General features: G+C 38.6%; 2 protein-coding genes across 3 annotated transcripts; both read right to left on the minus strand.

The window, feature by feature from the left end:
• Positions 1 to 14,075: 14,075 nt before the first annotated feature.
• On the minus strand, positions 14,076 to 16,708 carry LOC140860924 (uncharacterized). Its single transcript, XM_073263924.1, has 6 exons — positions 16,202 to 16,708; positions 15,752 to 15,998; positions 15,399 to 15,640; positions 15,038 to 15,224; positions 14,642 to 14,823; positions 14,076 to 14,483 (listed from the first exon to the last, which is right to left on the minus strand). Exons 1-6 carry the CDS (start codon positions 16,706 to 16,708, stop codon positions 14,076 to 14,078), a joined length of 1,773 nt encoding a protein of 590 aa, XP_073120025.1.
• A 14,464-nt stretch (positions 16,709 to 31,172) lies between these two features.
• On the minus strand, positions 31,173 to 37,980 carry LOC140885124 (uncharacterized). Of its 2 annotated transcripts, none has more exons than XM_073292060.1 (11): positions 37,822 to 37,980; positions 37,309 to 37,379; positions 36,617 to 37,052; positions 36,383 to 36,528; positions 35,180 to 35,383; positions 34,936 to 35,103; positions 34,188 to 34,589; positions 33,031 to 33,110; positions 32,572 to 32,935; positions 31,877 to 32,089; positions 31,173 to 31,663 (listed from the first exon to the last, which is right to left on the minus strand). In XM_073292060.1, the coding sequence occupies exons 2-11, from the start codon at positions 37,351 to 37,353 to the stop codon at positions 31,334 to 31,336; spliced, it is 2,388 nt and encodes a 795-aa protein (XP_073148161.1). In that variant the 5' UTR covers positions 37,354 to 37,379; positions 37,822 to 37,980; the 3' UTR covers positions 31,173 to 31,333. The 2 variants fall into 2 exon arrangements, with proteins under 2 accessions (XP_073148161.1, XP_073148168.1); XM_073292067.1 differs by lacking the exon at positions 37,822 to 37,980 and adding an exon at positions 37,535 to 37,630.
• Positions 37,981 to 72,089: the final 34,109 nt, after the last annotated feature.

A 72,089-nucleotide genomic window follows, 5' to 3' on the forward strand; every position in this document is an offset into this window, starting at 1 on the left:
TCCAAAGCCCGACAAACGAAAGCCCAAAATCAAGAGTTTCAAATTTCCAAAACTCAGATTTTTCCAAAAATAGCAGAAGCGTTGCCGTTTTTCCATCACAGCGCTAAAGCGCTTAACTCACGCTTGAATGATGTGCTTCTGCTCCAAATTAAGCGCTACTGCACTTCTTCTTCTTTTCTTTCTTTCTCAAACTTAGCGCTATTGCTCTTCAAATTAGGCGATATTGCTCTTCACTTTCGCATATCAAATTCTTCACCTTGCGCTATTGCTCCTATCAAGAAGCGTTGTTGCGCATAAGCTTCACATCTTCAACAATCTTCATATAGCGTTGCTGCTCTTCTTCAAGGGCTATAGTGCTTTAACTTCTCTGCTTCTGTTGTGCGTGTCTTTTCTTCTGTCATTTTTTCCTTTCTTTCAATCTTCTTTTCTTCTCTTTTTCAATAACTTATGAATATTCCTTCAAGCACACAAACAACAATAAAAGCGCATAATTCTGCTCGATACATCTCAAAATTCTCATTAAATCATATGAAATATAAGTGCATAAAATATACTTATCAAACTCCCCCAAACTTAGTATTTGCTAGTTCCGAGCAAAACAAAATCAGCATCATAACAAAAACATAAACTCACCACACACCAGAACCACTGACAATACAAATTCATGAAATACTATGGAGCAACTGGCCTCAGAAGTGATTCGAAAAATATGTAAATTCAATCTCATCCAACAATAAAAATATAATCATGTAACTGGTTAGCCGCATAAACTCTCAATTCTCACAACTCACGTTTCAAAACACCTTCATCCAAGTTTAATTTATACATTCATAGATCATGAGGTCTTTTCAGGTAACAATAGGTTCAAAGATATGTTAGAACTCAATCAAAAACACTTACAAATATCTCAATATAAAGAAATATGTGTGTGCATGTTTTGATTAAAATTTCATACTCATTTCAAGCGTTTCTCGATTGTCCATAGGCTAAATTCTCGCACCCTTTCTCCACTAATATATTGGGCAACTGTAACCTGGTCAATAGAAACTAATAAGCTTGTAATGTAGGGCCTGTCTCATGGTTACAAACGAAGGATAACCATTCAAATAAGGGAGTAAGTTAAGATCAATCCTTGTTTTCCATCTCCTTCTCGTTTTCTCAATCAAATTCCACTAATTCTACTCATTGATTTCACAACTCTTTTGTTATTTTTCTTTTTCTTTTTTTTTTCTTTTTTTTCTTTTCTTTTCTGGCTTTTTATTTTCACTTTTTTTTCATCACATAATTCCACCCTTCAATTTCAAATAAGGCGCATATACAAATTTCACATTCAATACTTACTCCCTTTAGGGTAGGAAATATTTTTTAAGCTATTCATTTGGAAGTTAATTTAGGACCTTGAAACGATGCCGAATGGGGTTCTACCATACGCTTTCACGCATGCCGCTCGTTTTCAATAAAACTCAAACAAGGTAACTAGGGATAAAATATATCAATGGGTAGCTTGAAAGGCTCAAACGATTCACAAAAAATTACCTAAATCATTCCTAAATCACAGTATGCCCGTATCTTGCCTCGAAGGGTGTCCGAACAAGTTCTAGACAACATCTCAATCCACAATAAAATCGTATAAATTCAATCAGTGCAAGAACAATCTAAAAACTTTAAGAATATGTAAAATACAATATTTTCATCGTGAAAGCTCAAAGGGCAACTAGAGATAGAGTTAAATCAAAGAAAACAGGTCCAACACATCAAACAATGCCTCAATCATATCCATGTTTGCATGTATCTCACTCGGACTCAAGTGAAAATCACAGAGTATATAAGAAATTATTTGTTCAATTAGCTTTACCAGTCCAGAAATGGTTAGATAGGTAGAAAATCATGGATATTTTAAAAAAAATTCATCATTGGTCATGCATAAAATATACTTACCCTCTTCAATGTTTGGCATGTCATAGAGAGCATTAATTGTTGGATAACGCGGCGTTCAGATCAATTATGATTGAAACCCGGTGCAGCGGAAGTTTAAAATTTTTGTATGGAACGATTCCATAATGGGTATCAACCTTACGATTAAATTGTGTGTGTAAAAATCAAATAACAATTATAAAATTTTTACCTTTAATCTCGAATCGAGATTTTGGACACCAACAGATTTCTCTGCTCTTGTTGTATATCCCTGGAACTGATGGACGAACTGTTCTTCAATCAGGTCCACGAACAGAGATTTAATCCCTCTGATAGATTGCACTAGAAAATCTATCAGAAGTTTTCTACGAAGAGATTAACGAATTTGATCCATTAAACCAGACTGTAATTCAAAATCACAGGCTGGATTTTTCTCGAGTAGAGGGAGAGAGGGGGGACGGCCACCTTTAAAAAATAGACTAGGGTTTTCGAAAAATCCTTGTGACCTGTTGTGTGTAATTTCTGTACTGCAATAACTTATTTATAATGCAGGCCACTAACAGCTTAGGGCCCATTAGTAATAAGTTCAAGCCCGACAAGCAAAGCCCGCATGTTCAGAAATTAATATAAAATTCATCGTGACTCCGATTGATAAACCGATTTCACCAATGTGCACAGAAACCATTTCTGCACCTTTTAAAGTCAAGATAAATTTTTCTGAATCCGAATTCAGTGATTTCCAAAAATGGCCATCCCTATGTCATTTTAGGAAATCTTACTCCTCTACTCTTAAATAAGAAGTCCAACTTCTTCGTTCATTAAATTTAACTCTTTAAATTTAACTATCTCAACGGGGATTAAAAATCCATTACACTATGTGACCCTCAATGGTTCAGGGATACAGCTAGCCGTGGGCTCACAACTCCTTGTGACTCGGAACAACAATTTCCGACTTGCCCATCGAATCATGGTATGAGCGCCTAGCAACATCGCCCCATGATTCCCTAGGTATCACTGATAGTGCCTACAAGAACCAGTAGATTTTGGTTAGCGTACAGTACGGTCCCTTCATCCATATATCCCGATCGAATCAACAACCATTGGTATATCGAGAGTCGCTCGAGATTCGATAACTATGCAATGCATCTTGAAGATCAAATAGTGACATCGCATGTGCTACTAAGAAACCATTTCTTAAATCACATCATGTACTCTGGCCAGAGATTCGTCACACTAATATCTCCTCAGATCGCATAGGATATCCACACTCGCAAGTATGTGGTGAATCCTTGACAACAAAGCATCGACTCCTATATGTGTTGTAACTGTACCCAATCCCGACACCTGATGACCCCAATAGAGTCGGTAAACGAGTCAAAGCACAGTACTAGCATATAGAGTCTCAATGATGTTTCAAGTAGTAAGGACTAATGGTGTACAACCAAAACCGCGGACTATATCCACTCGATAAGTGATAACCACTTGGAAAGTCCGGATAGGGTAGTTCGATCATTCATCATATGAATATCCATTTGCATGCTTCGAACATCTCTATGTTCCTTACCAATGAAACGTGGTACTCGGCATCGCAAATGCTAGTCTCAAACTCGAGCGATCCTTATCCTTATTATCGGACGGCTCAATCGACTAGGAACAGTTTAGAATATACAGTGACTATAAGATGTGTTTCATGATAGACATCTCCATGTTCTACCACATCTTACATACACTATAGTATATTCAAGGTCTTTATCAAAACAACAATAGTATATCACAATATCACAATATGAAGAAAGACAAAGTCATTGCCATTAATAAAAGTGTAAATGATATTAAACAAAAGATTGTTTATACAAAGAGTCATCAAAGCCCTTAGCCACAAGTTGGCTCACCGGGCACCCACTCTTTCAATCTCCCACTTGCCCTAAAGCCAACTAGTCATACTACGTAGACCCATTGCTTCGCGATGTTTGTCAAATAATGGTCCTGGCAAGGGCTTAGTAAGTGGATCAGCGATATTGTCTGCAGAGGCCACTCTTTCGACAGTGATGTCTTCTCTTTCCACAATCTCCCGGATGATGTGGTATTTCCTCAGTACGTGTTTGGATCTTTGATGAGACCTTGGTTCCTTTGCCTGAGCAACGGCACCCGTGTTGTCACAGTACACCGGGACTGGACCAACAACTTCAGGAATGACGCCCAACTCTTGGACGAAATTACTCATCCAAACGGCCTCTTTAGCATCAGCTGATGCTGCAATGTATTCAGCTTCAGTGGTGGAATCCGCTGTGGTGTCCTGCTTGGAACTCTTCCAAGAGACAGCACCGCCATTGAGCATGAACACAAATCCAGAGGTTGACTTCGAGTCATCCACGTCACTTTGGAAGCCAGAGTCGGTATAGCCTTCCAATTTTAGTTCTCTTCCTCCATATACCATGAACATATTCTTAGTCCTTCGTAAGTACTTAAGAATGTCCTTCACGGCTTTCCAATGCATTTGACCGGGATTAGCTTGATATCTGCTCGTGACACTCAGAGCAAATGCTACATCTGGTCTGGTAGATATCATCCCATACATGATACTACCTATGGCTGACGCATATGGTACATGTGTCATTTTCTCTATCTCTTCATCCGTCTTGGGACACATAGACTTGGATAGAGAAACTCCATGACACATGGGTAGATGTCCTCTCTTGGACCCATCCATTGAAAACCGTTTCAATATGGTGTCGATGTAGGTTGATTGAGTGAGTCGTATCATTCTCTTAGATCTATCTCTATAGATCTGTATCCCAAGAATATAGGATGCCTCACCCAAATCCTTCATCGAGAATCTACCTGATAACCATATCTTTGTTGACTGCAACATCCCTACATCATTCCCAATGAGTAGGATGTCATCAACATAAAGTACTAAGAATGTCACAGCATCCTTAACTACTTTCTTGTACACGCATGGTTCCTCCGGATTCTTGATGAAACCAAAATCTTTTATTGTTTCATCAAATTTTTGGTTCCAACTTCTTGATGCTTGTTTTAGACCATAAATTGATCTCTGAAGCTTGCATACCTTATGCTCGCTTCCCATGGATGTGAACCCCTCAGGCTGCTTCATATAGATCTCTTCCTTAATGTCTCCATTAAGAAAAGCAGTCTTCACATCCATTTGCCATATCTCATAGTCATACCATGCAGCTATGGCAATAAGGATTCTTATGGACTTGAACATTGCAACTGGTGAAAAGGTTTCATCATAGTCAACTCCTTGTCTTTGAGTATAACCTTTCGCCACCAATCGCGCCTTGTAGGTCAATACCTTACCATCAGGCCCAAGCTTTCTCTTGTAGATCCATTTACACCCTATTGGAACAATTCCATCGGGAGGATCTACTAAAGACCAAACTTGGTTTGTATGCATCGAATCTATTTCCGACTGCATAGCTTCAAGCCATAAATTTGAATCCGCATCAGAAATTGCTTCCTTGAAGTTTCTTGGATCACATCCAACATCGAGTTCATCTTGATCCCCTTCAAGAAGAAGACCATATCGAATAGGAGGTCTAGAAGTCCTCTCGGATCTTCTAGGTACAGGCGTGTCCAGCAATGGTTCCTGAGGTGTAGGATCGTTATTTTGTATTTCGGGTTCTTCTCGAATTTCTTCGAGTTCCATCATCTCGCCTTTCTTATCCAATAAGAACTCCTTCTCCAAGAAGGTGACATTCCTTGAAACAAACACCTTTGTTTCAGCAGGATAATAGAAATAATATCCGATTGAATTCTTCGGATACCCTACAAAATAACATAAGCTGGATCGACTATCCAACTTATCTCCCACTGTCCGCTTCACGTAAGCAGGACATCCCCAAATCCTCAAGTACGAATACTTAGGAGCTTTGCCATTCCATAACTCGTATGGTGTTTTGTCCACTGCTTTAGTGTGGACGTTGTTCAACAAAAATACCGCCGTTTCAAGCGCATAGCCCCAAAACGAAGGGGGAAGCTCAGTGAAGCTCATCATGGATCGAACCATGTCCAACAAAGTTCGATTACGACGCTCCGATACACCATTAAGCTGTGGTGTCATAGGAGGAGTCCACTGAGAGAGAATCCCATTCTCTTTTAGATAGTCCAAAAACTCGGTACTCAAGTATTCTCCACCTCGATCCGATCGAAGTGCTTTAATACTTTTACCTAGCTTGTTTTCTACTTCAGCCTTGAATTCTTTGAACTTTTCAAATGCTTCAGACTTATATTTCATTAAATATAAATACCCATACCTTGAATAATCATCAGTAAAGGTAATGAAGTAGGTGTGACCATATTGAGTCCCAACTCTAAATGGACCACAAACATCTGTATGGATCAAATCCAACAGATTTTGACTACGCTCAGGTTTCCCCTTAAAAGGAGATTTAGTCATTTTTCCTTTTAGGCAGGATTCACAAGTAGGTAGAGAGTTAATATCAGACATATCAAACATGCCCTCTCCCACTAGCTTGTTCATCCTCCTTGAGGAAATATGACCTAGCCTAGCGTGCCAAAGGTTTGCCGGGTTTTGGCTATCGATTTTCCTTTTGTTTGTTGTTGCCGGTTTATCAACATAATTTATTGGAACGTCTTTTAGTTTTAAGTTGTATAGATCGTTTTCAAGTTGTCCATTTCCAATCAAACATTCATTCTTGTAAATATTGCAAATCCCATTCACAAAATTGCAAGAATAACCATCTCTATCAAGCATAGAAACAGAAATAATGTTTTTAATCAAATCCGGAACAAATAAAACATCTCTTAAAAGTAACTTAAAACCGTTCTGCAAAATTAAATAAACATCTCCCACGGCTTTTGCTTCAACTCTGGAACCATTCCTAGCCTCAGCTGGGTCTCACCCATCCTAAGCCTGCGACTTCTTGTCATCACCTGCAAATCATTGCAAATGTGAGATCCACATCCGGTATCCAATACCCAAGAAGTAGTATTAAGTGAAACATTTATTTCAATATAGAACATACCCTTTGCAGTTCGCAACTGCTCTAGATATTCCTTGCAGTTACGCTTCCAATGACCGGGCTTCTTGCAATAATGGCAAACATCCTTGGATTTTTCCATGTTTGAAGCCTTTGTCTTGTACTTCTTCTCGGGTTCGATTTTCTTGGGTGGGGCAGAACGTTTCTTACCCTTCGTACTTGGCCCCTTCTTAGCAGAAGAAGAGGAGCCCACCAAGAAAGCCGGTTTATCCTTCTTTAATGTGGATTCATATGTCACAAGCATATTGACCATCTCTTCAAGGGAGGCCTCTATCTTGTTCATATTGAAATTTACCACAAATCCGTCAAACGAAGAAGGAAGAGACAGAAGTAGTAAGTCCACGTTGAGTTCATGCTCCAACACCAAATCAAGGGTTACCAACTTCTGTATGAGCCAAATCACTCGTACCCCATGATCACGGACCGAAGTCCCTTCACGCATGCGACATGTCATTAGCTCCTTTACAGTAGCGAACCTTTCAGCCCTCGATTGAGCCCCAAAAAGTTCCTTGAGTTGAACGTGAATGTCAGCAGCATTCACGGTGTCCTCAAATCGCCTCTGGAGTTCATCAGACATCGAGGCTTGCATATAGCATTTGGTCTTGATATCATGGTCCTACCATGTATCAAGCTTGGCTAACTCCTCCGGACTTACGTCAGCTGGTGCTTCCTTCGGAGGAGATTTCTTTAACACGTAGAGCATCTTCTCCGAAGTCAAGAAAATCTTCAACTTACGGAACCATTCCGTATAGTTTGCGCCAGTCAACTTATTTTGTTCGAGGATCGAGAAAAGTGGATTACGCGAATTCATCGTATGAAATACTGAAAAGAAACAGACAAATATCAGTGATTGTTTAAGCAATTTACTAAGACATAAAATAGGCGAAATTTATTCTATGAATCTCACTCCCACTATTTTAACGATTTCACTACCCTCTAGTGAAAACGGGAAACTGTTTTCCTTAGTGAGAACATCGAGTCCAATTGACAAACTTATGATCCCGAATAATATCAGCCAACCATAATTTTCAAATGGTAGAGCCCAATTGCTTCCAAAGCAACCTCCATGTTTTTACCTCATGTCCAATAAGGGCCCAATAATATGACGCCGTTTATTGTGACATGTCAAGATGACCCATCAATATTAAGTTGTGATGGACGGTCGCCATGTGGATCCTCCAATAATATGAGCCGATCCCATGGGAGTTCCACCCAACTTACAACATGTGTCGATCCAATGTACAGCTTTCCGACGAACGGGCCCCCCTAATAATATGAGCCGGATCGTATCCGCGGGTAGCATCTCATACATTGATCGTTGATGGAAGGTAGGAACATTTAAACAAATTTAAATTTCCTTTATTTATCTTGATATCAATTTTAAATCATATTTAAAATGAGGGATTTTTAATTATAAAAATTTGTCTCATCATTTTTTTAAAATTTTGTATGCTTGTCGGATTCACACAATTATGTCTAAAACATGCATACAACTATAATATCACATATTATATAGGATGATCGATTCCATTTCTAATCGACCCGTGGTTGCCAATCACGAGTCTTAGTCCAATCCTAGGTAATATGCAGTATGCAATGCAATCCTATTACATTTGCTTCCAATTTACATTTCTTCTGTCTTTATTGTCTGCTGGGCCCACCTCCATCTTCATATCTTGATCTCCCACTAAATCTAATGTATTTACAATAAATAACAATGACAAGTAGGGGATACATTTTTAAGGGGTGGGAACGGGCCATAAACCAAGCCCACTTTTATTACATATGACATTCATTATGGCCATAAACCAGGCCCATTAATAAAACCAACAACAATAAAACAAATGTAAATTCCTAACATACACCTACAAAATTGGTCATGGCAATCGATCATCCTTATCCAATAACATTTAATTCAAAATTAATTTATTGGATAACATGCAATGACAATTTAAATTTAAAAAAGATAAAATCATATCTCATACATAAAATCTTATTTTACATATAAAATCATATTTTATCTTTTTATCAAATAAAATCATATTTTATCTATAAAATCCAATTTTATACATAAAATCATATTTTACTCAATATATCCATAAGATCATATCTTGACATCAATTGTACCAAAAATTAATTAATTTCAAAATTCAATTAAAGGATAAAATATTAAAATTTTCCAAAAATTCAAATTTATCCAAAAATCAATTTTAAAATTTTCGGACTCGAACAATTCGATCCGACGCCTCGTGACCAATCAAAACAATTTTCGATCGGACCAAAAATAGAATTTTAACATATTAAAATTTAATTTAAAAAATTAAAATAATTTTTTCCCGCGGGCCGCCCGGGACGTTCCCGGGCCGGGCAGCGACGATCGCTGCCCTGGGCAGCGCCGTGCGCTGCCCCTCCCGGGCAGCCATCCAATCGCTGCCCGGGTTTTTGCCCGAAAAAAAAAAAATTTTATTTTTAAAATATTTATTTTGTTTCAAAAACCGAGGCCTAAAAATTTTTGTACAATCGATTAATTTAATCGCTTGATCTGAGCAACCTGGCTCTGATACCACTGTTGGATAACGCGGCGTTCAGATCAATTATGATTGATACCCGGTGCAGCGGAAGTTTAAAATTTTTATATGGAACGATTCCATAATGGGTATCAACCTTACGATTAAATTGTGTTTGTAAAAATCAAATAACAATTATAAAATTTTTACCTTTAATCTCGAATTGAGATTTTGGACACCAACAGATTTCTCTGCTCTTGTTGTATATCCCTGGAACTGATGGACGAACTGTTCTTCAATCAGGTCCACGAACAGATATTTAATCCCTCTGATAGATTGCATTAGAAAATCTATCAGAAGTTTTCTACGAAGAGATTAACGAATTTGATCCGTTAAACCAGACTGTAATTCAAAATCACAGGCTGGATTTTTCTCGAGTAGAGGGAGAGAGGGGGGACGGCCACCTTTAAAAAATAGACTAGGGCTTTCGAAAAATCCTTGTGACCTGTTGTGTGTAATTTCTGTACTGCAATAACTTATTTATAATGCATGCCACTAACAGCTTAGGGCCCATTAGTCATAAGTTCAAGCCCGACAAGCAAAGCCCGCATGTTCAGAAATTAATATAAAATTCATCGTGACTCCGATTGATAAACCGATTTCACCAATGTGCACAGAAACCATTTCTGCACCTTTTAAAGTCAAGATAAATTTTTCTGAATCCGAATTCAGTGATTTCCAAAAATGGCCATCCCTATGTCATTTTAGGAAATCTTACTCCTCTACTCTTAAATAAGAAGTCCAACTTCTTCGTTCATTAAATTTAACTCTTTAAATTTAACTATCTCAACGGGGATTAAAAATCCATTACACTGTGTGACCCTCAATGGTTCAGGGATACAGCTAGCCGTGGGCTCACAACTCCTTGTGACTCGGAACAACAATTTCCGACTTGCCCATCGAATCATGGTATGAGCGCCTAGCAACATCGCCCCATGATTCCCTAGGTATCACTGATAGTGCCTACAAGAACCAGTAGATTTTGGTTAGCGTACAGTACGGTCCCTTCATCCATATATCCCGATCGAATCAACAACCATTGGTATATCGAGAGTCGCTCGAGATTCGATAACTATGCAATGCATCTTGAAGATCAAATAGTGACATCGCATGTGCTACTAAGAAACCATTTCTTAAATCACATCATGTACTCTGGCCAGAGATTCGTCACACTAATATCTCCTCAGATCGCATAGGATATCCACACTCGCAAGTATGTGGTGAATCCTTGACAACAAAGCATCGACTCCTATATGTGTTGTAACTGTACCCAATCCCGACACCTGATGACCCCAATAGAGTCGGTAAACGAGTCAAAGCACAGTACTAGCATATAGAGTCTCAATGATGTTTCAAGTAGTAAGGACTAATGGTGTACAACCAAAACCGCGGACTATATCCACTCGATAAGTGATAACCACTTGGAAAGTCCGGATAGGGTAGTTCGATCATTCATCATATGAATATCCATTTGCATGCTTCGAACATCTCTATGTTCCTTACCAATGAAACGTGGTACTCTGCATCGCAAATGCTAGTCTCAAACTCGAGCGATCCTTATCCTTATTATCGGACGGCTCAATCGACTAGGAACAGTTTAGAATATACAGTGACTATAAGATGTGTTTCATGATAGACATCTCCATGTTCTACCACATCTTACATACACTATAGTATATTCAAGGTCTTTATCAAAACAACAATAGTATATCACAATATCACAATATGAAGAAAGACAAAGTCATTGCCATTAATAAAAGTGTAAATTATATTAAACAAAAGATTGTTTATACAAAGAGTCATCAAAGCCCTTAGCCACAAGTTGGCTCACCGGGCACCCACTCTTTCAATAATTGTGCGTCTATCTAAGGCCACCAATTGTCCTTGAACCCTAACTTGAAATTTATCATGTTTTACCATTAATTTCGCATAGAATTCGCAAACTAAAGACGTCACTGAATCTTGAGGTTGTTTAACAAAGGCCTCCAACCCTCATCGACGAGCTTCGATTAAGGCAACCGCATCATAGTCGCTCACATCCATGCCACGCTCTTTGTGCATAACGTTTTCTAATAACTTCATATAATTTTTCGCCGCATTAGCATCGCAAAAATGCCTTTTGTCAAATGATGTCGGCGCCAACGATGAAGAAGCTGCCCATTTTCCTTTAGTCTTAAGAGGCATTTTGAATCAACAATTTAACTCCAATCAATCACCTCAAGAAATTTATCACATGCCCACACTGTCGACTCAACAATTCAAGCAAAATTAACCCCAAGACAATTCAACAAACACTTGATATGCGCTATTTCAACGGATGTCTATTTGCACCTTCAAACAACAATCTAAACACCACAAAGTGAACAAGCCAATTTACTCATTTCAGAATTTGGACACACCTCAGATTTTGAAGAAAATTACAGCTTTTGGCATCAAGAGTATGATTTCCGCAAGATCCTTAAATCCTCTTTGTGAAAATTCCATGTTGGTGAAGGCAAGGAGACGTTGAGAGATGCAAGTGCTCTGTCATGAAAATAAATTCGTGAAGATGTCACAAATTTGACGTCTTGAAAATTTGTAGAGAAGAGAGCGCCGCCGACGAGTTTGAAAGTAATTAAGAGAGTGCGAGAGAATGAGTTGGAAATCCCCTGTTGTAAGTATTAAATCCGAAAGAGCGTTGCTACGCTAATCAAGTAGTGTTGTTGCGCTGTTACTTCGCAGAATGAATCGCTGTTGCGCTAATGTGAAGATCTGTTGTGCATGAATTGAATCGCTGCTGCGCTTGTGTCTCGCATGATGAAGCGTTATTGCGCATGTCTTGAAGCGCTTCTACGCATTATGTACGCATATGTGATTCGATATTAAGCTATAAATAACGCTATTGCTCTTCTCTTTTGCTTCCAGAAGCTCTTATTGCGCATGATAAGGAGAGCTATTGCGCTGAATCTACGCATAAGCGACGCGATATTGAGCAAGTTGTGAAGCGTTGTTGCTCTGAATTTCCAAATAATTTGCTCCTTTAGCCTGCAACATAAATTATCAGAGATCAAATTAAGCCTATTAAAACACAATAAAAATAATAAAAAAATAAAAAGTAAAACGAAATGAAAAAGAAAATAAAACTCATGGGTTGCCTCCCAATAAGCGCTTGGTTTAGAGTCATCAGTCTGACTGTCACCCTCTTTACTCCGAATTATTGAGCAAAATTCAATCAACATTCCGCACTTCATCACCAAAGTAGTGCTTGACTCTTTGCTCATTCACCTTGAATGTCCTCTCATCGGGACCTTTTAGCTCAATTGCCCCATGCGAAAACAACCTCTCCACTATAAATGGACCTAACCAACACGATTTCAGCTTCCCTGGAAACAATTCCAATCGAGAGTTAAACAATAGAACTTGCTGGACTGGTTCAAATTCCCTGCGCAAAATTTGTTTGTCATGCCACTTCTTCGTTTGCTCTTTATAGATATTGGAATTCTCATACACCTCATTGTGAAATTCCTCCAACTCATTCAACTGTAGCTTTCTCAAATCTCTAGAAACTTTGAGATCCAAATTGAGATTCTTCACGGCCCAAAATGCTTTGTGATCAAGTTCCAATGGAAAGTGACACATTTTTCCAAACACCAACCGATATGGCGAGATCCCAATGGGTGTCTTGAATGCGGTTCTGTACGCCCATAGTGCGTCATCCAACTTGATAGCCCAATATTTTGATTTGTCTTGATGGTTTTCTCCAATATCTACTTGACTTCCCGGTTAGAGACTTCCGCTTGGCCATTTGTTTGCGGATGATAGGCGCATGCCACTTTGTGTCTGACACCATACTTAGTGAGCAAGACATTAAAAATCTTATTACAAAAGTTCATACCTTCGTCACTGATTATAGCTCGTGGAGTGCCAAATCAGGTGAAAATATTCTTTTGCAAAAATTTCACTACAACACGAGCATCATTAGTAGAGGTGACAATTGCTTCCACCCACTTAGAAACATAATCCATAGCTAGTAAAATATAAGTATAACCAAAGGATGGAGGAAAAGGACCCATGAAATCTATACCCCACACATTAAAAAGTTCAACTTCCAAAATATTGGTGAGAGACAATTCATGTTTGCGAGAAATATTTCCGGTCCTTTGACATTTATCACATAATTTCACCAAGGTATAGTTATCCTTAAACATAGTAGGCCAATAAAAACCAGATTGTAATACCTTAGCCGCAGTCCGTGATGCTCCGAAGTGGCCTCCATATGGTGCTGAATGACATTGCTCCAAGATTTCCTATGCTTCATGACCCGCCACACATCTCCGAATCACTTGATCAGCACATCTCTTAAACACATAGGGTCATCCCATAGAAAGAACTTGATATCATGAAAGAATTTCTTCTTTTGATGGAGGTTCAAATCTGGAGGTAAAGCACCACAAGACAAAAAAATTAGCAATATCAGCAAACCATGAAAGGGAAGAATTTACCTAACAAATTTGTTCATCGAGAAAATCTTCTTTGATAACATCCTTTTCTTTGACATTCTCTAACTCAAGTCTAGATAAATGGTCAGCTACTTGATTTTCACTATCTTTTTATCCTTAACTTCAAAGTCAAACTCTTGTAGGAGTAAAATCCACCTAATCAAGCATGTCTTAGCGTCTTTCTTGGCGAACATGTAGTGAATAGCTGCATGGTCAGTGTAAACAACCACTTTAGTACCAATTAAACAAGGCCTAAATTTATCAAAAGTAAAAACTACTGCAAACATATCTTTTTCAGTTGTGGTGTAGTTTTGCTGTACTGCATCCATAGTACGACTGACATAATAAATTGATCTGAACAATTTATCTCTACGTTGGCCCAAAACTGCTCCAACTACATAATCACTCGCGTCACACATAAACTCAAATGGTTCTTTCCAATCCGAAACTATCATGATAGATGTTGTGATCAATGCCCTCTTAATTTTCTCAAAGGCCTGCAAACAATCATCATCAAAAATGAAAGTGGAATCTTTTTCAAGAAAATTACACAGGGATTTAGTAATCTTAGAGAAATCTTTAATGAATCTACGATAAAACCCCGCATGGCCTAAGAAACTTTGGATGCCCTTGATGTTCTTTGGTGGTGGATTACACAAACTAAAAGGCATTCGCCTGAAAGCAAATGTGCCAAATGGACACGTAAAATTGGTTTGAAAGCAAATGTGCCATAAGGACACGTAAAAGTGGTCTTCTCTTGATCTTCTGGCGCTAAGAAACTTTGGATGCCCTTGATGTTCAAAAGCCGGTGCATTACACAGACCAAAAGGCATTCGCCTGAAAGCAAATGTGCCATAAGAACACATAAAAGTGGTCTTATCCTAATCTTCTGGCGCTATATCAATTTGGTTATAACTTGAATAACCATCTAAGAAACAATAATAAGAATAACCAGCAAGTCTATCAAGCATTTGATCAATAAAAGAAAGTGAAAAATGATCTTTACGAGTAGCCTTATTCAACTTCCTATAATCTATACATACTCACCAACCAGTCATTGTGCGTGTGGAAATTAATTCATTCTTGTCATTCTTTACCACAGTAATCCCACCTTCCTTAGGTACTACTTGAACAGGAGAAACCCAACTACTATCAGATAAAGCATTAATAATTCCAGCATTCAACAATTTCAACTCTTCATTTTTCACTACCTCCTTCATGGCTGGATTCAACCGCCTCTGATGATCCACATAAGGTGTATAAGACTCCTCCATAAAAGTTTTATGCATGCATATAGTGGGACTAATACCATTAATATCAGAAATCGATCATCCTAAAGTAGTTTTAAATATTTTCAAGACCCTCAATAATTTATTCTTTTCAGCCACAGTAAGATGAGAAGAAATAATTACCAGACAAGTCGAATTTTCACCTAGGAATGCATAGCATAAGTGTGCAGGTAATTCCTTGAGATCATGAGTTTCAATAGATACATCAGTCGCACTATTTTCCAGCACTTCTTTTTCCTTTGAACTCACCGCCTTTTCTATCGGAGCACCATCAAGAAACGCCTCTTGTTCACAAAGCTCTAAGTCCTCATATTTTTCAGCTTCCTTAATCCCAAGCAAACATCTCTTCAATGGGTCATCAATTCCTGCACATTCAAAAGGAATGTATGAGTCAATAACTACAATACTTTTACAAGTACTTACCTCGCTTGGTCCCCTCATGACATAATAGATGTTAAAAATTACAGCTTCTCCACCAACTCGAAGGGTGAGCTCTCCTTTATGGACATCTATCAATGCCCTTGTAGTAGCTAAGAAGGGTCTCCTAAAAATCAAAGGAGAATCTTGATATTCTTCCATATCCAAAATCACAAAATCAGCTGGAAAAATAAATTTATCCACCTTTACCAACACATCTTCAACTATTCCACATGGATATGTGATACTTCTATCAGCCAGCTGTAAAGTGACAGTGGTCGGCTTTACCTCTCCAAGCTCCAAGTCCTTGTAAATAAAAAAGGCATCAAATTAATACTTTCTCCTAAATCACATAAAACCCTATTTACATGAGCACCACCAATATAACAAGGTATAGTAAAACTCCCTAGATCCTTGAGCTTTTGTGGCAACTTCTTCTGTAGAATAGTACTGCACTCTTCAGTTAAGTTCACTACCTCATTCTCTTACAACCTTTTATTCTTAGACACCACATCCTTGATAAATTTGGCATAATTCGGCATTTGCTCCAATGCATCAGCAAAAGGAATGTTGATGTGTATCTTCTTGAATATCTCTAAAAACTTGGTGAATTGCTCATCCAACGCCTTCTTCTTGAACCTTTGTGGGTATGGAAGTTGTGGCTTATACATCGGTTTTGACTCAAGTTCACTCTTTTTCTCCTCAAATTTCTTCTCAATTTTATTCTCAATTGCAGAATTTTCGACCATCTTTTCCTCTACTGATTTTTCAGTCCCCTTAGATCTTTCACTCTCAGATTTACTTCCTTCAGCCCCTATTTGTTTCCCACTTCGCAACTCTATCTCCTTGTATTTCTCTTTCGGATTTACCTCTGTATCGCTTGGAAAGTGGCCTCTATTTTGATCCTTCAAAGCATTCGCTAGCTGCCCAATTTGAGTTTTCATATATTTCATCATGACACCCATATTACACATGTGCGTCTCCATAATATCAAGACGAGACTCCATTCTCGCCATCCTCTTACCCGATTTCATGACAACGTGCTCACTACATCTTCCAATGACGACTTTGCCTCACCCTTGTTTGCATTGAACCCCGGAGGAGGATTCAACACATTCTTATTGTTGGCATATGAAAAATTCTCATGATTACGTAAGCCAGGGTGATAAGTATTAGGAAGAGGGTTACCTCGATAGCCTCTATAACCTCTGAGATTGATATACTGAGCTTCTTCAAGGGGATGAGATTTTTAATGGCAACTAACACTCCTTTTGAATCTGCTATACTTTCTTTGTTCAATGCAGCCACTTGTGTCGTCAAGGCAGATAGTTGAACAGTGATAGATGTGAGAGGATCAACTGCATATACTCCTACAAGTTTCTTAACTCCCATACGTTCAGACGGCCATTGAAAGCTATTGATTGTCATTTGCTCCAGCATATCATGGGCCTGAATAGGATCCTTCGAAAATATGGTACTTCAAGCAGCAGAGTCCACTGACATCCATGTAGGCCCATTCAACCCCTTATAGAACATCTCAATTTGCTCTCAATCTGCAAAATTATTATTAGGACACCGCCTTAGAAAATTTTTGTATCTCTCCCATGCTTCATATAACTGCTCCGAATCATGCTGCCCGAAAGTACTAATATCAATCTTCAGTTGGGTAGACTTAGCAGGTGGAAAATATTTTGCCAGAAATTTCACTACCATGTCTTCCTAAGTAGTAATGCTTCCCAGCGGCAGTGATTGCAACCAACCCCTTGCCTGATCCCTGAGAGAAAACGAAAAAAACGCAGTCTAATAATATCCTCAGAAACTCCATTAATATTTATCGTATCCGTAATCTCCAAAAAAAGTCCTTAGATGCAGATGAGGATCAATAGTAGCACTCCCATTAAACTGGTTCTGCTTAACCATGTTAATCAAGGAAGGCTTAAGCTCAAAGTTGTTGGCATTAATGGTTCCCCTAGCAATTCCAGAGTAGTGAGCTTGAACATTAGGTCGGAAGTGATCTCTAATTGGCAACAAGAGAGCCTGTTGTGCATTATCTTCAGCCATAGTTCTTAATTCTTCTCTTCTTAACCTTTTCAAAGCTCTTGCAGTGCGTTCGATCTCCAGATCAAACAGTTGAGAATCAACGCTTTGAGATCTTCGTATAAACTGCACTCGAGAAGAATTAAAATAAATTAGTACTAAAACTAAAATAAAGAAAATTCTAAATTAAAATCTAGAATAATTGGTAACAAGACTAATATAAATTCAATAAAAATACTCCCCGGCAACGGCGCCAAAAACTTGTCGCGTATTTTTATACTCGCAAGAGCACGATTGTCAAGTTTTAATATAGAGTGAATAAAGTATCGTTTCCATGAGGAGTATGTTTTGAAAAATTATATAGTAATTGTAATTAAAATAGGCTAAGTTTTATTTAGAAAATTAAATAAGAGAATTTTCTTCAAACTTAAAATAAATAATAAAAAATGCAAGCCAACCTCACACAACTTAGAGGATTACCAATGAGACAAAAATGTCTAGAAAATTTGATTTCACCTGGTTTCGACAACAACAACTTCTAATTAATTTATTTTCATGAATTCCATTCAATTAATATCCAAGAACACTTAATTATTTTTATTTCCCTCTCCCGAGCAACAAATAAAATGTATCAATTAAGATTCGATTTCAATATCTTCATTAAAAATCTAGGCGTAATGATATGTGAAAAACGACGTTCTTTCAAAGCTCTGTTAAAGTTATACACTCTTCTGAGCTATATAAATATTAACAGTGTATTTTCTAATGTCCTATTCATAATCCCCTCTCCCGAGCAACGATTTCAAATAAATATAACAATTCAATCTACATACCCGCTGGCAATCTCAGTCAATACTTACGTACCTCAATAGGATACTCCTAGATATCATCGCTTCTACAGTCCAACATTACAATGCAAAATACTCATGCATCACTAATCATGCTCTAAAAGCCTTAACTAAGCTATAAAATACTCACTAATATTTTTAGGGATCTCGGACCATACCTGCGTCCGTCGTCAACCCATTGATGGTGACTGCCTCAAAACTTAGGCACAGCTCCGCTACTATCCCCGTAGAGCTCCGCCACTCCCTGCCTTCCAGTAGGAAGCCTAGAAAGCCCTAAAACCGTCTAGAAGAGACTAGAGAGAGAGAGAGAGAGAGAGAGAGAGAGAGAGAGAGAGAAGGTGAATGAGCGAGTGGAAAGTGAGCCTCAGCACCCCTATGTTGGAAAACGCGGCTCTCAGATCAATCGGTATTGATACCCGGTGCAGCGGAATTTTAAAATTTTGTATGGAACAATTTCATAGTGTGGGTATCAATCCTTTTACGATTAAATTATTTGTGTGTGTAAAAATTAAATAACTGTTATGTAATTTTTACCTTTAATCTCGAATCGAGATTCTGGACACCAACAGATTTAATCTGCTCTTGTTGTCTCTCCCTGGAACTGATGAATATTCTGTCCTTCAATCAGGTCCACGAATGGAGGTTTAATCCCTCTGATAGATTGCACTAGAAAATCTATCAGAAGTTTTCTACGAAGAGAATAAACGAATTTGATTCGCTATTCCAGACTGCAATTCAAAATCACAGACCGGAATTTCTCACGCAGAGAAGGGAGGGGGGCGGCCGAATTTCTTTTGAGAGAGAGCTAGGGTTTTCGATTTTCTGTCTCTCAAATTATGACCAGTTGTGTGTAATTTCTGTACTGCAATAACTTATTTATAATGCAGGCCACTAACACCTTAGGGCCCATTAGTCATAAGTTGAGGCCCGACAAGCAAAGCCCGCATGTTCAGAAATTAATATAAAATTCATCGTGACTCCGATTGATGAACCGATTTCACCAATGTGCACAGAAACCATTTCTGCACATTTTAAAGTCAAGATAAATTTTCCTGAATCCGAATTCAGTGATTTTCAAAAAATGTCCATCCCTATGTCATTTTAGGAAATCCTACTCCCTTACTCTTATTTAAGAAGTCCAACTTCTTTATTCATTAAATTTAACTCTTTAAATTTAACTATCTCAACGGGGATTAAAACTCCATTACACTGTGTGACCCTCAATGGTTCAGGGATACAGCTAGCCGTGGGCTCACAACTCCTTGTGACTCAGAACAACACTTTCCGACTTGCCCAACGAATCATGGTAAAGCGCCTAGCAACATCGCCCCATGATTCCCTAGGTATCACTGATAGTGCCTACAAGAACCAGTAGATTTTGGTTAGCGTACAGTACGGTCCCTTCATCCATATATCCCGATCGAATCAACAACCATTGGTATATCGAGAGTCGCTCAAGATTCGATAACTATGCAATACATCTTGAAGATCAAATTAGTGACATCGCATGTGCTACTAAGAAACCATTTCTTAAATCACATCAAGTACTCTGGCCAGAGATTCGTCACACTAATATCTCCTCAGATCGCATAGGATATCCACACTCGCAAGTATGTGGTGAATCCTTGACAACAATGCATCGACTCCTATATGTGTTGTAACTGTACCCAATCCCGACACCTGATGACCCCATAGAGTCGGTAAACGAGTCAAAGCACAGTACTAGCATATAGAGTCTCCATGATGTTTCAAGTAGTAAGGACTAATGGTGTACAACCAAAACCGCGGACTTTATCCACTCGATAAGTGATAACCACTTGGAAAGTCCGGATAGGGTAGTTCGATTATTCATCCTATGAATATCCATTTGCATGCTTCGAACATCTCCATGTTCCCTACCAATGAAACGTGGTACTCCGCATCGCAAATGCTAGTCTCAAACTCGAGCGATCCTTATCCTTATTATCGGACGGCTCAATCGACTAGGAACAGTTTAGAATATACAGTGACTATAAGATGTATTTCATGATAGACATCCCCATGTTCTACCACATCTTACATACACTATAGTATATTCAAGGTCTTTATCAAAACAACAATAGTATATCACAATATAACAATATGAAGAAAGATAAAGTCATTGCCATTAATAAAAGTGTAAATTATATTAAACAAAAGATTGTTTTTTACAAAGAGTCATCAAAGCCCATAGCCACAAGTTGGCTCACTGGGCACCCACTCTTTCAATCTCCCACTTGCCCTATAGCCAACTAGTCATACTACGTAGACTCATTGCTTCGCGATGTTTGTCAAACAATGGTCCTGGCAAGGGCTTAGTAAGTGGATCAGCGATATTGTCTGCAGAGGCCACTCGTTCGACAGTGATGTCTCCTCTTTCCACAATCTCCCGGATGATGTGGTATTTTCTCAGTACGTGTTTGGATCTTTGATGAGACCTTGGTTCCTTTGCTTGAGCAACGGCACCCGTGTTGTCACAGTACACCGGGACTGGACCAACAAATTCAGGAATGACGTCCAACTCTTGGACGAACTTCCTCATCCAAACGGCCTCTTTAGCAGCAGCTGATGCTGCAATGTATTCAGCCTCAGTGGTGGAATCCGCTGTGGTGTCCTGCTTGGAACTCTTTCAAGAGACAGCACCGCCATTGAGCATGAACACAAATCCAGAGGTTGACTTCGAGTCATCCACGTCACTTTGGAAGCTAGAGTCGGTATAGCCTTCCAATTTCAGTTCTCGTCCTCCATATACCATGAACATATTCTTAGTCCTTCGTAAGTACTTAAGAATGTCCTTCACGGCTTTCCAATGCATTTGACCGGGATTAGCTTGATATCTGCTCGTGACACTCAGAGCAAATGCTACATCCGGTCTGGTAGATATCATCTCATACATGATACTACCTATAGCTGACGCATATGGTACATGTGTCATATTCTCTATCTCTTCATCAGTCTTGGGACACATAGACTTGGATAGAGAAACTCCATGACACATGGGTAGATGTCCTCTCTTGGACCCATCCATTGAAAACCGTTTCAATATGGTGTCGATGTAGGTTGATTGAGTGAGTCCTATCATTCTCTTAGATCTATCTCTATAGATCTGTATCCCAAGAATGTAGGATGCCTCACCCAAATCCTTCATCGAGAATCTACCTGATAACCATATCTTTGTTGACTACAACATCCCTACATCATTCCCAATGAGTAGGATGTCATCAACATAAAGTACTAAGAATGTCACAGCATCCTTAACTACTTTCTTGTACACGCATGGTTCCTCCGGGTTCTTGATGAAACCAAAATCTTTTATTGTTTCATCAAATTTCTGGTTCCAACTTCTTGATGCTTGTTTTAGACCATAAATTGATCTCTGAAGCTTGCATACCTTATGCTCGCTTCCCATGGATGTGAACCCCTCAGGCTGCCTCATATAGATTTCTTCCTTAATATCTCCATTAAGAAAAGCAGTCTTCACATCCATTTGCCATATCTCATAGTCATACCATGCAGCTATGGCAATAAGGATTCTTATGGACTTGAACATTGCAACTGGTGAAAAGGTTTCATCATAGTCAACTCCTTGTCTTTGAGTTGTAACCTTTCGCCACCAATCGCGCCTTGTAGGTCAATACCTTACCATCAGGCCCAAGCTTTCTCTTGTAGATCCATTTACACCCTATTGGAACAATTCCATTGGGAGGATCTACTAAAGACCAAACTTGGTTTGTATGCATCGAATCTAATTCTGACTGCATAGCTTCAAGCCATAAATTTGAATCCGCATCAGAAATTGCTTCCTTGAAGTTTCTTGGATCACATCCAATGTCGGGTTCATCTTGATCCCCTTCAAGAAGAAGACCATATCGAATAGGAGGTCTAGAAGTCCTCTCGGATCTTCTAGGTGCAGGCGTGTCCAGCAATGGTTCCTGAGGTGTAGGATCGTTATTTTGTATTTCGGGTTCTTCTCGAACTTCTTCGAGTTCCATCATCTCGCCTTTCTTATCCAATAAGAACTCCTTCTCCAAGAAGGTGGCATTCCTTGAAACAAACACCTTTGTTTCAGCAGGATAATAGAAATAATATCCGATTGAATTCTTCGGATACCCTACAAAATAACATAAGCTGGATCGACTATCCAACTTATCTCCCACTGTCTGCTTCACGTAAGCAGGACATCCCCAAATCCTCAAGTACGAATACTTAGGAGCTTTGCCATTCCATAACTCGTATGGTGTTTTGTCCACTGCTTTAGTGTGGACGTTGTTCAACAACAATACCGCCGTTTCAAGCGCATAGCCCCAAAACGAAGGTGGAATCTCAGTGAAGCTCATCATGGATCGAACCATGTCCAACAAAGTTCGATTACGACGCTCCGATACACCATTAAGCTGTGGTGTCATAGGAGGAGTCCACTGAGAGAGAATCCCATTCTCTTTTAGATAGTCCAAAAACTCGGTACTTAAGTATTCTCCACCTCGATCCGATCGAAGTGCTTTAATACTTTTACCTAGCTTGTTTTCTACTTCAGCCTTGAATTCTTTGAATTTTTCAAATGCTTCAGAATTATATTTCATTAAATATAAATACCCATACCTTGAATAATCATCAATAAAGGTAATGAAGTAGGTGTGGCCATGTTGAGTCCCAACTCTAAATGGACCACAAACATCTGTATGGATCAAATCCAACAGATTTTGACTACGCTCAGGTTTCCCCTTAAAAGGAGATTTAGTCATTTTTCCTTTTAGGCAGGATTCACAAGTAGGTAGAGAGTTAATATCAGACATATCAAACATGCCCTCTCCCACTAGCTTGTTCATCCTCCTTGAGGAAATATGACCTAGTCTAGCGTGCCAAAGGTTTGCCGGGTTTTGACTATCGATTTTCCTTTTGTTTGTTGTCGCCGGTTTATCAACATAATTTATTGGAACGTCTTTTAGTTTTAAGTTGTATAGATCGTTTTCAAGTTGTCCATTTCCAATTAAACATTCATTCTTGTAAATATTGCAAATCCCATTCACAAAATTGCAAGAATAACCATCTCTATCTAGCATAGAAACAGAAATAATGTTTTTAATTAAATCCGGAACAAATAAAACATCTCTTAAAAATAACTTAAAACCGTTCTGCAAAATTAAACAAACATCTCCAATGGCTGTAGCTTCAACTCTGGAACCATTCCCGAGCCTCAGCTGGGTCTCACCCATTCTAAGCCTGCGACTTCTTGTCATCACCTGCAAATCATTGCAAATGTGAGATCCACATCCGGTATCCAATACCCAAGAAGTAGTATTAAGTGAAATGTTTATTTCAATATAGAACATACCCTTTGCAGTTCCCAACTGCTCTAGATATTCCTTGCAGTTGCGCTTCCAATGACCGGGCTTCTTGCAGTAATGGCAAACATCCTTGGATTTTCCATTGTTTGAAGCCTTTGTCTTGTGCTTCTTCTCGGGTTCGACTTTCTTGGGTGGGGCAGAACGTTTCTTACCCTTCGTACTTGGCCCCTTCTTAGCAGAAGATGAGGAGCCCACCAAGAAAACCGATTTATCCTTCTTTAATGTGGATTCATATGTCACAAGCATATTGACCATCTCTTCAAGGGTGGCCTCTATCTTGTTCATATTAAAATTTACCACAAATCCGTCAAACGAAGAAGGAAGAGACAGAAGCAGTAAATCCACGTTGAGTTCATGCTCCAACACCAAATCAAGGGTTGCTAACTTCTGTATGAGCCAAATCACTCGTACCCCATGATCACGGACCGAAGTCCCTTCACGCATGTGACACGTCATCAGCTCCTTAACAGTAGCGAACCTTTCAGCCCTCGATTGAGCCCCAAAAAGTTCCTTGAGTTGAGTGTGAATGTCAGCAGCATTCACGGTGTCCTCAAATCGCCTCTGGAGTTCATCAGACATCGAGGCTTGCATATAGCATTTGGTCTTGATATCATGGTCCCACCATGTATCAAGTTTGGCCAACTCCTCTGGACTCACGTCAGCTGGTGCTTCCTTCGGAGGTGATTTCTCTAACACGTAGAGCATCTTCTCCGAAGTCAAGACAATCTTCAACTTCCGGAACCATTCCGTATAGTTTGCGCCAGTCAACTTGTTTTGTTCGAGGATCGAGAATAATGGATTACCCGAATTCATTGTATGAAATACTGAAAAGAAAAACAGACATATATCAATGATTGTTTAAGAAATTTACTAAGACATAAAATAGGCGAATTTAATTTTATGAATCTCACTCCCACTATTTTAACGATTTCACTACCCTCTAGTGAAAACGGGAAACTTTTTCCTTAGTGAGAACATGGAGTCCAATTGACAAACTTATGGTCCCGAATAATATCAGCCAACCATAATTCTCAAAAGGTAGAGCCCAATTGCTTCCAAAGCAACCCCCATGTGTTTACCTCATGTCCAATAAGGGCCCAATAATATGACGCCGTTTATAGTGACATGTCAAGATGACCCATCAATATTAAGTTGTGATGGAAGGTCGCCATGTGGATCCCCCAATAATATGAGCCGATCCCATGGGAGTTCCACCCAACTTACAACATGTGTCGATCCAATGTACAGCTTTCCGACGGACGGGCCCCCCCAATAATATGAGCCGGACCGTATCCGCGGGTAGCATCACATACATTGACCGTTGATGGAAGGTAGGAACATTTAAACAAATTTAAATTTCCTTTATTTATCTTGATATCAATTTTAAATCATATTTAAAATGAGGGATTTTTAATTATGAAAATTTGTCTCATCATTTTTCAATTTATTGTATGCTTGCCGGATTCATACAATTATGTCTAAAACATGCATACAATCATAATATCATATATTATATAGGATGATCGATTCCATTTCTAATTGACCCGTGGTTGCCAATCACGGGTCTTAGTCCAATCCTAGATAATATGCAGTATGCAATGCAATCCTATTACATTTGCTTCCAATTTACATTTCTTCAGTCTTTATTGTCTGCTGGGCCCACTCCATCTTCAAATCTTGATCTCCCACTAAATCTAATGTATTTACAATAAATAACAATGACAAGTAGGGGATACATTTTTAGGGGTGGGAACGGGCCATAAACCAAGCCCACTTTTATTACATATGACATTCATACTGGGCCATAAACCAGGCCCATTAATAAAACCAACAACAATAAAAACAAATGTAAATTCCTAACATACACCTACAAAATTGGTCATGGCAATCGATCATCCTTATCCAATAATATTTAATTCAAAATTAATTTATTGGATATCATGCATATGACAATTTAAATTTAAACAGGATAAAATCATATTTTATATATAAAATCATATTTTACATATAAAATCATATTTTACCTTTTATTAAATAAAATCATATTTTATCTACAGAATCCAATTTTATAGATAAAATCATATTTTACTTAATGTATTCATAAGATCAAATCTTATCATCAATTGCACCAAAAATAATTGATTCCAAAATTCAATTTAAGGATAAAATATTAAAATTTTCAAAAAAAAAATTCAAATTTATCCAAAAATCAATTTTAAAATTTTCGGACTCGAACAATTCGATCCGATGCCTCGTGAACCAATCAAAAACAATTTTTGACCGGACCAAAAATAAAATTTTAACACATTAAAATTAATTTAAATAAAAAAAATAATTTTTCCCGCGGGCCGCCCGGGACACTCCCGGGCCGGCCCGCACCCGTGGGCGCGGGCCGGGGCAGCCCGGCTGCCCCCTTAGGGCAGCGACAATCGCCGCCCCTGGGCGGCGACGTGCGCTGCCGTGGGCGGCGCTGTGCGCCCCCTTGGGCGGCGCCGTGCGCCGCCCCACCGGGCAGCGATCCAATCGCTGCCCGGGTTTTGCCCGAAAAAAAAAAAATTTTATTTAAAATATTTATTTTGTTTTAAAAAAAACCGAGACTCAAAATTTTTTTGTACAATCGATTAATTTAATCGTTTGATCTGAGCAACCTGGCTCTGATACCACTGTTGGAAAACGCGGCTCTCAGATCAATCGGTATTGATACCCGGTGCAGCGGAAGTTTAAAATTTTGTATGGAACAATTCCATAGTGTGGGTATCAATCCTTTTACGATTAAATTATTTGTGTGTGTAAAAATTAAATAACTGTTATGTAATTTTTACCTTTAATCTCGAATCGAGATTCTGGACATCAACAGATTTAATCTGCTCTTGTTGTCTCTCCCTGGAACTGATGAATATTCTGTCCTTCAATCAGGTCCACGAATGGAGGTTTAATCCCTCTGATAGATTGCACTAGAAAATCTATCAGAAGTTTTCTACGAAGAGAATAAACGAATTTGATTCGCTATTCCAGACTGCAATTCAAAATCACAGACCGGAATTTCTCACGCAGAGAAGGGAGGGGGGCGGCCGAATTTCTTTTGAGAGAGAGCTAGGGTTTTCGATTTTCTGTCTCTCAAATTATGACCAGTTGTGTGTAATTTCTGTACTGCAATAACTTATTTATAATGCAGGCCACTAACACCTTAGGGCCCATTAGTCATAAGTTGAGGCCCGACAAGCAAAGCCCGCATGTTCAGAAATTAATATAAAATTCATCGTGACTCCGATTGATGAACCGATTTCACCAATGTGCACAGAAACCATTTCTGCATACTTTAAAGTCAAGATAAATTTTCCTGAATCCGAATTCAGTGATTTCCAAAAAATGTCCATCCCTATGTCATTTTAGGAAATCCTACTCCCTTACTCTTATTTAAGAAGTCCAACTTCTTTATTCATTAAATTTAACTCTTTAAATTTAACTATCTCAACGGGGATTAAAACTCCATTACACTGTGTGACCCTCAATGGTTCAGGGATACAGCTAGCCGTGGGCTCACAACTCCTTGTGACTCAGAACAACACTTTCCGACTTGCCCAACGAATCATGGTAAAGCGCCTAGCAACATCGCCCCATGATTTCCTAGGTATCACTGATAGTGCCTACAAGAACCAGTAGATTTTGGTTAGCGTACAGTACGGTCCCTTCATCCATATATCCCGATCGAATCAACAACCATTGGTATATCGAGAGTCGCTCAAGATTCGATAACTATGCAATACATCTTGAAGATCAAATTAGTGACATCGCATGTGCTACTAAGAAACCATTTCTTAAATCACATCAAGTACTCTGGCCAGAGATTCGTCACACTAATATCTCCTCAGATCGCATAGGATATCCACACTCGCAAGTATGTGGTGAATCCTTGACAACAATGCATCGACTCCTATATGTGTTGTAACTGTACCCAATCCCGACACCTGATGACCCCATAGAGTCGGTAAACGAGTCAAAGCACAGTACTAGCATATAGAGTCTCCATGATGTTTCAAGTAGTAAGGACTAATGGTGTACAACCAAAACCGCGGACTTTATCCACTCGATAAGTGATAACCACTTGGAAAGTCCGGATAGGGTAGTTCGATTATTCATCCTATGAATATCCATTTGCATGCTTCGAACATCTCCATGTTCCCTACCAATGAAACGTGGTACTCCGCATCGCAAATGCTAGTCTCAAACTCGAGCGATCCTTATCCTTATTATCGGACGGCTCAATCGACTAGGAACAGTTTAGAATATACAGTGACTATAAGATGTATTTCATGATAGACATCCCCATGTTCTACCACATCTTACATACACTATAGTATATTCAAGGTCTTTATCAAAACAACAATAGTATATCACAATATAACAATATGAAGAAAGATAAAGTCATTGCCATTAATAAAAGTGTAAATTATATTAAACAAAAGATTGTTTTTTACAAAGAGTCATCAAAGCCCATAGCCACAAGTTGGCTTACTGGGCACCCACTCTTTCACCCTATATATAGACAGCGATCGGAACCTCTGATCGCACGATCGGAGCTTCCGATCCGATCGGAACTTTCGATCCATACTTCTGAACTTCCTCCACCAACCACGTGTTCTTCTTTCTAGAAGCTTGCTGCCAATAGTAAATCGGAACTCCGATCTAGCTTCGGATCTTCCGATCTCTTTGACGTCACTGCTTACATAATTTTCTGAACAACTGGCATTTGGTGACGATCGGAGCTTCCGATCGTACTTCGGAGCTTCCGAACTCCCCAGAGCTTCCGAACTGGAACTATGGCTCCGACCTGTTTGGATCTTCCGATCCCTGTTGGAGCTTCCGATCTACTCGAAGCTTAAAGCTCTAATCTAACTATTTTAATTGTTTTGAATCCATTTTTAAACTCCTTAAACTCATTTGAAAATCCCTTAATCAAGTTTTACCAATCCAACCATAATATCAACAATCAACGATTAGTTATTAATTTAGGATTCGGGTTACTACATTCTCCCCCCTCCTTATAAAGATTTCGTCCCAAAATCTAGGACGTATCGAAGTATCCTATTGAGTTACGTAAGTACTTACTGAGGTTGCAAAAAATATAATAATAATCGTTCATTAACAAAAACAAAAAACAAAAATATGCCTATGTATTAACAAATGTGATGTGAGATATGATGTTGACATTGTTATATGCCAATGGTCGACACTTCATCCAATCTTGTAGTGCATGCAATATCGACTGGAAGACATGCTTTCTAGATCAGTCGAGATGACAGAATAATGGTCGACATCGTAATATGCAAACGGTTGACAATTCATCCAATCTTGTATTGTGATCGACATGTGGGTGTAGACTTTAGAGGAGGGGTGAATATATACATAAAAAGTATGCCTACATATTATCAAATGTGATATGAACTATGAAGTAGACGTTGTTATATGCCAATAGTCGACACTTCATCCAATCTTGTAGTGCAGTCAATATCGACTAGAAGATATGATTTCTAGATCAGTCGAAATGACAGAATAATGTCAACATCGTAATTCGTAATATGCAAGCGGCTGACTATTCATCCAATCTTGTATTGTGACGACAAATTCTTTCTACACAACTCGGCATATTGAGAAATAAGTCCAAAGAAAGTTGGAAACGAGTCAACGTGGGGATCTTACCTGATCCTCCAATGGAGTACTCAGACACAAATTATTTATTACAAGATAGCATTAAAGACATTATTTAAAAATATTTACACTGAAAAATGACATTTAAGATAACAGAAATCTAAAAGGGGGGAGATATGGAGTATTAAATAACATTGCTTACTACTTGTTTCCTCTTGGAAAATGCGATGGGTAAGACAACGGAAAAATTTTTGTTTGGTGCAGGTGGTGTGGGGCTAAGGCAGTTTCAGCGAGTGGTTGGAAGTTTGCGGCCTGGTTTTTTGGTCAGAGAAAGGGGAGAAATGAGGGAAATGTGGGGGAGTAACGGACAAAAAAAGGGCCCCGCAGCTGTATGGTCAAGACACAGGGATTAGCTAATCATTGCTTAACTTCAGCAGACACCACTTAAAAGATTAAGGCAAATAATTAAAACCCAAAGTTAATGAATCCTTTTGACTGAATAAAAAATAATTATGTCCATTTGACTTAATAAAAAACAAGATGAGACATATATATTTAATTGTTCCCAAGCATGCTCCACCTGCAACCTTTTTATTTTTTATTTAAAGAAATTAATAAAAAAAACCTGGACCAGATTTATCTAACCATTTTAAATAAGTAAAACTAATATTTAAAATATTGTTTTCAAAATAAAGGAGTGTATTTTCTCAATAAAAAAAATAATATATATATTTTTTGATTTCTTTATTTCTTTTATTTCTTTAATTTCATGTGAGATTTAAATTTTAATCATACGCAATTTTAATTTTTTTAATTATATAATTTTATTTTGTGTTTAAATACTCATTTTATTTAATAAAATAGAAATTAATATTTCAAACATCTCATCCTGGCATAACCGTGCTTACATCATCGTTCGATGACCAATATTCTTGCATCATTTAAAATATCTTATGCTAGCATCTCATTCGATCATTTTTTATTTAAACTAAAGCTACTTTTTAGATCTTTTTATCATAAATAACAGGTAAGAATCTCTCCTATAAATCACATCCTTTGTTGATCGGACCATTGGTCATGGTACCTTCTAAAATCTAAAATGTAGGAGCACAAAAGTTCGGTTGAACTGCGTAAACCAAGAACTCAGAAGTTTGGTTTTTATTCTTTAAAAAATTAAACAATTTATTCGGTTATTGTCGGGAAAAATCGGTTAAACTGAATAAACCAATTTTTTTTAATTAAATCCTGCATAGCCCAATCGATTTCTCCGGTAACTTTCCTAATTTTTCTGTTGAACTCGAATAAATGTTGAGTGACCAAAGGAAGTTGTTTTCAATTTGGGTAAATTTTATTGCTTAATAGCAACAACAGCGAATCACCCATTGGGCACTGTTCAATTTGGATGTTTGTTTTCAAAAATGGAAATATCAGTTTAAGATTTTAAGTTCTCTCATTTTTATTTGTATTTTTGAAATATTAATTCCGTTTGATACAATTTAAAGTTTGATTGGAATTACAATTGAAATGTGAATTTAAGTTTGTTTTGCCCCTTCCAGGTAACAACCACAAAAATACAACATAAATGAAGAGCTTGGAAACATGATATGAAGATATCATGAAACATGAACATGGTCAATATTCACAATCACTCCAACCAAACCAACCAACATATATGGACGACACTTCTGGCATCAACTTCACGACCGAAAATAAAATACTGCTCTGTTTCGAAAGAGGATGAAAATTAGTCGAGCTGCTTTGTCCAGTCGAAAGGTTCCCAGTCGCTGGCAAAACCAGCAACAGCTTGTTTTTGCCTTTCCAGTGACTCGTGCCTCCAGCGTCGATGCATGTCTTCTGCTGGCAGCTGTAACATGCCTCTTATGATGTCGAGGCCAAAGCTACTTTTGAAACCTTTTTCATCATCGATAACGTGAACGAATCCCTTGTCGAGGCCGAATTCAACATGGAAATAAGGGAAATTCTTGGGGATTGAATTCCGTAGACCTTTCACGCTCGTGTCAATGAGCTTTTTGGCATTATGTTGGCTCCATTCATCTTCAGCTTCATCAATCGCCTGCAAAATCCAAGACTCTACAAAGATTATACCCGCTGGAAATACTTTTCCACAGTATCTTAAGCGAATAGATCTCAAGAAAATCATACAACATAAAAAACGGGAACACAATAATATCAAGAAATGATCCTTTTATTCCTTTCAAGATTAACTTTCAGATAATTATTGCAAGGAAAATCAGCGTTGGCGAAAGTTCATGCCAGATGAACTGACCTTCTTGAAGTAAACAGGTGCCTGCTTCGCGATTTCCCGAGGCAAAGGAACGCACTCTACAAAACAGTGGCGCTTTTGATACGCCAAACCCAATACTGTCTCCAGAAAAACAACATCCCTTTCCTGCTTTGAGAACATCATTATTAAGCATTTCTTGAAGTTTCGAATTTCATCCCACACATTATCGTCAACAGTTCTTGTGGAAGATTCATGCTGCACAGGTGAAAAGGCCAAAAACAACAATTTAAGTTGTCTCCATTTATCACATTTTATCACAAAACAATAGAACATGACAACATGTAATCATCTCATTTCTTGGGCAAAAGAGGGGTTAACTACTTGATAAAGCGGTGATTTACAAATTTATGCAAAAGAGAAAGCAACTCAACACATGATATTGTATTCTGATAACATTATACAAAACACATTCTTCAACATTAGTCGAAAGAGTATTTCAAGTCCTCCATCCTTATGAACGCGCAAACAATAGTTGAGAACGAAGCCAACAGATCCAGAACACACAAGAAAAAGAAGAGACCACGGCTTAACACAAAGAAAAATTGCACTGAATCGACAATATCTTGGGATAGGTCAGACCCAATTTGTATAAGTATAATAAGTTAAACACTTCCGATTAGAAAAGACTCAAAGAGTGAAAAAGAACACAAGATATCTACACAAACACAAGGGTATACCTGCAAGGTCACGATGTAACAATGACCAGCGACAATAGGTTGCATTTGAGGCAGTGATAAGTAGGTAAAGTTTGCAATGGCAATGACCAGATGCTTGGGTCTTGTTGGATTGTCGAAACAGAATTGGCAGCGCTCCTGTTGTGTCATGAATCGCTTTGCAGAATTAGTTATCTCTGAGGATTTACGGCTATCACCCCCTCCTTTCTTCCTAGCTTTTGTCCTAGGACCATCATCATAATCATATTCATCATCTGCCTGACCGGATATGCTGTACCGGTGATTCTGCATTATTTTGTTAGCTAGATTCAAATCGGCATCCTCCTCTTTCCTCTTTTGCCTTGAAGAGACATCGTGCAGGATGCACCTAAAACATAATACCCAGGCGGAGAGAGGAAGGTAAGAGTTTGATTTACAAAATATAAGACCACAATATCAGACATTATTGTCAGGGTACGGTACCGGCTTGTGGTTCCATCAACACGCATTTTACTAGACGAATTATCATTAGCATGCTTCACTTTCATTTTCTCAGCTTCTTTCTGATTAAGAATGAAAATAAGAAACAGGTTAGATTGCTTAACGGGTTCAAGAAATCACGTTCAAGTTTCTTAGAAAAGGAAGGATGCAAACACTAACTAACAAGCTCCATTACTTGCCAACATTTTTGTATTACTATTGCAAGGGCATATGGCACGACAAGCACTCTTCAAATAATTTCCAAAAAAACAGATTTGATTTATCTCACAATATGGGGAAGATAAGCTAAGGCAACATAACTTACTGTCCACAATAGTGTATCTAAAGCTTAATAAGAGTAACATTTATGACGCACAGACGAGGTGACATGAGAAGACACAGATGCGGACAAGGCCATGGTGCACAAATTGCATGCTGAATATGTAATTTTTTATATATTTAATAAAAAAATATTAAATCAATATTTTAATGTAATTAGATAAGAACGAAAAAAATTTAAAAATACAATCATCACTAATTGGATCAAACTAAATAGTCATTATATTATTATACCACATTCAAAATTTTCCAAAAAACAAAAATATGCATATTGAAATAGCCCATTAACAATAATTCTAGAATTGCTTATTGGCCCAATAACCTACAACTATCACTCATAATTACTCAAACCCCCCGTGTTTTCACAATCCTTGGTGTAACACTTCTTTCCAACACAAAATCTGGACCTATACAACTACATTCACTCACCAAAAGCCAGATCTTCGAGAAAATTCACTCTGCTTTCCTTCTATTCTGATGGCAAACATTCAAGAAATCTTTTCTATGAAAAGAAGAGTTATCAAATAATTCTTAATGTAAGCCAGAACCATTGATAAAAAGCCAACTACATAAGGATTAAGGAAGCAGATTGACAGATATTTCTTAATGTAATCCTTCCCCCTAATCGATCTCCGCACTTCATATCTGAGTCAAACATTGACTGGAGCAGAAGAAAACATCAAAAGCACTTAAAGACACATTCGAGAAGTATCATATGTGAATAAACCTTAGGAAGTATTTCAGGGGGTGGAACGCCAGGGAGTTTGTAGAGCATTCAGTGAAAAAAAAAATGCAACAGTAAAACATCAAATAATTTATACCAGCAGTTCTTCTGCTTCCTCATGCTTTCCTTTCATTCGAAGCTGCAAGGCTTTGGCAGCCAACTGATTAGCACTAATTGATGGCTTCACTGATACAACATCTTCTGTTGTTATCTCACCTTCAAATTTAACAGGTTTATGTTCTACTCTGTGTTCAAACGTTTGAGATGAAGAATAACCACGACCACCAGAATCAGCATCTTTCTGGGCCATTAATTTATCAACGAAACTTCCATCATTGGAGAATTTATTTAATCCCGACATAGCAGCAGAGACAAGAGCAGTGTCCACAGTTGATAGGTTTTTATACCCCCGCTTCCCCCAAGATAAAGAATCGTGAACTTTGGGTACTTTCATTTTAGGATGCCGAGGGAGATTGTCTTCCCCACTTCTTTCAGAATCCTGATGCAATCCAAAGTCAATAAGCCAGTGTGAAGAAATAATTTTCTTCAGGGCATGGACTAATAATGAAAACAATATTTTAATGTAGTTTCAACTTTTAAAATGTGAGAATACTATTTTTACTCAAAATGGTGTGAGCAAGTAACAAGTTATTTTGCAGATTCATGCAACATAGTTCAGAGTGGACACCCTTTTTAGGTTGGACATTAAGAAGGAAACAAAATCATAATAATTTGGTTCCACAGACCGTAACCTTACCACGAAGAAATGATTGAATGCGATATTAATATTATATAACATTTACAAACTAGCTTTAATAATATCGTTAGATCTGGCAGACCATTACCTTCTGAGTGGACCTACCAATTTCATCAGCTATATTTTCCTGTTCCTCCTTTACCAACCCTTTCCTCCGATTCTTTATGGCATGTAAATGAGCGTGAGTCGGTGCAACATCACGAGAAGCCACTGATACAGCAAAGTGACCCATAGAACCCCAACGATCTTCGACAACCTGTTGACGAACTACTAGATTAAGAAGAAATGATATAGTCGGTATACTGTTATCTGATCAGGTCATACCTACATACCTCCTGGAGTTTCCTTCCTTCACGAGCTGCTTGCTCTTGGGCTCTTTTCAAAGCTTTAAGCCTCCAGCTGGCACCCCCATCGCCAACAACTGAAGAAGATAAAAGTCGTTTCCCTTCAGCCTTTACCCTTTCTTTTTCTTCTGGATAACCACTCCCATTATCTTTCAGATAAGGATTTAGTTCCCTGGGATTATCCTCATTTATCTTAAGAGAGCGAAAAACTTTAGTTAGGAGCCGAAACGCGAAAAGTATCATAAACCAGAAAAACTCTCTACAAAAATGCCAAAATCTTGGCATCCTTCACACAAAAAACTACAATGTTAATACAAGTGACAAAACTGCACCCACAAAAGAAACACAAATGAGCAGTTATTCATATGGACAAAGTAAAGGTCATGGCATTAGTTTCTAAAGTATTTCCACTCCCATTATCTTTCAGATAAGGATTTAGTTCCCTGGGATTATCCTAATTTATCTTAAGAGAGCGAAAAACTTTAGTTAGGGGCCAAAAAAGAGCCAAAACGCGAAAATTATCATAAGCCAGAAAAACTCTCTACAAAAATGCCAAAATCTTGGCATTCTTCACACAAAAAACTACAATGTTAATACAAGTGACAAAACTGCACCCACGAAAGAAACACAAATGAGCAGTTATTTTGGACAAAGTAAAGGTCATGGCATCAGTTTCCAAAGTATTTAAAAATGACAAAAGACTATTCTATTCTTTCCAGCACAGAAAATATGGTACGTAAAATAGAAACAAATCCATAGAAGAGGTAGGGCCAAAAGAAAACATAGCAGAACTGGGACCGACCACTGCGATATAGTATGGAAATAGAAGAGGAAGCTTCTTGTTTTAGCAAACTTACATAATGATAACCCAGAACTATATGGTTCAACCATAAACACATCCTATCAATCATACAGTTACAACCCGGAGATACGTATGAGATGTAAGTATTTCATCTTTTGATTTCTTTTTGTCGTTGGGTTGGGCGGGGTTAAGATTATAGAAAAGAAACATATAACAAAATGAGGCTTTGGCCAGGCATGTTGCCCCATAAAGAGAAGGCAAGTTCGTACAACTCAAGCTATTTATGGGCTTTAGAAACAACAATATTTACAATTGTTTCCAATCCAACATAGCAACATCTTATTTTGTGGTAGAGTCAAAACAGAGACCCACAAATTTTAGAAGCTCACCACTTTCGCCGGAGCTTCCTCTGCCTCAATTTGAGATTCCTTATCACGAGTCTTCTCTATACCGTCTTTTGGCTGGAGTAGCATCCACTCCAATCCCATTTCTTTTCTCACAGAATCATTGTGCAACTGAGAACTTCTGCTGCCATCTGATTTAACACATCAAAGCAGACTCATATTTAAAATCATAAATATTAGACATGATATGACACTATTAAATAATGGAGTAAAACTTACCATTCAAGTCATGGTCCCCAGGATTATCAACACTTCCGCTGTTCTCAACCTCCTGCACCCCACCATTCCCCCACTTTTTTCGTTTCTCTTTGCTAATTAACTTACCCAAAGATTCATCATCAGATGAATATTCTTTTCTTCCAATTCTTGACTTTTTCCTCAACCGACCTTTGTGCTCACTCTCTGAGCTGTCATCGTGCCTCTTCTTTTCTCTTTTCCTACTCCTATATTTATTCTGATCACGTTCTGATTCACACTCTGATTTAGAAGACAAGTCCTCATCTGAATCATACCATTTCTTTTTCTTTCTAGACCCTATTTTTATTCTTTCTAGGTCTTCGTCGGAACTACTGCAGGAAGAATGCCTATTTTTCCTAATCTTTCCCCGAGATTTTCCTCTCTTCTTCATGGAATCAACCGAGGCTCCATCTTTCGGCTAAATGTCAACACGATTAACAAATTAAAGCAAATTAACGTGAATGACATAAGTAGCTGGAAATATCAGGACACGCTCAAAACCACGTTAACACAGCTGACACTTGCAGCAAGGATTTCAATCAATAGGATTCGAGGATTACAGTCAATAGGACTCGATTTAAATACTAGGCTGCATATGCATAAACATGCACCGCAAATATAACAATGAATCAAAACAATTCCTTTAATTTAAGAAATAACAAAGTTTAACTTACTTCGGCGATCTGATCCCGGGGTATGAACTTAAGTCCAGAAAACATTTCCCACCCAATCTCGAGTAAATTTCCTAATTCAAAAACACCAGAAATCATTATCAAAATCTGTTGCACTTCGCAACTAATAATGACAAAAGAAGTATAATTTGACAAATAATTAGCAATTTTGAAATCCAAAATCTAAACTTCATATAGTGAAGAGAAATCAAAATGATAATAAAAAAACCTTTCAAGATTCGAAAGTAAGGGCAACAGTGAAGGCTAATCAAAACTATGTGCAGAACGCAGGTAAATGTTGAAGATGAATGTGGAGTTAGGGCAAAACACACAACATATTTTCATATTTAATAATATAAAATAAAATAAAATAATAATATACGTGATGTGCATTCAGATTAAAATCGTGATTTAATAAAAGTACTCATTTAACGAAAATTATTAAGATAAACAAACTGAACAATTTTATTAAACTTCAAATTAAATTAATAATTTAGGTTCAATATAAGATCATACCACGAATAAATACGAACTTCAAGTGCTCTGCTTCTCCCGAAAAGTGATCTTGGTGGAATCCGAGATAGTGAACTCCTTGCTCTTCACACCAGTCAGTCAATCAACCTCTTCATCCGATTTCTCGGGGTTTCATTTTAGGCTCTGTAATCGATTGTTGTTATTTTTTTTCGAAAGTAGACTGATTTTAAAATAAATAATATACTGTAATTCTTATAAATAAATATATAAATTATACATATGTTTAATATTTTAAATTACTTGATCTCAATAATACATTGTATGTGTAGATGAAAATAAAATTGTAATTTTTATTTAAGCTTTGCCAATAGTAGTAGGAATATAAAAGTGAATAATGCTAGAGTTACAACTAATATATCATACAACGATATTTACAACAATTATGTCGTAATATTTTGCTATTATCTCGTGAGATTTTGATATTATATCGTGAGATTTTACATTCAATGTATCATGAGATTTAATAAATTAAATTTTTGTATTGAATTTATGTGGTGTAAAAATTGTTGTACAAATTTCGTTGTATATGTAGCATTGCTCAAAGATAAAAGTTGAGTGTTATAAGAAAAGAATAATGCTAAAGGTACAACCAATATATCGTACAACGATATATACAACAATTATATCGTGATATTTTGCTATTATCTCGTGAGATTTTTATATGATATCGTGAGATTTTGCATTCAATGTATCGTGAGATTTGATAAATTAAATATTGTATTGATTTTTTTATGGTGTAAAAATTGTTGTACAAATTTGGTTGTACATGTAGCATTGCTCATAAGAAAAATAGGAAGTTCGTGTCGAAAATAAAATATTATAAAAGGAAATATTTATCATTATTAATATATTCAATATTCTCACCGACGCCTACGGATGTAAATTAACTAAAACCGATTCTTACAGATGTAAATTAACTAAACAACTTGTGAGATATTCGAAGCTTGATTCTATAAAATCTCGTTTGAACTCATTTAATGAAACTCATTAAGATGAACGAACCAAGCTTGAACTTTACGATATTCAGCTCGTTAGCTCGTAAACGGGTTCATTAGAACTTGGCGAGTCAGCTCTTAATGAAAATAATAATTTTGATATTTTATTTATAGATTTTACACTTTACTTATGACAAATATATAAAGATATATTTATTAGAATATAATTATAATTTTTAATAAGAATATTATATTTTTCTCTAAATATAAAATTTAGTTTTTAATGAATTTAATTAATATTTAAATTTATAATTTATATTCATTGTGTTTGTTTCGACTCGATAAAAACTCTAATAAGCTCGTGAGTTATGAATATATTCATTAAATAAAGCTCGAGCTTGGCTCGATTATAAACGAGCCAAACATAAACATTCAACATTTCGACTCGTCTCTATTACATCCCTACCGATCGCATTAAGATATTTGAAAAAAAAATAAATACAATAATTAAATTTTAAGTCTTTTCGATTTTCTTGTTAAAATTCAAATTTGAATATGATTTTTTTTATGACGTGAGAACCCGTAGCCGCAACCCTTCTATGCGTACTGAGTAAATCTTCGAACTAACATAATAGCTTGCAAACTACGATAGCCAGCAGAGACGGATGAAATGTATGGGCAAAGGTGGGCAATTGCCCGACAGGATTGTTGGCTAAAATGTTTACGTAGTCTAACCCAACAAAAATATATCTAAATAGAAACTATCAAATTCTAATTTAATAAAAAAAAACATGTTACTATTTTTTTGGTTATTTTTTACGTTCTTCCCTCACTTGGTGATGCATTTCATTTTCGTGTATGCTTTTAATAATATAGTTTTTGCAATTTTGAATTGGACTTATGATGATATTTGATTTTATAGCTTTCTGTACGTGGTTAAATATGTAGGTTGGAAGGAAATTTCATTTTGGCATGAACATTTAATTTGTTATATATCTGTTGAATGATTGAAAAGTAGATGATAAAATACATGTCAACATGAATTTTTGTGTTAAGCTCTTGCAATTTGGAGTTCATTGTTTAGCTTAAAATTTAACTATTGCTGAAATAGAAGTATAGAACTATGTAACTTTGTTGTTTTGTAACCGGTCATATCATGAGCTAATGATTGGAATGAACACAAAAAAAAAAAAAAAATTTAATTCCTCGTATATATTTTGAAAATTGATGATATGATTCAAAGTTTTTTTGGCAAAAAAAAGTTATAATATTTTCAAATTTGATTAAAAAAATATGTTTTGAGGATTTAGATCAAATACAACTTATCTTTTTATTTCCACAAAATTCTTTATATTTTCAACACATACTTTAGTAGCCCGGTTCCATTTTACAAGAGTAAGTGATTTTAAACATGTTAGAAAATGACATATAATTTTAAAAATGTCCAAACATGTTTAAGGAGTCCTTATTTGGTGAAAATAAGTGGAAAATCAGATTCGGAACGTCCGAAAATGGTAGGGTAGGTCACGCGGGTCCAAAATGAGTTCGGAAGGACCAAAACAGTTCGGAGCTTACGGACCACTTCGGCCCGTCCGAACTCAGCAGAGCCCAGGTGTCAAAATGGCTCGGACAAGTGGTAGTTCGGACCGTCCGAACCCAGTTCGGACCGTCCGAACTCCGCCTATAAATAGGGGTCCGAACCCCTCATTTTTGAAGTGCAATTTTCCTCTCCTCTCTCGGTAATCGCTCTATTTAAGGGCTTCGGGACTCTTTCTTTAAGAGTTGGAGTAGGAAATAGTATATATTTATAGCGGACTGTGTCCGCAGTAGCAGCGAGGCGGTGGAGCTCTGGCGAGGCGTCCAGGGGTCGTAGCTAGGCTATGCCCAGGCTCTAGGGCATGCGTCATGAGCTGGCTGACGACGGACGAAGGTATGGCTTTGGTTCCCTATAGTAAATAGGGAGTAGGCTATAGTTTAATTAAGGCTTTTACAGCCTAGTAGGTGATGTTTGGCATGCTAGGTAATGCATGATTATTTATGTTCTATTGCTGCATGGTAGGCTTGGACCTAGAGGGAGAGCTTCTAGGATCTGCCTTAGAAAGGTACGAAAGTATTATTCGGGATATCTAGATTGAGTATGCATGCATTATGTGTTTGCATGGATTATGTGATTGCATGTTTTATATGAGCATATTGAGCCTTTACCTTAGAGGTATCCTGTAGTAGGGTGCTCACCCTACGAGTTTGTGGATGGTTGGATACGTAAGTCTTGTTCAGGTCACCTTTATGGTTGGACACATGTACTAGTATCAGGTCACCATTATCCACTGGGTATATGAGCCACCTCCTGAGGCGACGGTGCAGCGTGCTATATACCCTGGGCCCGGTCTATGAGCTTGTTTCTTGACCTGAGTGTCTTGGTACCCAATTCATTTGCATTCATGTACATATAATAGTGTATACTCATACTCTCGTACTGAGCATGTTAAGCTCACTTTCGGTTATTTTTTCTATTGGCTGGATGCCCTATTCCATGGGGCAGTTGCAGGTAGTTCTCCCGGAGACAGGGAGGTTAGATGGTGACCAAGGCTGAATAACAGGGTTGACCACTAGGATTTGATTACCTGGTATTATTTTATTATAAGATTTTGCAGTTACTCTGATTAAGATTATTTTATTGATTAATTGCATACTTAAGTTCTGATTAGTAGGTGATCACGGCACGGGTCACTACATTTATGGTATCAGAGCATGCAATAAGATTCTTTGGGACATATAATTGATTTTGGTTATCCTTTGTAGGATTAAAAGTTGGATTGAATATCGATAGCAGTATCAGGAATTGGAATAGCAAGATGTCTAGGCTTTTCCAAGATCGTCATTGTCAAAGTTGACAGCAGAAGTTCATATTATGTGGATCCCAGCAAGATGGAGCTGGAAGAGAAGATCCAGTTTTCACGCCAGACACTTCTCCAGGTTGAAAGGAATGTGTGACATGTAGTCATCCATTCCACGTCGACCAAGAAAGCCACCCCGGAAGACTCTTCACTTGTAGTTGGAGAGATTGTCAAGGAAATCTTGTCTCATCTATCAGATTAGAAACCCAACAATATTGGAAGGATCTGGTAGATTAGCAAGATTTAATCTTTTAGATATTGTGATGAAGAAGTTCTGCTAACATAAGTAGCAGACAGGAAACTTCATGTTCAAGATCAGTAGACGGAATGAAAGACTTCCACATGAATTTAAATACTGTATTTTGTTGTAAACAGTATTTCAGTTGTAATCAGATGTATTAAAGATTTCAGTATTTGATGTACTCAGTTATTGTTGTATTGTACATCTTTCAGTGTAATCTTTTGGTTAAGTTATGTATTACATGAGATTGTAATAAAGATTGTATTGGAAACTGGATTTGTGGTTCAAGTAATGTAATCATTAAAGATTAACTTGGTTATATTGAATAAAAGATTGATCATTTTTTAAATGAGTACTTGGGAATTTTGCATGTTTTCAATGAATAGTTCTAGATGTTTTACCTAGAATATTCTATTAAGCCAAGTGTTTCCCATAGATGATGTGATTCATCAGGGGGCATGAGTGTTTGCTCTAGGCGGGTTTCCTTAGAGCAATTGGCTGTTTTGATCTTTTTAGGTTGTTACCTAGTGATGATGGATTTTCATCAGGATGACAGACTAAGTAATACCAAGAGTTGTGGATTGTGACCAGTACTAGACGTGAGGAGGCGCCACCCTTAGTCGGTATTCCTCTGGAAGTTTCCATACTTCAGAGATTGTTTGGAGGCCTTGGTGCTCCAGGGACTATAGGAAAGGCTACTCAGTCTGAAAATTTGGCAACAGTCACAACAGGGTATGACTTTGGATAGGACAGATACCAGGTGTGGTATCAAGGTTTAGTTATCGTCTGTTTGAGATAAAGATGTTCCGTTGTCAGAACAGTCTTGGAATTGATTTTTCCTTGTCAAGTAATTGTTCTGAGTAGATAAGTTTTGATCTTGATTTGTGATTTCGGGATTTAATCCAGGAGATTAGTTGAATTGATATTCAACAGGATTTAATTATCAGATGCTTGAAGACTCGGGATTTGAATTGTGCCTCTACAGAGAATTTTTCTTGACCAATGATTTTAGTCCAGATAGGAATGTTGCATAATATCAGATACTCAGGGATGAGTTATGTCAGGGTGCTCTTGACTGTCGGGTTTCGAGATGGTATAGTAAGTGCGACCTTATGTCGGTGTACTCTGGAAGGATTCTTTTGTTCCAGTTTAGAATTATAGGAAGACTTACCTCAGTCTCGTTGTATGTACAGTCACAACAATGAGTATAACTATCAGGAGAATATTCAGGATTTATTTGAATCTTCTGGAATTATACTTGGTATTGGATTAGTTCCAAGGGATTTGAGTTATCGTCTGACTTCATCAGAGATACAGATTTTGGTTTCCGTGGAAAGAATAGTCTTGAAAAGGATTCCTTGACAAGTGAATATTCTGGACGGGTAGTTCTCGCACTTGATACTGGGGGAGAACCAGGAGGTTTTACCAGTATTGTCTGATTCTATCAGAGGTATATTAGTGATCAGGATATTGATTACGAGATGAACAGGAAATTCTAAGTGATGAGTTTACTTAGGTAAGTTTTCCTGTAAGAATTGGAATTCGATTGATGGATTGTCAAGCAAATAATAATTTTATCAGGGCACTGTGATGACTTATACTGGGAGACGTGAACTGTGATCAACGATAGACATGTGAGAGTATATTTCCATTGATATTCTGGAAGTATTTTGTACTTCAGAAGGGAATGGAAAATTTACTCAGTCTAGAGATCATTGCAACAGTTACATTAAAATATAATTTGATGTCAATTTGATAACCTTGAAAAGATACTCGATTCTATTGACAGATGTCATGAGCCTGCTAAGTTACAACATGGATTCGTCAGTATGAGAATTCACTTGGATAGTGAAAGTTAAGCACTTATATGTTCATGTATGTTTTGAAATGGTCAGTTAAATTGGTGCAAGTTTGGTGCTCAATGACTATTTGCAACTATTTTTCTAAGGTAGATACCGATGTTATAACCCCGTGACGGGGGAGCTAAATATTTTTTTGCATAAAGAACGATTGGAATTGTTCACTTTTTGGTAGGCTGATAAGATGAGTATAGTACTCAGATATTCAGTTCTTAGAAACTTTTCTGCAATATTACTGGGATTATATTATCACCAATTGATCTAGCAAGTTGTTATGTCCCAAAATTTATTTACCGAATTAATTGGCGACTAAAATAATTATTGAGTGGATAAAATATTTATTGCGGCCAACTGAGTTACAGAGTGTATTTATAAAATGCACGTGCCAATTAGTCAATGGATTTGACTATTTCTGGAAATCTGGTAATATTGGCATTTTTGATATAATTATTGAAATATCGGAATTAAAATAATTATTTATGCCAATTAGTTTAATTTAGAAGAATTTTTGACCGAGTTGACTGATCATGGTCTAAGTTTAACTTAATAATTAATTAGAGAAATTATAAGTCTAATTGACTAGTCAAAGACAATAATTTCAGAGAATGATGTTAATAGTTGTGGGGTGTGTGTACCAGAAAAATATCAGAATGGAGACTAATTTTACCATTTGGACATCAAATAAATTAGTACAGATCAGAAAATTATCGATTTGCTATAAATCTCAAAACACACACTAAAACACACTCAATAAAACACAAATATCAAAATTTTAGCCCAAATTCTCGATTGGTACTGTAGCGACGCACGGTTTAAGGCTCGCCGAAAGTTCACTGGGGCTCTGATAAAAATCCAAACGGTCATAACATAGAGGAGATCAAGATGATTCCAACGGTACAAAGAAATCAAAGTTTCAACGGTTGGATGGCCGGGAATCGTTGATTTACAGTCACAATTTTACTATTCATCGTCTTCATCGGTGAGATTTTCGATTCAAGCTCGATTTTGTTGATTTTAAAGGTACTAGATGATGCTTTGAGATGTTTAGATCATTTCCCAAGCTTATTATAGCATTTTCCATGAAAAAATCATGCAGATTAGAGCTCGGAAAGCTTCGCCGGAATCGCTCTGTTTTTCTCAGATCTACGGCGCATCGGAGCTCTGATTTGGTCGTGGCTTAGTCCATTAGAATTGTTTCGTTGAGATATACAACCCTGCCGAAATTCAGAATTTTTGGAGTTGATTTGCTCATCGCTGCCGCGCCGCCGCCTCCCTCACTTTTCCGGCGACCTCTGACATGTTAACCATTTTTGATCGCCTTGACGTGGTAGGTCCGAATATCCAAGTTTTGAGTAGAGATTCGAAATCGTTAAGCGGTGAGAGCGCAATAAAGTTCGATAATTTTTGGTCAAAGTTTGACGATAGTTGACCAGGGTTGTCTTTTTAGCATTATGTGATTTTTCGCAGATCGAGAGCTAGTTAAAGATATTTAGAGGCAAAAATCAACAGTTTAGGGAATTGAGCTTCCAAAATTGGAAGTTGTGAGGTTTCCAAGTCCCGATAAATGCATTCGCAATCGTATAAGTTTTTCGTGCATTTTAAACGCAAAGTGGCAGCGCTTAGTCGTGTCGCGCCCAAATTAACCCAATTCATATTAACTAAATAAACATGTAGTAGAGAGATTAGGGATCGTTCCCACGAGAAAAGTGAAATTTATTTGTGTTATTAAAAATACTGAAAATAAATAAAATGGGGGTTTTTGGATTTTAAAAACTACTATGCAAGAATTAAAATAAGAAAGATCAAATAAATAATGAGACTTGGTATCGGTCGACTACACCCTTGAAATCATTCACTCGATCATCGATTCTCTAAAAATAATTAATTTTCATTGAATATTCACCATTGAAAATCTAATTCTTGTTCCACCTTAATATTAGTTAATTAGACACCAGCGTTCTAGATTAACCTTTACCAATAAATTAACCCAAATACCAGCGATCTAGATTTAAATCCACGGCAGCATTCAAATGAGTAAAACTGATGAATCTAGACAACACATGCACCATCGGATGCATTTAGCCTAGTCAATTTTTGTTCCTACAATTTAACAAATTAAACAGTAGAAAATATTAAACGCAGTTGTTTCACAAATTAGATGATTCAAACAATTACAGATTTAAGTTCTAATTTAGCAGTAGATTGTATAGCGAAATCACAGGCCTATAATCTCACATACAATCATGGAAATCAATCCAAAACAACTCTTGATACTCGATAAAAATCAAACATTGAAAATCAAAATCTCACAAAGTGAATAAAATCAAGGGTTTCATCTTCCTTAACCAAGTACAAAAACTAGAAAGATTAAAATCTAAGAACAGAGAAGATAGAACCTAGCCGCCAGATGTTTTCTTGCATGTTCAGCCGTCCAGAAGATTCATCATCCTCCCAAAAAACGAGATCAAAACCCTTAAATATGACTAGAGTCCTAAAAAAATAAGTTTCCAAACTTAAAAGGATTTCTCGGAAAAGCCGTTGCGCTAGATCCTGTGAGTTGGTATAACACCCCATTTTTATCTTAATTGACTTTAATTGAGATAATCAGTAATTTCAGAATTCGAGAGCCAACTTTTTATTGATCAGTGCAATTTTTGGAAATTTCAAGGACTAAAATGAAAATAGGGAGTTTTATATAATATCTAGACTCTTGTTGACTTGGTCATTCACTCTATCTTCTTCCCCATCTCAATTTCCCTCCATTGAAGACGCCATTTGAGTTCTTCGAGCTTTCAGATTTCAGTTTTCGGTCGATCCGTCCGTTGGAAATCATTTTTGAGGGTAGTTTAGCGATCACAGCAACGAGAGATTCGTTCTATCGTAAGTTTCTCTCCGATCAGATATGTTTTATTTTTTGGATGTAGTTGGAATTTGATTCTTTTCGTGTATGATGTTCTTGAGATTATTCTTATCATTTATTCTCAGACGGAATTGAAATAGAGCGTCGTTCGGAATTGTTATGATTTTTAGAAGCATATTTCGAAATGTTGGGTTTTGAGATGTGTTGGATTTGAGTTTGAATGTTTGAATGATGATTGATTTGAGTTTTTTGGATTGATATTATGCTGTCTGCATTTCCGATTTATCAGAATATAGACGTTATGCCGTCAGTTTGAGTTTCGGGATATCGTTTCTATTGATTTGATTATACCGAGTTTGATGAGGTTTTGATATCGATATTGATCTTGTGACTTCTCCTGTTAGATTGATTCGAAGTCCTTGGAGTTGCGAGATTGCAGCTTCGATCAGTTTGGAAGATTTGAGCCGGTATAGTATCGATTTCTTACTTATCGATCAAAGATCTTGAATAGATATTGAATGGAGTATTGTTGTTTTACAGATTGAAGATTGTGAAACGACGAGAAGGTATAAGACAACTTTGGAATGGAATAGGGCGATTAACTCGATTCCGGATTGAATCGAGTGTCCTAAAAGAAATCTCATACTTGCACGTTTATATGCTTATTTGAACTTATGATTGAATTGATATTTGAGTGCATGAGATTTCATATGCATTCATATTGAACAGATTGATTATTCATTTTGAATTAGACGATCTGGAGATTATAGTTAAGTGGCCTTGGTAGGCGATTTACTACAAGTGTCGATTAACTCACTATAATGCCCTAGAGTCTAGAGGATTAAAATATACCTCGTCCACCTCGAAAGGGGAGTTCGGTGTGATTGTTGGATATTTTAACCTCGGGATCCCAAACCGAAGAAAGAAAGAAAGAAGAATTCCTTTTGATTATCTGAGTCTGTTAATCCAGAAGTTTTAAAGTCATGCTTATCATTTTAGTCCGCAGTGAAATGAATTACTTGAAGTTTATGTGGAATTAAATTATATATCATGTTTTGATATATTATGTGATATTGTATGCTAGTCTCTTTTACTGGGAATTGTATTCTCACCGGATTATCCGGCTGTTGTCTTTGTTTGTATGTGTACTTAGCAACAGGTGGGGCAGGACTGAGTCAGAGGCAGCATGGCTAGATGGTTGAGAGGATAGAGTGAGGCTTGGATGTTAGGAGTCGTTTATGTATTCGAACTCATTTTTGTTTTTGAATAAGTCCGAACTAGATGGATTTTATGCATGTTATATTTTGAGAATTGTATAACTCTAGACCTTATCCTTTTGTATCTTGTTGAATATGATATTATGTTATTGTGGTATGGCTTGATTTGAGAATTTTTTGGAAGTAGAAAACCAGAATTTTTCTGGTACAGAGCATCTCGCTCGATCGGTTGAATCTTACCAATCGAGCAAGCACCCCTGTACCGAGGCAGAGAGTTGGGCATTTCTTGTCCGCTAGATCGGTAAGATATTACCAATCAAGCGGAAACCTTTTTATTTTCCTGGCAGAGTCTTGGATTATTTTGGCCGCTCGATCGGTAAGATCTTACCGATCGAGCGAGCACCCCTTTAAAAAAATTATTTCTTTAATCCTTTTGTTTAATTGTGTTGATCAATTGCATTATCCTAAGATTAGTTGATTAGAATCCAGGCCTCACATTAAGTGGAATCAGAGCGTTAAGATCTTGGACTGAATTTAGAAGAGAGCGGGGTAGATCGAGTCCACTTGAATTGGCTTCTCGCATGTGTTTGAGTTATTTAATTGATTTATTAAATACGATGCGAGCATGCTTTACTGATTGAGAATTATTTGAATAACATGATTATGTGATTTAAATTTTAAAGTATGAAATTACTTGAGATATCAATTGATGGTTTCTGGATCGAATACGAATATTCTCGAAGTGGTGTTATTATTCAGAGAAGGTTTTGGACCTTATGGAACTATGGGAATTGGATTATCTGTGTCCTAACCTTTGATTATCAGATTATGGGTCCTCGAAGAGTGCTGAATAGGAACCCACCGCCAGTTGTTACTTCGAATGAGAATCCGCCTGTGAACACTCATCCTAACGAACAGGGCAGTGCAGTAACAGATTAGATGGATTTAACAGCTACGCCTATGGAGACCTTACTGAAGAGGTTCCAATCTTTCCGACCCCCAATTTTGAAGGGTACGGAAAATCCAGTTGACTGCGAGAGTTGGTTGGACGACATAGACCAGCTTTTTGATTCTCTCGATTATTCTGGTGACCGCAGAATCAGGCTAGTTATTCATCAACTGCGAGGAGTTGCGAAGAACTGGTGGATCGCAACAAAGAGGGCTTTTGAGAATCGAGGTACAACTATTGACTGGAATCTTTTTAAATCTGAGTTCTTTAAACGGTTCTTTCCAGTTTCGTACCGAAAGGATAAAGATGCCGAGTTCTCAAATATGAAGCAAGGAAACTTAAATATCGAGGATTATGTTGCCAAGTTTGACAGCTTGTTGAGGTTCGCACCTCACATAACCGACAACGAAGAAGCTAAAGCTGATCAATTCATCAATGGCTTGAATCCGGATATCTTCACTCTGGTTAATACTGGAAGGCCCAATAACTTTGCTGATGCTATGGATCAGGCCAAGGGTGCTGAGGCAGGGCTGATAAGGCAGAGAGGGAATCAGGTTGCATCTCAGCAGCAACAGAGACAGTTTCAGAACCAACCGTCTCAATATCAGAATCAACCTCAGAGATCCGAGGGTGGTAGCAGTGGAGGCAATAGAAAGGATTACTACCGACCGAAGGGAAAACAATTTAAGAAATCAGGAAGCAGTTCTTCAAGTTCGGGTGGCTCGAATCAGTTCAGTTCTGGACAGGGTTCAGGTTCCTCTGGAGCTTCTTGTAACAAGTGTGGAGGTCGTCACTCCAGCGACCAGTGTAGAGGGATTTTTGGGAATTGCTACATCTGTCAGCAGACGGGACATTATGCTAGACTTTGTCCCCAGAGAGGCTCGGAGCAAGCTCAGAGTGGAAATACTTCTAGACAATCCGCACCACCTCATAGGCAAGCGAATGCAATTCACTCTTTCCAGCCCCAACAATAGAATCGTCAATGAGGTAACCAGAACTTGAACCAACCTCCTCGACAGCAGGCAAGAGTTTTTGCTTTGAATGAGGATCAGGCTCAGGCAGCACCTGATGATGTGATTGCAGGTAACTATACAACCTTTGGTTATCCTGCTTATATTTTGATAGATATGGGTGCGTCTCACTCTTTCATATCTGAGAAATTTGTATTGAAGCATGCCTTACCTTTTGAGCCATTACCTGCTGTGGTTTCTGTTACTTCACCTTTCGGTGGAGGAATTGTTTCGAGGAATTTTGTTAGGAATTGTGAATTGAGTAGTGAAGGGAATTTGTTAGAGTTCGACTGTGTTATACTTGGTTTGTCTGACTTTGGCTGCATAGTTGGTATAGATGTTTTTACTGAGTACAGAGCTACAGTGGATTGTTTTCAGAAGGTAGTCCGTTTCAGACCAGAAATGACAGATGAGTGGAGATTCTTTGGTAAGGGTTCTCGATCTAGAATTCCTTTGATTTCTGTTTTGTCTATGACTAGATTGTTGCAGAGAGGAAAATAGGGTTTTCTGATCTATGTAGTGGATGTTTTTAAGTCTAGCCTAGTGTTGACTGACATACCAGTAGTTAGAGAGTTTCCTGATGTGTTCTCGGATGAGATTTTGGGATTACCGCCTATTCGTGAGATTGAATTTGGCATCGAACTAACGTCAGGTACTCAGCCGATTTCTAAAGCGCTGTATAGAATGGCTCCGATTGAATTGAAGGAATTGAAGGAGCAGTTGGAGGAATTGATTGCCAAAGGATACATTCGACCTAGTGTATCGCCTTGGGGTGCTCCTGTTCTGTTTGTTAGAAAGAAAGATGGCTCTATGCATCTCTGCATTGACTACCGCCAACTGAACCAGGCGACGGTTAAGAACAGGTATCCTTTACCTCGTATAGATGATCTTTTTGATCAATTTCAGGGTTCGTGTATTTATTCGAAGATAGATTTGAGGTCTGGGTATCATCAGCTGAGAGTGCGAGAAGAGGATGTTCCTAAGACTGCATTTAGGACGAGGTATGGCCATTTTGAATTTCTCGTCATGCCGTTCGGTTTGACTAACGCCCCAACAGTCTTTATGGGGTTGATGAACCGAATATTTCAGCGCTTTCTAGATGAGTTTGTTATTATTTTCATTGACGATATCCTGGTCTATTCGAAGAGCCGTGCTGATCATGCAGAGCATATGAGGATTGTTTTACTGATTTTGAGAACTGAACAGTTGTTTTCTAAACTGTCGAAGTGCGAGTTTTGGTTGGATCGATTCGTTTTTCTTGGTCACATTATCTCTGGAAATGGGATTTCTGTTGATCCCAGCAAGATCGAAGCAGTGATGAACTGGCGTAGGCCGACTTCTGTGCCTGAAATTCGAAGTTTTATGGGTTTAGCGGGTTACTATCGCAGATTTATTTAGAGTTTCTCTTCTATTGCGAAGCCAATTACCCAGATGACTCATAAAAACGCGCCTTTTGTTTGGACTGAAGAGTGTGAGACCAGTTTCATTGATTTGAAGAAGAGATTGACTAGAGCTCCGATACTTTCTATTCCATCAGGTTCTGGAGGTTTTACGGTGTATTGCGATGCTTCCCATTCTGGTATTGGATGTATTCTTATGCAGAGGAAGCACGTGATAGCGTATGCGTTGAGGCAGTTGAAACCGCACGAGACTCGCTATCTAGTTCATGATCTTTAACTTGCCGCTATTGTTTTTGCCTTGAAGATCTGGCGTCACTATCTGTACGATGAGTCTTTTGAGATCTTTTCTGATCATAAGAGTTTTAAGTACTTATTTTCACAGTCTGAGTTGAATATGAGACAGAGGAGATGGCTAGATTTATTGAAGGACTTCGACTACGAGATTAAGTATTACCCAGGAAAGTCGAACGTAGCTGCTGATGCTTTGAGTCGCAAGCTTTGTTCCTTATCTCTTTCGACCATCGGTGCGTCTCGTTTGATTGTCGACTGTAGCAATTCTGGATTGGAGTTTGAATCAGATAGGAATCCTATCAGAGTTTCTGCTATCCAGGCCGAGCCAGAGTTGTTTGTGTCGATCAGAGAAGCACATAAATCCAATGAGAGTATTCAGCATTCGATAGAGAAGGTGAGATCTGGACACCAGTCTGAGTTTCAGGTCAGGGATGATGTTTTATTTGTGAATAACCATATTGTTGTGCCTGATATTTCTGAGATGAGACAGTGTATTCTGCGAGAGGCACATTGCAGTCGGTTTAGTGTTCATCCAGGAGGCCGAAAGTTGTATAACGACCTGAAGAGTCAGTTTTGGTGGAAGAAGATGAAGAGTGATGTTGCAAGGTTTGTATCCCCTTGTTTGAACTGCCAGCAGGTGAAGGCCGAGAGAAAGAGGCCGGGTGGTCTTCTGCACAGTTTATCTGTTCCGGAATGGAAGTAGGATCATATCTCGATGGATTTCGTCACGAAACTACCCCGTTCTGTTCGAGGATGCGATGCCATTTGGGTAGTGATTGACTGTTTGACGAAGTCTGCTTGTTTTATTCCGTATCGGATGACATATCATCATGATCAGATGGCCGAGTTGTATGTCAGAGAGATTGTCAGATTGCACGGTGTGCCGAGATCGATTGTTTCAGATCGGGATCCTTGGTTTACTTCTCATTTCTGGCATAGTCTACCGGAGGCTCTTGGTACTCGTTTGCACTTGAGTACCGCATACCATCCTCAGACTGACGGTCAATCAGAGCAGACGATTCAGACTCTGGAGGATATGCTTCGAGCAGTAGTGCTTGATTTTGGCACTAGTTGGCAGGATTTGTTGCCTCTTGTGGAGTTTTCGTACAATAACAGCTTCCAGACGAGTATAGGAATGGCACCATTCGAAGCGTTGTACGGAAAGAAGTGCAGATCTCCTCTGTACTGGGATGAGATGTCTGAGTCTCCCGACTTGGGACCAGTGATATGGCTGAGCAGGTGAAGATTATCCAATTGAGAATGAAGAGTGCTCAGGACCGACAAGCGAAGTATGCAAATATACGCCTCAGACCTCTATCTTTCGATCAGGGAGACCAAGTATTCTTGAAGATTTATCCGTTTAGAGGTACTGTTAGATTTGGGAAGAGAGGGAAGTTGTCACCGAGATTCATCGGTCCATATGAGATTTTACAGAAGATAGGCGATTTAGCCTACAGATTAGCACTTCCTCCTTCTTTATCTGGTATTCACGACGTATTTCACGTCTGGATGTTGAGGAAATATCATCCAGATCCTTCTCATGTCCTTCAACCTGACGAAGCTGAACTCGATGAAACTCTGAGTTATTTCGAGAGACCGATTCAGATCCTTGACAGAAAGGAGAAACAACTCAGAACCAAATCGATTTCTTTGGTGAAAGTTCAGTGGAGTCGTCACGGAGTCGAAGAAGCGACTTGGGAGACAGAATCTGATATGAGACAGATATTCCCTAACTTATTTATTTGACGTGAGTCCTTAATTCTATTCTTGAATTCTTATTTCTTTCTTATGAGTTGATATTACTGATTTCGAGGACGAAATCTATTCTTTGAGGGGGAGAATTATAACGCCCCGTTTTTATCTTAATTGACTTTAATTGAGATAATATGTGATTTTAGAATTTGAGAGCCAACTTTTTATTGATCAGGGACTATTTTGCAATTTTTGGAAATTTCAGGGACTAAAATGAAAATAGGGAGTTTTATATAATATCTAGACTCTTGTTGACTTGGTCATTCACTCTATCTTCTTCCCCATCTCGATTTCCCTCTATTGAAGATGCCATTTGAGTTCTTCGAGCTTTCAGATTTCAGTTTCCGGTCGATCCGTCCGTTGGAAATCATTTCTGAAGGAAATTTAGCGATCACAGCAACGAGAGATTCGTTCTATCGTAAGTTTCTCTCCGATCAGATATGTTTTATTTTTCGGATGTAGTTGGAATTTGATTCTTTTCGGGTATGATGTTCTTGAGATTATTCTTATCGTTTATTCTCAGACGGAATTGAAATAGAGCGTCGTTCAGAATTGTTATGATTTTTAGAAGCATATTTCGAAATGTTGGGTTTTGAGATGTGTTGGATTTGAGTTTGAATGTTTGAATGATGATTGATATGAGTTGTTTGGATTGATATTATGCTGTCTGCATTTCCGATTTATCAGAATATAGCCGTTATGCCGTCAGTTTGAGTTTTGGGATATCGTTTCTATTGATTTGATTATACCGAGTTTGATGAGGTTTTGATATCGATATTGATCTTGTGACTTCTCCTGTTAGATTGATTCGAAGTCCTTGGAGTTGCGAGATTGCAGCTTTGATCAGTTTGAAAGATTTGAGCCGGTATAGTATCGATTTCTTACTTATCGATCAAAGATCTTGAATAGATATTGAATGGAGTATTGTTGTTTTATAGATTGAAGATTGTGAAATGATGAGAAGGTATAAGACGACTTTGGAATGAAATAGGACGATTAACTCGATTTCGGATTGAATCGAGTGTCCTAAAAGAAATCTCATACTTGCATGTTTATATGCTTATTTGAACTTATGATTGAATTGATATTTGAGTGCATGAGATTTCATATGCATTCATATTGAACCGATTGATTATTCATTTTTAATTAGACGATCTGGAGATTATAGTTGAGTGGCCTTGGTAGGCGATTTACTACAAGTGTCGATTAAATCACTATAATGCCCTAGAGTCTAGAGGATTAAAATATACCTCGTCCACCTCGAAAGGGGAGTTTGGTGTGATTGTTGGATATTTTAACCTCGGGATCCCAAACTGAAGAAAGAAAGAAAGAAGAATTCCTTTTAATTATCTGAGTCTGTTAATCCAGAAGTTTTAAAGTCATGCATATCATTTTATTCCGCAGTGAAATGAATTACTTGAAGTTTATGTGGAATTAAATTATATATCATGTTTTGATATATTATGTGATATTGTATACTAGTCTATTTTACTGGGAATTTTATTCTCATCGGATTATCCGGCTGTTGTCTTTGTTTGTATGTGTACTTGGCAACAGGTAGGGCAGGATCGAGTTAGAGGCAGCATGGCTAGATGGTTGAGAGGAGAGAGTGAGGCTTGGATGTTAGGAGTCGTTTATGTATTCGAACTCCTTTTTGTTTTTGAATAATTCCGAACTAGATGGATTTTATGCATGCTATATTTTGAGAATTGTATAACTCTAGACCTTATCCTTTTGTATCTTGTTGAATGAGATATTATGTTATTGTGGTATGGTTTGATTTGAGATTGTTTTGGAAGTAAAAAACCAGAATTTTTCTGGTATAGAGAATCTCGCTCGATCGGTTGAATCTTACCGATCGAGCGAGAACCCCTGTACCGAGGCAGAGAGTTGGGCATTTCTTGTCCGCTCGATCGATAAGATCTTACCGATCGAGCGGAAGCCTTTTTATTTTCCTGGCAGAGTATTGGATTATTTTGGCCACTCGATCAGTAAGATCTTACCGATCGAGCGAGTACCCCTTTAAAAAAAATTATTTCTTTAATCCTTTTGTTTAATTGCATTGATCAATTGCATTATCCTAAGATTAGTGTATTAGAACCGAGGCCTCACAGTTGGTAGGATCGAGCGCCAAGAAAATGGTGAACCTACTGCCTGCGTCTCTCATGGGCGCGCTCGATCGCACGAGTTGGTAGGATCGAGCGCGCAAAAATATCCAACTTACTGTTTGAAAATTCTTCCTCGCGCTCGATTCTGTGAGTTGGTAGGATCAAGCACGACTTTTTTTTCAGCGAGCAGCGATTTTGAAAAATTCATATATGAAGATCTAGCCGTCGGATTGAGCTGAAATTTGGACAGCTGCTTCAAAAATCTTGAACTTTATTCTGAACGGTAGAGATCGGATTTGGACTTCTCTAAAATTAAATATGATTTTCTGATCATTGCTGCTTCGTAATTCTTCTCTTATCTCGGCTCTTTCTTCCATATTTACTTCCTTTTCTTCACTTTTCCTATATCAAATCACATACAATGATTAGGAATTATAACATGTATTTAGTCAATCAAAATATGCCTAATCATCACAAATTAACTCAATCAAACATAGGAAATTATCACCACATCAAACTCCCCCTACTTAATCTTTGCTCGCCCTCGAGCAACACAAAACCAAAAATAAGCTCGACTCATAATCCATAACAAAAATAACCATGATCTTCACATTTTTGCCTCATGAATAAACTCAATGCATGATCAAGAAAGGCGTTAAAATGCTAACAACGGAACAAGTTCAATATCCAGACATTTCAAATCGAGATATAGCCTCGAACGTGTGTGTGTGCCACGTTACCCAGTTACATGCAACTTCAAAAGACAAAGTCTCAAGACTGTTCGTCGACCTATAACAATTAAGTGCAAGTCTCACAATCAAGAACCCTCCTCTCAACAATCCTTCAACACAACACAACTCTTTTGAGATATAATTACGCACCATCAGATTTTACACCGAACAATTTTAAAGTCCCAATAATTACCCGCATACTTAGCTATAACTAGATTAAATTCAAATTTCAATCCCCTCTTCTATAGCCCGTAGGGAACTACAATCCCATGGAATCCGCAAACTTAGCTATGAAATAGTGAATAGAATTTCATTCACATTCCAAGCCCGGATGGAATTGTTACTTCAAAACGTTTTCATTTTACCCATAGACTTAACCATAAGCAAGAACATTAGGATTTCAATTCCTTGCTTACAGTCCGGATGGAATTAAGGTTTTTTTTTCAAAAAGTTAACCCCATGTGATCCGCATACTTAGCCACAAACAGGATGAATAGGATTTCAAACATCTTGCTTGCAACCCGGATGGAGTTAATTGGGTTTCAAAATTTGTTTTTATTTTTCATAAAACAAAATATTTTGGGTGCGCCCAAGAAAGTATATGCCATATCAGAAAAAAAATCTTCAAGATTCAAGCACTATCAAGTTTCACAAACACCTATTGTCGTGCAATGGTCCAACACACATCCACAATATCTAATACATCACTACACTTCACCGGTTAAACATGCATGCTTAAAATATTCAAGAACCATATTGATAAGTGTATTTTATACACATAATTTAGTTATGATTTTAATTGTTAAATGTTTGTTTCGAGCAGATTTATGTGGTATTTTGTTGTTTTTGTGTTTACAGTGATTTATTGAATTTATTTGGAAAAGAGAGGAAAAGAAAAAATTAAAGAAGAAAATAGGGAATTAAAAGAATTAAAAGAAAAAAGGAAAATAATTGAGAAAAGAGAAGAAGAAAAAGAACGATCAGAGAAGCAAGGAGAAGAAAAGTAAATGGGCTTTCAAATTGGGCCAAGGTTTAGCGCTAATTGTTAGCGCTTGAGGAAAGCTATCGCACTGTGTCAAAAGAGACTTGAGAATTGGAATTTCGAACTGAAGGTGTAGTAGCCCGTAACCCAAAATCAGTAATTAAGGAATTAATCATAATTACTTGGGTAGAGTTCGGAAGCTCCGAAAGTGAGTTCGGAAGCTCCGAACAGGATCGGAAGCTCCGATGGTATTACGTCAGGCATGACGTGTGGCAAGATCGGAAGCTCCGATCAGGATCGGAAGCTCCGATCACCCCTATCCGAAGTCAACAAGTGATATTTTGACACGTGGCAGATCAGGATCTTCGGAAGCTCCGATGGCAAGATCGAACGTTCCGATCGAGGTTCGGATGTTCCGATCGAGGATCGGAAGCTCCGATTGTTGTCTATAAATAGAAGGCCGAGAATTCATTTTCAATTGCCAATTCCGGATTTCCTCTCTACTCTAGTCGTATTCGAGTTGTTCTAGCCTTCCTAGGCTTGACCCGGGAGTCGTCAAGGCGTTCGATAGTCGTAGCGGAGTTGTGCCCAAGTTTTGGAGGCATCGACATCAAAGGGCTAACGACGGACGAAGGTATAGCTTTTGCTTCCTAAAAATATTTAGGAGTATGCTTTAGCTTAGTTAAGGCTTTTAGAGCGCTATAATGATAGTAGTATCATTTGGCAGTGTAGAGCAGACTATAGGCGTGGACCTAGAGCTGGTAGAGCTTGCACTGATTTGAGGTACGGAAGTACTGTTCGAGATATCCTAACTGAGTATGCATGTATTATGTGACTGCATGGTTTATATGTCATTGATTTATGTTGCATTCATTTGCATACTGAGCTATCTCCTTCGAGATGTCTGTTAGTAGTATTTTTCCCTATCCTGTTAGTGGTTGGACTTCCATCAATTTGGATCCGGCATATCCACTTGTATTATGGTATGGGAGCCACCTCCTGAAGCGACGTCACAGCGTGCTACATACCAGGGCCCGGTCTGTCTCTGTTATCTGATCCTTGACCTCGAGTTTATAGGGAGTTCACTTTGCATGCATGTATACTCATACTCTCTTACTGAGCGTTTTATGCTCACGTCTCGTACTCTGTGTTTCTGGACACCCTATTCCATGAGGCAGGTTTGCGATTGGACGAGGCTGGGGGATCCAAGAGAGGCTAGGCAGTGGTTGGCCAGCTGGAGCTTCGTCTAGGTTTTATTTCTGTTGTTTTGAGGTTGATACAGCTATTCAATTTGGTTGTATAATATTTGGATAAATTACAGATTCCTTTACTTGGGATTGTATAATATTTATGGTTTTCCGCAAATTATTCTGATATATGTTTTATTAAGTTAATTGCATGCCTAAGTTCTGTTTAGTAGGTGATCCGGGTAAGGGTCACTACATTTATGGTATCAGAGCATGCAAAAGTATTCTTGGGATTTAGTCTCATCATGAGGTATTTTTGTAGATGGCAGATCGTGATGACCAGAGTTCTCATGGCAGTATTGGTGGGCGTCAGGGTGATGCCGACTGAGAGCATCGTCGAGAACGGCGTCATCTTCATCATGACGACGAGCGTTTCACTGTGCGTCGATTCTTAGCTATGGGTCCTAAGCCCTTAGTTGGAAGTGAGTCTCCGGAGGATGCGGAGAATTGGTTAGACCGCATGGAGACGACTTTTCAGACTTTCCAATGCACCGAGGAGCAGAAGATGGAGACCCTGGGTTATCTTCTGGATGGAAGTGCGCGCAGGTGGTGGAGGTTTACTTCTGCACCTTTTGTTGCGGCGAGAGGAGTGGCCACCTGGGCCGAGTTTCGCACAGCTTTTCAGAAGCTGTATTTTCCTCCTGCACTCCGTCAGTCGAAGGCAGGCGAGCTTCTGAGTCTACGACAGGGAGCCATGTCTATTGATGAGTATCAGCAGAAGTTCTTTGATCTGCTATCCTATTGCCCCGAGATTGCTGACAGCTCTGGGATGAAGTATAATCTGTTCCTTCAGGGCCTTAACCCTGAGATCCATGACCGTGTGGCGGTTGGCGACGACATGTCCTATGAGGGTTTGGTGAGCCGTTGTCACCAGGCGGAGGACAGCATTCGGCGGAACAGGTCTTTCTCTCAGTCGAGACCTGCTAGTTCTTTGGGTCCCCGTGCCCAATATTTCAAGAAGTCTGGATCTACTTCTTCTTCCTCTGGCTCTGCTGGTGTTGTCCGTTTTGGTAAGAAGGACAAGTGTAATCACTGTGGGAAGAACCATCCATCTGACAAGTGCCGTAGAGCTTCTGGAGCTTGTTTCCGTTGTGGAGAGACTGGACATATCCGGAGGGATTGTCCACTGTCTGGGGGAGGCGGTTCTGGTTTTGGTTCAGGATCTCGTTCTCAGGCCACCGTTCAGCAGAGGTCACAGGGACAGCCTGCTGGGAGTTCTCATTTGAGGCCACGAGCTTCTGGCCAGGTGTTTGCCCTGAGACATGATCAGGCAGTGGAGGAGAATGAGAAAGTCATCGCAGGTACATTTCTCCTTTATGGTATACCTGCTCTTGTTGACTACCTATCGAGCTTCAGTGGACTGCTATCAGAGATTAGTACGCTTTCATCTGGAGGGGAGTGAGAGCTGGTTTTTCTATGGAGAGGGAGCGCGACCCCCGATGCCTTTGGTATCAGCTTTGAGAGCCTATCGAGCTCTAGAGTCTGGCGGGGAAGGCTACCTTATCTATGCAGTTGATTTGTCCGCTGAGAGTGTTGGGATAGAGAGCATTCCTGTTGTGGATGAATTTCCAGATGTATTTCCTGATGAGATTCCGGGTTTTCCTCCTATTAGGGAAGTCGAGTTTGGCATAGAGTTGATGCCGGATACTTCGCCTATTTCTCAAGCACCGTATCGTCTGGCTCCGTCAGAGATGCGTGAGTTGAAGAATCAGCTACAGGATCTTTTGGACAAGGGGTACATTCGTTCTAGTGTATCTCCTTGGGGAGCTCCTGTTCTCTTCGTGAAGAAGAAGGATGGGTCGATGCGGCTGTGCATTGACTATCGGAAGCTGAATCGAGTCACTGTGAAGAACAAGTATCCGTTGCCTCATATTGATGACTTGTTTGATCAGCTGCAGGGCACGTCAGTTTACTCCAAGATTGACTTGAGATCTGGGTATCATCAGTTGAGAGTCCGTGTTCAGGACATAGCCAAGACTGCATTCCGTACTCGCTATGGGCATTACGAGTACCTAGTGATGCCATTTGGTTTGACTAATGCGCCGGCTATATTCATGGATTTGATGAACCGTGTCTTCAGAGAGTATTTGGACAAGTTTGTCGTGGTCTTCATTGACGACATCTTGGTGTATTCGCGTAATACGGAAGAGCATGTTTCTCACTTGCGGTTGGTACTGCAGACTCTTCGAGATGAATAGTTGTACGCCAAGCTGAGCAAGTGTGAGTTCTGGATGGATAGAGTGGTCTTTCTTGGCCATATCATATCCAGGGAGGGGATTTCTGTTGATCCAAGCAAGATTGAAGCGGTACTTAATTGGTCGCGTCCGACGACAGTTGCTGAGATCCGTAGTTTTTTGGGTCTAGCAGGGTATTATCGTCGTTTCATTCTGAACTTCTCTCAACTAGCTCGACCTTTGACACAGCTTACCCGCAAGGGTGTGGATTTCGAGTGATCCTCCGAGTGTGAGGAGAATTTCTATGAGCTTCAACGGCGGTTGACTTCGGCGCCGGTGTTGGCATTACTGTCAGGATCTGGAGGGTATGTGGTTTACATGGATGCTTCTCTTCAGGGGTTAGGTTGTGTCCTGACTCAGAATGGTCATGTGATCGCATAAGCTTCTAGACAGCTGAAGCTTCATGAGGACAACTATCCAGTCCATGATTTGGAGTTAGCAGCCATTGTGTTCGCTTTGAAGATCTGACGTCATTATCTGTATGGCGAGAAATTTGAGATCTTCACTGATCATAAGAGTCTCAAGTATTTTTTCACTCAGGCGGAGTTGAACATGAGGCAGAGACGTTGGATGGACTTGCTTAAGGACTATGATTGCGAGATAAAGTACCATCCGGGAGCTGCTAATCTCACCGCTGATGCCTTGAGTCGCAAGGTGCGACTATCCGCACTTCAGACTAGTTCGATGTCTAGTGCGATCAGTGACTGTTGTACTTCAGGCTATACCTTCAAGAATAAGAAAGGTATGCCGAGTATCCAGATTTTTGCGATATTATCTGAGCCAGCTTTGTATTCGCGGATCCAAGATGCTCAGATGTCTGATTCGAAGACCCAGCATTTAGCTCGTCTAGCTAACGAGGGTAGCTCGTCTGGATTTCATTATCAGTCAGATGGCTTTCTGTGTTTGTCTGGTAGGCTTGTGATTCCGCAGGATGAAGAGTTGCGAGAGGAGATTTTGTCTCAGGCACATCGCACTAAGTTGAGTATTCATCCTGGGAGCAACAAGATGTACAAGGATCTACGTACTCGTTTTTGGTGGAAGGGTATGAAACGCAGTGTTTATCAGTTTGTTTCGAGATGTTTGGTGTGTCAACAGGTCAAAGCAGAGCACCGACGACCTGGAGGATTGCTTCACAGTCTGCCTATTCCTGAATGGAAATGGGAGTTTATAACAATGGACTTTGTGACCCATTTGCCGGTATCCCCGAGGAACTGTGATGTGAAAGAGTGGGTGCCCAGTGAGCCAACTTGTGGCTAAGGGCTTTGATGACTCTTTGTATAAACAATCTTTTGTTTAATATAATTTACACTTTTATTAATGGCAATGACTTTATCTTTCTTCATATTGTTATATTGTGATATACTATTGTTGTTTTGATAAAGACCTTGAATATACTATAGTGTATGTAAGATGTGGTAGTACATGGGGATGACTATCATGAAACACATCTTATAGTCACTGTATATTCTAAACAGTTCCTAGTCGATTGAGCCGTCCGTTAATAAGGATAAGGATCGCTCGAGATTGAGACTAGCATTTGCGATGCCGAGTACCACGTTTCATTGGTATGGAACATAGAGATGTTCAAAGCATGCAAATGGATATTCATACGATTAATGATCGAACTACCCTATCCGGACTTTCCAAGTGGTTATCACTTATCGAGTGGATAAAGTCCGCGGTTTTGATTGTACACCATTAGTCCTTACTACTTGAAACATCATTGAGACTCTATATGCTAGTACTGTACTTTGACTCGTTTACCGACTCTATTGGGGTCATCAGGTGTCGGGATTGGGTACAGTTACAACACATATAGGAGTCGATGCTTTGTTGTCAAGGATTCACCACATACTTGCGAGTGTGGATATCCTATGCAATCTGAGGAGATATTAGTGTGACGAATCTCTGGCCAGAGTACATGATGTGTTTTAAGAAATGGTTTCTTAGTAGCACATGCGATGTCACTATTTGATCTTCAAGATGCATTGCATAGTTATCGAATCTCGAACGACTCTCGATTTACCAATGGTTGTTGATTCGATCGGGATATATGGATGAAGGGACCGTGCTGTACGCTGACCAAAATCTATTGGTTCTTGCAGGAACTATCAGTGATACCTAGGGAATCATGGGGCGATGTTTCTAGGCGCTCTTACCTTGATTCGATGGGCAAGTCGAAAATTGTTGTTCCGAGTCACAAGGAGTTGTGAGCCCACGGCTAGCTGTATCCCTGAACCATTGAGGGTCACACAGAGTAATGGATTTTTAATCCCCGTTGAGATAGTTAAATTTAAAGAGTTAAATTTAATGAACAAAGAAGTGGGACTTCTTATTTAAGAGTAGAGGAGTAAGATTTCCTAAAATGACATAGGGATTGGCATTTTTGGAAATCACTGAATTCGGATTCAGAAAAATTTATCTTGACTTTAAAAGATGCAGAAATGGTTTCTGTGCACATTGGTGAAATTGGTTTATCAATCTGAGTCACGATGAATTTTATATTAATTTCTGAACATGCGGGCTTTGCTTGTCAGGCTTGAACTTATGACTAATGGGCCCTAAGCTGTTAGCAGCCCACATTATAAATAAGTTATTGCAGTACAGAAATTATACAACAGAGGTCACAAAATATTTTCGAAAACCCTAGCCGTGTTTTCTCTAAGTGGCTGCCCCCTCCCTCTCTCTGTCGGGAAAATCCAGCCTGTGAATTTTGAATTTGCAGTCTGGTTTAACGGATCAAATTCGTTAATTCTCTTCGTAGAAACTTCTGATAGATTTTCTAGTGCAATCTATCAGAGGGATTAAATCTCTGTTCGTGGACCTGATTGAAGAACAGTTCGTCCATCAGTTCCTGGGATATACAACAAGAGCAGAGTAATCTGTTGGTGTCCATAATCTCGATTCGAGATTGGAGGTAAAAATTTATAATTGTTATTTAATTTTTACACACACAATTTAATCGTAAAGTTTTGATACCCATTATGGAATCGTTCCATATAAAATTTTTAAACTTCCGCTGCACCGGGTATCAATTCTGATTGATCTGATCGTCGTTCTCCAACAGTGGTATCAGAGCCAGGTTGCTCAGATCAAGCGATTAAATTAATCGATTGTACAAAAAATTTTAAGCCTCGGTTTTTGAAACAAAATAAATTTTTTTTAAAAATAAAATTTTTCGGGCAAAACACGGGCAGCGATTGGATCGCTGCCCGGGGGGCAGCGAGGGTCGCTGCCCCGGGCAGCGCACGGCGCTGCCCATGGGCGGCGACGTGATCGCTGCCCAGGGCAGCGCCGGGCAGCGATGGTCGCTGCCCTAGGGACAACGACGGGCTGCCCGGCCTGAGCCCCTTTGGGGCGCGGGCAGCCCGGGAGCGTCCCGGGCGGCCCGCGAAAATTAATTTTTAATTTTAAAATTAAAATTTTAATATGTTAAAATTCTATTTTTGGTCCGATCGAAAATTGTTTTTGATTGGTCCACGAGGCGTCGGATCGAATTGTTCGAGTCCGAAAATTTTAAAATTGATTTTTGGATAAATTTGAATTTTTGGAAAATTTATAGATTTTATCCGTTAAATCAGATTTTATGAAATTAATTATTTTTGGTACAATTGATGATAAGATATGATCTTATGGAAATATTGAGTAAAATATGATTTTATGTATAAAATTGGATTTTATATGTAAAATATGATTTTATTTGATAAAAAGATAAAATATGATTTTGTATGTAAAATAAGATTTTATATATGGAATATGATTTTATCCTTTTAATTTAAATTGCCATTGCATGTTATCCAATAAATTAATTTTGAATTAAATATTATTGGATAAGGATGATCGATTGCCATGACCAATTTTGTAGGTGTATGTTAGGAATTTACATTTGTTTTTATTGTTGTTGGATTTATTAATGGGCCTGGTTTATGGCCCAATATGAATTGTCATATGTAATAAAAATGGGTCTGGTTTATGGCCCGTTCCCACCCCCTAAAATGTATCCCCTACTTGTCATGGTTATTTATTGTAAATACATTAGACTTAGTGGGAGATGAAGATTTGAAGACGGAGGTGGGCCCAGCAGACAATAAAGACTGAAGAAATGTAAATTGGAAGCTCAATATAATAGGATTGCATTGCATACCTGCATATTACCTAGGATTGGACTAAGACTCGTGATTGGCAACCACGGGTCGATTAGAAATGGAATCGATCATCCTATATAATATATAATATTATAGTTGTATGCATGTTTTAGACAAAATTGTATGAATCCCGCAAGCATACAAATTTTTAAAATGATGAGACAAATTTTCAAAATTAAAATCCCTCATTTTAAATATGATTTAAAATTGATATCAAGATAAATAAAGGAAATTTAAATATTGTTTAAATGTTCCTACCTTCCATCAACGATCAATGTATGAGATGCTACCCGCGGATACGGTCCGGCTCATATTATTGGGGGGGCCCGTTCGTCGGAAAGCTGTACATTGGATCGACACATGTTGTAAGTTGGGTGGAACTCCCATGGGATCGGCTCATATTATTGGGGGATCCACATGGCGACCGTCCATCACAACTTAATATTGATGGGTCATCTTGACATGTCACAATAAACGGCGTCATATTATTGGGCCCTTATTGGACATGAGGTAAAAACGTGGAGGTTGCTTTGGAAGCAATTGGGCTCTACCTTTTGAAAATTATGGTTGGCTGATATTATTCGGGACCATAGTTTTGTTGGAGAACGCGGCGATCAGATCAATTAGGATTGATACCCGTTGCAGCGGAAGTTTAAAATTTTGTATGGAACGATTCCATAATAGGTATCAACCTTACGATTAAATTGTGTGTGTAAAAATTAAATAACAATTATAAAATTTTTACCTTTAATCTCGAATCGAGATTTTGGACACCAACAGATTTCTCTGCTCTTGTTGTATATCCCTGGAACTGATGGACGAACTGTTCTTCAATCAGGTCCACGAACGGATATATAATCCCTCTGATAGATTGCACTAGAAAATCTATCAGAAGTTTCTACAAAGAGAATTAACGAATTTGATCCGTTAAACCAGACTGTAATTCAAAATCACAGGCTGGATTTTTCTCGAGTAGAGGGAGAGGGGGGGACGGCCACCTTTTGAAAATTAACTAGGGTTTTCGAAAAATCCTTGTGACTTGTTGTGTGTAATTTCTGTACTGCAATAACTTATTTATAATGTAGGCCACTAACAGCTTAGGGCCCATTAGTCATAAGTTCAAGCCCGACAAGCAAAGCCCGCATGTTCAGAAATTAATATAAAATTCATCGTGACTCCGATTGATAAACCGATTTCACCAATGTGCACAGAAACCATTTCTGCACCTTTTAAAGTCAAGATAAATTTTTCTGAATCCGAATTCAGTGATTTCCAAAAATGGCCATCCCTATGTCATTTTAGGAAATCTTACTCCTCTACTCTTAAATAAGAAGTCCAACTTCTTCGTTCATTAAATTTAACTCTTTAAATTTAACTATCTCAACGGGGATTAAAAATCCATTACACTGTGTGACCCTCAATGGTTCAGGGATACAGCTAGCCGTGGGCTCACAACTCCTTGTGACTCGGAACAACAATTTCCGACTTGCCCATCGAATCATGGTATGAGCGCCTAGCAATATCGCCCCATGATTCCCTAGGTATCAGTGATAGTGCCTACAAGAACCAGTAGATTTTGGTTAGCGTACAGTACGGTCCCTTCATCCATATATCCCGATCGAATCAACAACCATTGGTATATCTAGAGTCGCTCGAGATTCGATAACTATGCAATACATCTTGAAGATCAAATAGTGACATCGCATGTGCTACTAAGAAACCATTTCTTAAAACACATCATGTACTCTGGCCAGAGATTCGTCACACTAATATCTCCTCAGATCGCATAGGATATCCACACTCGCAAGTATGTGGTGAATCCTTGACAACAAAGCATCGACTCCTATATGTGTTGTAACTGTACCCAATCCCGACACCTGATGACCCCAATAGAGTCGGTAAACGATTCAAAGCACAGTACTAGCATATAGAGTCTCAATGATGTTTCAAGTAGTAAGGACTAATGGTGTACAACCAAAACCGCGGACTTTATCCACTCGATAAGTGATAACCACTTGGAAAGTCCGGATAGGGTAGTTCGATCATTCATCATATGAATATCCATTTGCATGCTTCGAACATCTCTATGTTCCCTACCAATGAAACGTGGTACTCTGCATCGCAAATGCTAGTCTCATACTCGAGCGATCCTTATCCTTATTATCGGACGGCTCAATCGACTAGGAACAGTTTAGAATATACAGTGACTATAAGATGTGTTTCATGATAGACATCCCCATGTTCTACCACATCTTACATACACTATAGTATATTCAAGGTCTTTATCAAAACAACAATAGTATATCACAATATAACAATATGAAGAAAGATAAAGTCATTGCCATTAATAAAAGTGTAAATTATATTAAACAAAAGATTGTTTATACAAAGAGTCATCAAAGCCCTTAGCCACAAGTTGGCTCACCGGGCACCCACTCTTTCAATCTCCCACTTGCCCTAAAGCCAACTAGTCATACTACGTAGACCCATTGCTTCGCGATGTTTGTCAAATAATGGTCCTGGCAAGGGCTTAGTAAGTGGATCAGCGATATTGTCTGCAGAGGCCACTCATCGACAGTGATGTCTCCTCTTTCCACAATCTCCCGGATGATGTGGTATTTCCTCAGTACGTGTTTGGATCTTTGATGAGACCTTGGTTCCTTTGCCTGAGCAACGGCACCCGTGTTGTCACAGTACACCGGGACTGGACCAACAGCTTCAGGAATGACGCCCAACTCTTGGACGAAATTCCTCATCCAAACGGCCTCTTTAGCAACAGCTGATGCTTGAATGTATTCTGCTTCAGTGGTGGAATCCGCTAGGTGTCCTGCTTGGAACTCTTCCAAGAGACAGCACCGCCATTGAGCATGAACACAAATCCAGAGGTTGACTTCGAGTCATCCACGTCACTTTGGAAGCTAGAGTCGGTATAGCCTTCAAATTTTAGTTCTCTTCCTCCATATACCATGAACATATTCTTAGTCCTTCGTAAGTACTTAAGAATGTCCTTCACGGCTTTCCAATGCATTTGACCGGGATTAGCTTGATATCTGCTCGTGACACTCAGAGCAAATGCTACATCCGGTCTGGTAGATATCATCCCATACATGATACTACCTATGGCTGACGCATATGGTACATGTGTCATTTTCTCTATCTCTTCATCAGTCTTGGGACACATAGACTTGGATAGAGAAACTCCATGACACATGGGTAGATGTCCTCTCTTGGACCCATCCATTGAAAACCGTTTCAATATGGTGTCGATGTAGGTTGATTGAGTGAGTCCTATCATTCTCTTAGATCTATCTCTATAGATCTGTATCCCTAGAATATAGGATGCCTCACCCAAATCCTTCATCGAGAATCTACCTGATAACCATATCTTTGTTGACTGCAACATCCCTACATCATTCCCAATGAGTAGGATGTCATCAACATAAAGTACTAAGAATGTCACATCATCCTTAACTACTTTCTTGTACACGCACGGTTCCTCCGGATTCTTGATAAAACCAAAATCTTTTATTGTTTCATCAAATTTCTGGTTCCAACTTCTTGATGCTTGTTTTAGACCATAAATTGATCTCTGAAGCTTGCATACCTTATGCTCGCTTCCCATGGATGTAAACCCCTCAGGCTGCTTCATATAGATTTCTTCCTTAATGTCTCCATTAAGAAAAGCAGTCTTCACATCCATTTGCCATATCTCATAGTCATACCATGCAGCTATGGCAATAAGGATTCTTATGGACTTGAACATTGCAACTGGTGAAAAGGTTTCATCATAGTCAACTCCTTGTCTTTGAGTATAACCTTTTGCCACCAATCGCGCCTTGTAGGTCAATACCTTACCATCAGGCCCAAGCTTTCTCTTGTAGATCCATTTACACCCTATTGGAACAATTCCATCGGGAGGATCTACTAAAGACCAAACTTGGTTTGTATGCATCGAATCTATTTCCGACTGCATAGCTTCAAGCCATAAATTTGAATCCGCATCAGAAATTGCTTCCTTGAAGTTTCTTGGATCACATCCAACATCGGGTTCATCTTGATCCCCTTCAAGAAGAAGACCATATCGAATAGGAGGTCTAGAAGTCCTCTCGGATCTTCTAGGTATAGGCGTGTCCAGCAATGGTTCCTGAGGTGTAGGATCGTTATTTTGTATTTCGGGTTCTTCTCGAATTTCTTCGAGTTCCATCATCTCGCCTTTCTTATCCAATAAGAACTCCTTCTCCAAGAAGGTGGCATTCCTTGAAACAAACACCTTTGTTTTAGCAGGATAATAGAAATAATATCCGATTGAATTCTTCGGATACCCTACAAAATAACATAAGCTGGATCGACTATCCAACTTATCTCCCACTGTCCGCTTCACGTAAGCAGGACATCCCCAAATCCTCAAGTACGAATACTTAGGAGCTTTGCCATTCCATAACTCGTATGGTATTTTGTCCACTGCTTTAGTGTGGACGTTGTTCAACAACAATACCGCCGTTTCAAGCGCATAGCCCCGAAACGAAGGTGGAAGCTCAGTGAAGCTCATCATGGATCGAACCATGTCCAACAAAGTTCGATTACGACGCTCCGATACACCATTAAGCTGTGGTGTCATAGGAGGAGTCCACTGAGAGAGAATCCCATTCTCTTTTAGATAGTCCAAAAACTCGGTACTCAAGTATTCTCCACCTCGATCCGATCGAAGTGCTTTAATACTTTTACCTAGCTTGTTTTCTACTTCAGCCTTGAATTCTTTGAACTTTTCAAATGCTTCAGACTTATATTTCATTAAATATAAATACCCATACCTTGAATAATCATCAGTAAAGGTAATGAAGTAGGTGTGGCCATATTGAGTCCCAACTCTAAATGGACCACAAACATCTGTATGGATCAAATCCAACAGATTTTGACTACGCTCAGGTTTCCCCTTAAAAGGAGATTTAGTCATTTTTCCTTTTAGGCAGGATTCACAAGTAGGTAGAGAGTTAATATCAGACATATCAAACATGCCCTCTCCCACTAGCTTGTTCATCCTCCTTGAGGAAATATGACCTAGCCTAGCGTGCCAAAGGTTTGCCGGGTTTTGGCTATCGATTTTCCTTTTGTTTGTTGTTGCCGGTTTATCAACATAATTTATTGGAACGTCTTTTAATTTTAAGTTGTATAGATCGTTTTCAAGTTGTCCATTTCCAATCAAACATTCATTCTTGTAAATATTGCAAATCCCATTCACAAAATTGCAAGAATAACCATCTCTATCAAGCATAGAAACAGAAATAATGTTTTTAATCAAATCCGGAACAAATAAAACATCTCTTAAAAGTAACTTAAAACCGTTCTGCAAAATTAAATAAACATCTCTCACGGCTTTTGCTTCAACTCTGGAACCATTTCCGAGCCTCAGCTGGTTCTCACCCATCCTAAGCCTGCGACTTCTTGTCATCACCTGCAAATCATTGCAAATGTGAGATCCACATCCGGTATCCAATACCCAAGAAGTAGTATTAAGTGAAACATTTATTTCAATATAGAACATACCCTTCGCAGTTCGCAACTGCTCTAGATATTCCTTGCAGTTACGCTTCTAATGACCGGGCTTCTTGCAGTAATGGCAAACATCCTTGGATTTTTCCATGTTTGAAGCCTTTGTCTTGTACTTCTTCTCGGGTTCGATTTTCTTGGGTGGGGCAGAACGTTTCTTACCCTTTGTACTTGGCCCCTTCTTAGCAGAAGAAGAGGAGCCCACCAAGAAATCCGGTTTATCCTTCTTTAATGTGGATTCATATGTCACAAGCATATTGACCATCTCTTCAAGGGAGGCCTCTATCTTGTTCATATTGAAATTTACCACAAATCCGTCAAACGAAGAAGGAAGAGACAGAAGTAGTAAGTCCACGTTGAGTTCATGCTCCAACACCAAATCAAGGGTTACCAACTTCTGTATGAGCCAAATCACTCGTACCCCATGATCACGGACCGAAGTCCCTTCATGCATGCGACACGTCATTAGCTCCTTTACAGTAGAGAACCTTTCAGCCCTCGATTGAGCCCCAAAAAGTTCCTTGAGTTGAACGTGAATGTCAGCAACGTTCACGGTGTCCTCAAATCGCCTCTGGAGTTCATCAGACATCGAGGCTTGTATATAGCATTTGGTCTTGATATCATGGTCCCACCATGTATCAAGCTTGGCTAACTCCTCCGGACTTACGTCAGCTGGTGCTTCCTTCGGAGGAGATTTTTCTAATACGTAGAGCATCTTCTCCGAAGTCAAGACAATCTTCAACTTACGGAACCATTCCGTATAGTTTGCGCCAGTCAACTTATTTTGTTCGAGGATCGAGAAAAGTGGATTACGCGAATTCATCTTATGAAATACTGAAAAGAAACAGACAAATATCAGTGATTGTTTAAGCAATTTACTAAGACATAAAAATAGGCAAAATTTATTTTATGAATCTCACTCCCACTATTTTAACGATTTCACTACCCTCTAGTGAAAACGGGAAACTGTTTTCCTTAGTGAGAACATGGAGTCCAATTGACAATCTATGGTCCCGAATAATATCAGCCAACCATAATTTCAAAAGGTAGAGCCCAATTGCTTCCAAAGCAACCTCCATGTTTTTACCTCATGTCCAATAAGGGCCCAATAATATGACGCCGATTATACTGACATGTCAAGATGACCCATCAATATTAAGTTGTGATGGACGGTCGCCATGTGGATCCTCCAATAATATGAGCCGATCCCATGGGAGTTCCACCCAACTTACAACATGTGTCGATCCAATGTACAGCTTTCCGACGAACGGGCCCCCCCAATAATATGAGCCGGACCGTATCCGCGGGTAGCATCTCATACATTGATCGTTGATGGAAGGTAGGAACATTTAAACAAATTTAAATTTCCTTTATTTATCTTGATATCAATTTTAAATCATATTTAAAATGAGGGATTTTTAATTATAAAATTTGTCTCATCATTTTTTTAAAATTTTGTATAAAACATGCATACAACTATAATATCACATATTATATAGGATGATCGATTCCATTTCTAATCGACCCGTGGTTGCCAATCACGAGTCTTAGTCCAATCCTAGGTAATATGCAGTATGCAATGCAATCCTATTACATTTGCTTCTAATTTACATTTCTTCTGTCTTTATTGTCTGCTGGGCCCACCATCGTCTTCAAATCTTGATCTCCCACTAAATCTAATGTATTTACAATAAATAACAATGACAAGTAGGGGATACATTTTTAAGGGGTGGGAACGGGCCATAAACCAAACCCACTTTTATTACATATGACATTCATATTGGGCCATAAACCAGACCCTTTAATAAAACCAACAACAATAAAAAAAAATGTAAATTCCTAACA

This window comes from Henckelia pumila, chromosome 1 (genome assembly GCF_033568475.1).
Source record: "Henckelia pumila isolate YLH828 chromosome 1, ASM3356847v2, whole genome shotgun sequence".
In the NCBI taxonomy this organism is placed as follows: Eukaryota; Viridiplantae; Streptophyta; class Magnoliopsida; order Lamiales; family Gesneriaceae; genus Henckelia; species Henckelia pumila.

Coding starts and splice junctions, on each gene's coding strand:
- LOC140885124 (XM_073292060.1), bottom strand. CDS start 37,353: ATGTTTTCTGGACTTAAGTTCATACCCCGGGATCAGATCGCCGAA. Junction 34,590..34,935: donor TTGGTAGGTCCACTCAGAAG/GTAATGGTCTGC, acceptor GGATTGCATCAG/GATTCTGAAAGAAGTGGGGA. Junction 33,111..34,187: donor AGGAAGCAGAAGAACTGCTG/GTATAAATTATT, acceptor ATTCTTAATCAG/AAAGAAGCTGAGAAAATGAA.
- LOC140860924 (XM_073263924.1), bottom strand. CDS start 16,708: ATGGCGAGAATGGAGTCTCGTCTTGATATTATGGAGACGCACATGTGT. Junction 15,641..15,751: donor AGAGCTCACCCTTCGAGTTG/GTGGAGAAGCTG, acceptor TTGAATGTGCAG/GAATTGATGACCCATTGAAG. Junction 14,824..15,037: donor TTCCACACGCACAATGACTG/GTTGGTGAGTAT, acceptor ATTTGCTTTCAG/GCGAATGCCTTTTGGTCTGT.